This window comes from Coenobita brevimanus, chromosome 60, assembly GCF_032717465.1.
Source record: "Coenobita brevimanus isolate Jiangsu-jjx chromosome 60, ASM3271746v2, whole genome shotgun sequence".
NCBI lineage: Eukaryota > Metazoa > Arthropoda > Malacostraca > Decapoda > Coenobitidae > Coenobita > Coenobita brevimanus.
The window spans coordinates 36,378,955-36,441,109 of NC_137013.1; the positions used below are offsets into that span (position 1 = coordinate 36,378,955).

General features: G+C 41.6%; 1 protein-coding gene across 1 annotated transcript; it reads right to left on the minus strand.

Moving 5' to 3' along the window:
- Nucleotides 1-31,924: 31,924 nt before the first annotated feature.
- On the minus strand, nt 31,925-47,086 carry LOC145403371 (uncharacterized). Its single transcript, XM_080275156.1, is given in 5 exon segments — nt 31,925-32,302; nt 38,556-38,690; nt 45,492-45,686; nt 46,284-46,996; nt 46,999-47,086. Coding segments are annotated over 5 exon segments (1,509 nt in total).
- Between the last annotated feature and the right edge of the window lie 15,069 nt (nt 47,087-62,155).

Below are 62,155 nucleotides of genomic sequence, written 5' to 3' on the forward strand. Positions count from 1 at the left end.
ACTTCGCACCCTTCGCTTACAACCAGACGAAGCACATCATTAGCAACCTGAAGCACTCATCTGCCTGTGGCCCAGACAACATAAGCAACAAACACCTTAAACGTCTTGGACACATCAAACTACAGTTATTCACACAACATAATACTCAACATCTGGAAACATGGTGCTATCATCACTATCCCCAAACCCAACAAAGACCCCACGTTGTCTACCTCACACGGCCCCATCACACTCTTCTGCACCCCTTCCAAAGTCACTGAACGACTAGTATTAGAATTAGTAACATCTCACATCCCCCTAGCCCCATTACAACATGGTTTTAGGCCGCTACACTCCACAAGCACTCTTCTTACAGACCTTACACAAAGAGTTTTTGATAGCATCAATTCAGCTCGGCCACCACACAAAACACTCCTAGTCACACTAGACATTAGCAAAGTTTTTGATGCCATCCCCCGCCATAACCTCACAAACAAAATATTCAACACAAACATGCACAATAACACAAAAAGATGGCTGGCAAACTACTTAGCAGGCAGATGTACTCATGTTACGTTTGCTGGCCAGTCATTGAACATCAGAAACTTCACAAACGGCGTCCCTCAAGGATCTGTTTTGCTCATTACACTCTTTTATCTATACATGCACGGCATACCCACACCACACACACAGTGAAGTGTGCCACCTTTGCCTCTCTCCATCAAAGTTACAAGGACACCATAGTAGACTCCACCCTGTTTTTTATGTGGTTACCACTCATTGTTTAAATGGTTTCCAGGATGACAGGAAACCATTAGGCTCATCACTTACTGCAGAACCACCTGGTGGGAAAAAAGTAATAAAAAATGATAAAAGTGAAGAAGTGATTAGCAGCACTACAATGAATGTATGATGGTCACCACCACTTAACACCATCACTGTGCTAGTTATAATAATGTCGAAAACGATGAAGTCACTCTTCACTTACCAAAATGACAAATATATTTCATTCCTATGTGAGATGCCTTGTTCCCCCCCCCCCTTCCTTCTTTTATGCTCGTCAGCTGAGACTTAGGAAACCTTTCCTCAATGTACCTTGTATGAAACGATGATGGCTGAAGCTTCTACGAAGAAAAGTATCATGCGTCGTGAGTGGTCAAAGAGTTCATTAGTTGGGTGAGGGATTTTTTTTCCCAAACACAGCGAGTTCTCCCCCAACTTTAACTTATGGTCACCGTAAGAAGGTCGGTGAAATGCTACTGTAAAGCAAAAGCTGATCCTCATTCGGGGACCGTTACAGCGGCACCCTTACAGTAACCTTAAGCAAGGGTGGGCGTTACATTCGCCCCTTGGAATCCCCCCTTGTTTGTACTATTGGCATGGAGACACTGAAACACCACAACCCAGTATGTTGTAAGCAGCCTCGTACATCCTACAACACAGAGAAAGCGATTTGTGACGTCTGGAGATTCCCCCTCTTCTTTTCATTCTCTCCCACTGTTTCTTTCCAGGATTACCACTTTTCTTACAGTTCTTCACATCATACATTTAATTAATTCTCCTGCTCCCTTTTACCTTAGTGCCATAGTGTGGCTTGTGCTAATTGCACATTATTCCTTCCTTCTTGTCATGTCCCAAATGAGTTCAAAGAACCATGTCTAATGTTACAATCCCGACCAAGTAAATATATTAGAACAGGTATACAGTATAGTTATGTTGATGTTTTCTACTGTTGCACCTATATGCAGAATACTCTGCTTTCACGTTTAAAATATCACCAATACTGTATATACAGTAGGCTACTCCTTCCAGCAGTAGCTATTTAAATATTCAATTATATACTTATTTCTTGCATCATGTACCGGTATTGTTTTTCATCTCAAACTACACGTAGAAACATTTATCCTTTGAGAACGAGAGGTTCTTGCCTGTTTTATAAAACCACGTGGAAGGACTAAAAATGAAATTATAGATGCTCTCGTGCTCAAAGGCTAAATACGGCAGCAAGACCATTTTTTGCTGCCAGATGTAAGTTAAGTCGATCTAAAATCTATACAAGGGTAATAAAAATCTTGGGTGCCTATGTTTTTTCTTTGCTACAGTTTGTCAATCCTGTTACCAGAGCAATGCAAAAACCTTCCTCGATGTTGAGAGAGAGAACAAAGACTTCAACACCTATAACCCTGTGAAGCAATCATTAACGTCGAGTGAAGAATTAGGCTAGAAACTATAGACTTTTCGGATTTCATTTTTCCATACTTCTTAATGTTTGGAATAGCAGCCTAAGCATACTGGAAACAACGATTCTCTTTCATCACTATAACAGGATCGAATAAATACAGTGTCTATACAATGTTATGTGCCAAGAGTACAATCAAGAATACGATCCCTGGTATTACCATATTCAGTGGAGAACTCAGTACGCCTTTGGCAGATCCTCTGTTATAAGGATCCTCTTTAAGCTAACCACCTTCATAATGATGACGAGTGGATGGTTGTACTTTATGTGTGCGTTGAAGTATAGTGGCGAACTGAAGTATCAAAACTGTATTAAAATATGTCAAACTGTAAATGTATCACATCCGTCAGAAGACTCAGACATTCTCAACATAGATTTGATAAAACATTTACAATTTCAATACTCATAGAAAAATATAAAATAATTGATATCACTGGAGTTTCCTTACCATACAAACTGGGCGAGAGGTCATGGGGAAGTGTTACTATGCAAAACCATTGGGGAGTATGTGCTTTATTGGAATACAACTAACTTTACCTAAATCAACCTACCCTAACCAAACCTAACGCGGATGGGAAGTACATTATATTTAGCTAGGCTTGGTTAGGTTAAATTTAGCTAAACTGGGAAGGGGCTGGTTTGGTTGGAATTAGATTAATTTAGGAAAGCTATAAGGTAATTTGGTTAGGATGTAAGGCCTAGTTAAGTTTGACAATCAAATTATGTTTGGTTATCAAGTTAGGTCAATGTTAATTCCAAAAGAGCATAGACTCCCCATACGATCAGTAAACACTATCAGCACGTTTGGCAGAATTCAAACGGCTTGACTCACAGGAGAAACACTGGAAGGAAACGCTAATGGCAGATTACACCAAGGTACAGACACTTCCTGACTTGGCCCACTTCCCTCTGTTTGCTACACCAGAAAAGTGATATTGCAATGTACAAAGCATCTGAAAGCGTTTGATACAGAGATTCATAATTTAATCAGTGTTGATAAATTCCTAGAGTAGCAGGGAGGAAGTTTTGTCTAAGTGGGAAATAAGTTACTAACAATATTTATTCCATTTAGCGAATTTTTAACAATTTTAATATAATACATGGACTCAACGCACTGACTTTGCATATATTACAGCATAATTAGCTGACAATAATTTTGTGATCTGATAGAGAAAATCCATATACATTTTTATTTTGCTAAAGATACATAAAAGACATGGACATGGAAGATGATACAGTGGTATTCATATATGATTTCTACGCACCGTCTTTCCTTCACATTCCTTATAACTGATATTTTTGGTTACTCCGATGCCAACATATGTGACTCGTTCTAACAATATATATATATATATATATATATATATATATATATATATATATATATATATATATATATATATATATATAATACTTTCGCTTTCATTTGCGCCATGAAATCTTAATATACGAGTATTTTATCCAGGTCCCATGTTAGCAAGCCATGAAACAACATGTATTCGTACAGTATATGAACAAGTTTATCACTGATGACATCGTGGGGGGACAGGGTCAGGGGACAGGGGAGGGGATGAGAACAAACTATAGGGGAAATTTGTTATAAATATATAAGTGGCTCGCTATATAGGCTTTCGTAGCGAGTCTGTACAGTGTCAAGAGCTTACAGACAGGCTAAGATGGGGCCTAGGTTTATATACCAATGGCGTTTGCCGAGCGCACAAAAATCACGACACAACACTGCTCTCCCGATTTACCGTGAAATATCAGCAAAATTAACTTACATTAGAAGTGCAGCAGTGAGGTTTTGTACAGTTACGCAATAAATTTCAGTGCTTACAACCAGTGACAATATTAACCTTATCTGTGAAGACTGCTACTCGTAAATTCAACCAAATTACCAATCCAAAAATATGTCAGAATATCAAAACGTTGAATATGGTAAGCGATTCAGAGATTAAACTCCTGAATTGACACAATCGGTTATGATGTGTACAGTCAGCATGTACAACGACTATCCATAGCTCTATCGCCAAAACGATAACTTTGCTGTCTAAACTAGCAATTAAACTCACTGCACTTATGCCAATACCTTCGGACACAAATAATGTTCCTTTCACATTCTCTGCATTATATATAAAAAACTAGTTGTCCATTACTATGATAACAAGCAATGCGATCCTTATAAAACGAGCGTAGGAAATTGAGCTATTTTTGTTAATAACTCCAAGGAAGGTAACGGAATGCAGGGAGTGTGTGTGAATGAGAAAAAGATCAACACAGTTCATGATGGTAAACGAAAAGGAATTTATATTACCCGTCTGTTTCATGTTAATGTTCCTAGATCTGTACACTAACTCTTAAACTTCGGCCGGCATCATAAGAGCTTCGAGTTTCCTGCTACAAATTTGAACCCCAAGCATTAATATGGCTTTCTTAGTTTCATGCACATTCTGTAAGGATTAATTTACTTTCACGCTTGCTGGGCGACGGCAACGTTTCTGCCAGGCCTATTTCCATCACTCACCGAATCCAAACCTGCTAGTCTGCGTAAATATATCTGCAGCCTTATCAAGTCGGCAGTTCATATTCTTGGCGGGAAACACTGAAATGTGACTCTAACCGAAGTTTAAGTGTTAACCTCTAAGTTACATAAACAAGTAGTGAATGTCAAATGTATTTTATTGAATACACAGTCAATAAACAAGACCGAATGCGGCCAAAACCTTGTCCTCGTTGCAAACATTGGTTCAGGAGAGACAGGCACCATCACCGCAGAGGTGCTGCAGAAGGGAGGGTTGGCACCGGGCCGTATGTTTTTCAGCTTGGGAAATTTTCTGACACCTCTTACATCTGACTAATCTTTATATATATATATATATATATATATATATATATATATATATATATATATATATATATATATATATATAGTTACATTATAATATACATATCGGTGTAGACTAAATAAATGACAAATATTAATGTACCACTTGCAGAAATACTTTAAAGGGAGAGCTGCCAGGGAGCATCCTTAACCAAAGAGAATACAAACCCTGACCACATAAAATACTACTGTGTACTGAAACACACTCACATTTTGGCTCTTTCTTCAGGCTTGACTATACTTTTGAACTTGAATTTAGCAGAAATGACTGGTTAACCAAGTGACCCAAAGTGTCCTTATCACTTCGACATTTACTGTGGACACCACTGAGAACTGGATGGTTTATGGCTCAAATGAAAGTGTGATCAGACTAACAACTAGGCCACCTGTGCCCCACCTCCCAGTGCGGTCACCTACCACTGGGGATGGGTGTCGCCCCTCCCACCGCTAAAGACGGTCACTTCTCTTGTAAAATGGTCAAATTTTGACTCTACGGTTTACTTTGTTTCACTGAAACAAACGTGCATGCCAAATTTCAGCTCTGCATGACAATCAGAACTCCGAAATTTTTTTGTTGGGTTCAACAGCCCCTTCCAGCACCACTCAAAGTAAGCTGTGGCCTGGCCCTAACACCAACAACAAAAATGTCATGACTAACATAACTAAGAAGAGCAAGTGTACAAAGGCATGGTGAACAATGAGCAGTGTCCAAGATGACCTGGTGCCCCGCTTCCAGCCACTGGCGGGTGTGGTGTTGCTACTGGTAGGCTGGCCAAACCTAAAAGATGCAGCGGAGTACAACACAGTGGTTGGCCACCACCACTCTGATCTAGCACTCAGTTCCACTCACCTACTGGTCCTGATATTTGACATTACCAGCTACCAGTACACTCACAGCCTATCAGGGTTACCCCTGACACAACCTGGCTCGGCTCTCAGGGTGCTGTCACTGCAGTATGAGTATGCTGGGAGGACTGAGGGTGAAGCAGTCTCATGCACACAGGCAGAAGTGATGAACCCGGTGACTCACTGCTACAATATTACAAACCCTGCCGGTGTCCTCAATACTCTTGGACTGACAATGACAAAGGTCTTTTGTAATTACTGTACACACTGAAACTGAAAAAAAAAAAAAAAAAAAATCTTGATATGGTTTACATTCACTTCTGATGCCATGGTAGTTACCCGTGGTCACTTTGAAACATTCTCTCAAAATCCAAATAAGCACAAGCTAAATATAATTAAACAGCATACAATACCACAAACTGCCAGGGAAAGTGAATTACAGGTACCAGTGTACACAATACAACGTGTACCGACAAAAGGTACAGGTGAACGCACATGGAGAACATTACCACTGAACCTTTCGCTAAGAGTCCTCTCAAGAAACCTGTGACAAGCAATTAAAATTAAGTTATTGCATACCTGGAGACGAGTCCTTTGCCTCTCAACACGAGCATTTATGCAGATTTTTACAAATGATATTACAGTACTAATGGACAGGCTAGAGTGGCATATGTATTTATATATTATAACAAATTCCAAAGCCAGATTTTAATGTACTGTTAGCATGATTTTTACAGCACAATCTATAAGCTGCTTTGCCATTAGGAAGAACTTAAATGCACATAGTTATCTTTTTTGGCACAAGGTAATGAATGTGATTCCTATGATAAAATCCATGAGCTAATAGAACTCTATTCTTCGGCACTGCAAACCATGAAAACAAACCACCTACAACACAGAGAAAAATCCATGTTCAGAGAATTATTCAAGAGTTGCCAATCAACATACAATCTTAAGAAACCTACCCTTAGAGAGTTGGTTTACAAAAGTAGGCCTACACATAAAAATTTACAACAATACCAATATTGAACTTGACTTTCCATACCAACATCACAGTGTCTGGGTATGGGAAGAACAGTAGAGTACCTAACTTGGGAAACAATCAAGGGTAGTAATCAAATTGGCACAGGAGGCTTCCTGGTACCTCTTCCTTGGCATTTATTTTGCACAGCACATATTAATATTCTCTAGGATGCTGTGTACTGTACTGTATATCATTTTAACAGACATAATTTGCACCAGTGGCACAGAACTGACATGTAATATGCACAATAATTTGCTAAAGAAGTATTGTTAGGGAATCTCCAAAGCCAATTAGAATACAATCCCAAATTACATGATGTGGCTTTACAAATCCCTACTCCAACACACAAACAATAAAACAACAGTATCAGATGCAGATGAGAGAAAAAACAAGTCCTCCCTCTCACATACAACAACCAACACCATTTTCAGGCCAGCACAGAAAAACCTCAGTTATACTGAGATCATCAACAATAATGTATCACACCACCGTTAATCCCCTTTATACAGTCACATCTTTATTTTGCTGTTGCCAGATTTTTTTTTTTTTTTTTTTTTTTTTTTTTTTTGAGGTGACCTCTTGTACTGAAAGGATTAATGAAGGTTCTATACAACCTCTCCACTTCCAGATGTATCTCCCAAGCCAAGTATATCATCTGGGTAAAGTAAGAATAAAATGCAAAATCTGACACTGGAATGAAAGCATTAAAAGGCCTGCCTAGCTGTTGGTACTGCTACCATACTAAATACTGTATAATACAGTCATACTGATGAGCCAGTCACATCTTTGTAGTGTTTTGAATGATAGGAGCAGAAACAAAAGCTTTAGCCCATATCACACCAGTTTACTTTCAGACTTTGGTTAAAACACACTAAAGACATCTATGAAAATGATGTCATATAACTAAAAGTATTCAGTACAGGCATACCCTGAGATACGATGCCCCTAGATGCGATACCTTGGCATAGCGATGGGGATAAAAATACCATCCTAACCTGCCGAACAATAGCCCAACCCTGGTGTAACGTATAACGATGATGTTATTTTAGACATAAATTTTGTGTTTAGGTTGATTTATAAACTGTTTTTAGACTCAGGTTAATATGTTTTGGTCATAGGTGGGGTAAACATCGTCATTCTGTGATACAGTTTACTACGTCTGATTTTTTCCAGACTTATTTTTGATGATTTTCAGACTTTACTTTAGGGTTTGGGTAAGTTATAAAATGGTTTTAGGCTTAGTTTAGCTTGTTTTAAGGCTATTTGGGGATTTAAGCTAGCCAGAAACTTGTTTTTGGATTCATTTGGGTTGGTTTAGGACTTGGTAGGGGGGAAACCCAAAGATCAAAAATTCATTCCTATACTTTACATGTTAAATCTATCCCGAGATATGATACCCTGCGTAGTGATGGGTTTTTTACTTAACCAATTGCTTCGTTAAACTGGGGTATGCCTGTAAACTGCTTTTTTCTTTAGTATGCATTAATTTAACTTTAGGCTTAATCCCTTCAGTTTGATTTTTTTTTCTAGTGGGGGTGGGGGGATGGGACTCCTTTAACTTGACGGAGTTAGATAATAGCTGTCATTAACTCCACTGGTCCTTAGTAACTTGAATAAAATTTTCAGGTGGTAGCTTGAGTAAAGCCATAAAGTGAATATACACCATCATTATCTACAGAGGTATTAGTATTCATAGAGGGACCCCCCCCCTCTCTCTGGCTGAGTAGACTCATCAACCACAGGTAAGCAATTTGCCCTGCAAAGCCATCATGTTCAGTGAACTGATGTTCCCTTGTGGTGGACAGCAGTTTGCCACTTACCTACTGTGGTGATTACAGTCAACACTCAGTAAGGGATTGACTAGGAGACACTTGAATTTCTGTACCATTAACTTTTCTCACAACACTTTCAAATTTTAAGTTGATATAAATTCTCCTCAACAAGTATCACACAGGCCAAATCTCCTCAGAGGGCTCAATGAAAGTGGGCATTGTTTAATGAAACGCATGAAACCTGAATATGGGTAGAAATGCAAAATGCAGTGTGTTTCTAGATGCAGCCAAAATCCATTTCTCTGTAGAAACTGTGTTACTGATGGTGTGCAAAGATGAGATGGGTGTCAGGCTTCAATTTCTCATTGTTCTCAAACTACCACTTTGCCTCGACCTCACTGTACAATTATTGGTAAATGCTTTTTACAACACATATGGTTTGAAGAAGAGTAGGTGCCAACACCATGACTATAGTACCACTCATGAATGTATAATTTGCAGTCTGAAAATATGGTTAAACCTCATCATATTTTCAAAACTTTAAATTGGCATGCAGTGTTCATCAGAACAACTGCAGACTAAACATACTTCATAGTGCAGGTTCTACTTGTTTATATTCTAACTTTTCAATTTGGAGAATGCAACACCTGTTAGCTGTTGGCAAGCTGTGGCATACTGAATACTGTGTGAATCTATGAGGAAGTCTAAACTTGATGATACAGTACCATATTCACTGCAATGCCATGTGGTTTTGATGTGACTAGTTATACAAGCATAATATAATACAGTATAACAGCAGCATGATGAGACAATTTCGCATTAATCAGATATAACCCAGTACAAGTGAGGGATTACTGTGTTGGCTCTTGCACAAATCCATCAGCTTCCAACTCCAGACTCAGGTACAGATCCAGAACAAGAAACTTTAAAATAACACTATGTAAGTCGGAAGACATACAACCATAGCATCAAGACTGATTCTTGTATTTTGAAAAATCATCTGTGATTAAATGTGCTCATATCTGCAGATGACAGTACATTTGTAAATATACTATTCCACTGGTTTCAGTGACATATAAAGGCAAGTTTTAAAATAAATCCCTCTGTTATTCAAGCCTTAGTAATGTAGTGCCCTCATAGCTACTACTCTTTCCGAAACACTGCCATGACTTTGAGTAATCAGAAGAGAAAAATAACATCAATGAACTAACATCAACAAGGGCACCTTCATCTCATGGACCTACTCCTAATCGGGTCTGATCAGATAGCCTCGGAAGTTGATTAGCATCTTGGTGTAGGCTATGTTGAACATCTGCTGTATGTTTTCATCTACAGTATTCAGTTACACAGGTTGGTATGAAAGATGAGATAATGTGAAGGCATGGGGGAAAAGACATCTCGTCTGGGAGGGCCATTTGAGGGCACTACATTACGAGGGCCTGCAAATAGAGGGCTTTATTCTAAAACTCCCCAATTTACAAACCTGTAGTAATGTACAATAGTGCCCTAATAGCTATGAATACCACCTGTAGGAGGAGGTTCATGTGGATTCAAAACCCAATTTGGGTGCCCTTCCACAAAGACTATGCTCAATAACCTTACAGCCTGTTAGAGGTAGTCCTCTGGAAGGGGCCTAGGAAACAAATCTTGACGAGCAAGCTGGATGGAAACAAATAGGAAGTATTAATATCAAAGCTTATAACTGATCTTGCAGACAGAAGGTCCATTAATCCCTTGGTTAACCGACATAATGAAGCCAAAGGGATACCTGGAAATTGGATCCATCTGGACAATGGACTTCTCCCCTGGTCCTCCTCCGTCCATAACCTAGCTTTGAAAGCCACTGTAAAAGGCCACTACAGTACATCGTACAACACTTATTCCTGTTGTTTAACACTACCTGGTCAAGCAGACCTGTAAACCACAGCCAAGCAATTACCATGGTCAAGCAGACCCATCAACCACAGACTAGCAATCACCACTGCAGGGCCATACCCTGCACTGACATGAAAAAAAACCATGAAAAAACTGGCTACACAAGAAAAATGCAGTAGGCACACAAAATATAATGGTTAAATGGAATAAAATCATGGTAAAATAGAATACAATCATGGTACAGTACAGTAAACTAGAATAAAATCGATGTTAACACACGATTCCTCATAGGACATCGTGCTGAATAACCTGCTAACTCCTTGACTCTGACTGTTGCCCTGTGGCTGGTGAAGCTCTTGCACTGCACAGTATATCCTGTGTGGTCTACTGGGATGCAAGGAATAGTAAGGTCTGAAGCAGGTAGAGAACAACCACAAAAGCCACTACATGCGCCGCCATAACAACTGTCCAAAAGGAGCTTTTCGCTACACGGTCACCAGGCGGGAACTGGGTACAACTGAGGGAGTCGCTAGCAGACACTGGGTATACTACCGACAGCATGGCGCCACTTGGCTATTCCCGCCCAGATGGGTGAAAATGTTCGTGCAACCATAATTTCCACCCGGACACAAGCATTTTGTCCAGATAAATGGAAAAATGTATTTTTTTAGGTTTAATACAGCCAGATCACAGCATCTGGATAATAGATCGTTCAGATAATGGACATTTGGATAATCGAGAGATTACTGTATATTAATGTAGCTACCACTCATAGTATAAAACTTATAAATAAAAGATTCAGTACAGTACAGTACACACAAAAATTCAGAGTCACAGAGGCCTCATGAGAGGGCACATGACTAGTATGGGCTAGGTATCCCAGAGATCACTGAGTTATTATTAATAACTCAGTCACTATTAAAAATTAACCTTAAACTAAGACAATTATTTGGGGAAGCCTTTAGGAGTGGGGCCTGATCATATCATAAATAAATCATCCTACAATCTGAGGATAGTTATAGCAGTATGTGTAAGGATGATCCTCTCCTGATGTACCAAAGTTAAAATAATGTGATAGACATAAAGGCAATTGAAGGCCCTGGGATCAGTTGTTTCATGTGTTATGGTATCATGTGGAAAAGACAAAGACTGATTTATGAAGGAAGAACTACCAGAAACAAGGCTTCAAGTGCAAATCAACAGCCTAGTAATACAAAAGGGAAAGGAGGGGTCTATAGCCTTGGAAGATTCCTCTGAATTATGCCAGTTGGGGAATATGAGAGATGACAAAGTTTGGTTAACTATTGAGAAGGCAGCATCTAATGAGGATGATCCTCCTGTATGTGCTGAAAGAGTTACTGGGCAGTGTATACTGTACTGTGCTGGGACACCTGCATTTATTAAGAATAAAGGTGCAGGCTGAAAAAAGACTAGAAGCTGCAGCAGCAGGATGCACCGAGCTATGGTGGGACAATACTTACTCACACAAAAGGATAATAACCCCTAAATATGAGTCTTGGGGTGAAAGGCCCCATACAGCCCCAGGATTCTGACAGGTGATAAAAAACTGATCAGAGTATTGCTCAAAAGCTGTGCACCAAGGCTGTGGTGATTTAAATGAGAATAGAGAAACAAACAGTACTCTAAATGTATTCAGCCTGATAACTTGAGCAAATGACCTTAAAGGGTGAGTGCCCCAGTAGGAGGCAGGCAGAAGGGCAGATGGAAGGGTGCCACCTGTGTTGACTGATTCTCTACCATTACCACCAGCAAGTATGAACTGGCATATGAAGGCCCTAAGTCTATAGGGTAAGAGCTCAGAAGAATATGTACAGTCATATCTGTAATAATCTGGGAGAAATCCCTGTATGATTATGGAGAGATTAAGATCCAAAAATTCTCACAGTAGTCATATATGATCACAAAATATGGAAGAGCTTGGTCTGGTCAAGAAGAAGCAAGGGGGCGAGCCACTGCAATTGGGTGCAGACTAACAGCCATTAAAGATGGTTCATGAGTCAGCTAGAATTCATCTCTATAGCGAAAATACTAACAACACTGGTGACCGTATTGCAAAAATTCTACAATATACAGTTAGGTGCCTTACAAATGTGATATATCATAACATTAAGGAGGGACAGAGAATGAAACAAAGAAATGCTGGTGTCTATGGACAGAGGTCCTAATGAGGAAGTTTCTGGCTGGGAACTAAGGATAAAGGCAAAGCACAGGTCTGTTCAATATGACTGATAATGAACCAACTTGAGGTATGAGGGTAATCCTTTGTCTGAAACATGGGAAAGAGGATTTCCCACAAGAACGTTACTGTCAGCAAGGAGGTCTATCAGAGAAGTGAAGACTAGCCATAGGATTCACAGGGAGTGAAGGCCAACTGAAAGAAAAACTGGTCCTTGACAAGAAGGAAGAGAACAAGAGGCCTGATCACAAGTGTTAATCCAGGGATACTAGATCTCTCAAGGGAAACCAAATGGTGAATGTTTGTAAAATGTTTTTTTGGAGAAATATATTTGGAAAGTGGGACTCAGCTCATATCCAGACACAGCCCAATGGTCATGGGAATAAGAACTGAGAAGCCAGAAAGGCATGGAAACTCTGGGTGAAAGGAGGAACCTCTCTGGAGAGAAAATCCTTAGACTGGAAGTAATTAGGGAAAAGTGTACCCGGATTAGATGGTCTTTATTACAGATGATATAAAAATATATAGGAATGTAAATGAAAATGATGACAGCCTATGCCTCCAGAAAGCTGTGCAGTAGCAGTAGCAACTGCTGCCCCAGGCTCATTGGAAATGTGAAAATCGTGGACTACAGTTGCCTTCCTGCAATCCGCCAACCTCCTTCGGGGGACAGGGAAGTAGTTGAGGGATGTTTATTGGTGCCACCACATGAAGGCATCCCTCTCCAGCACTAGGGAGCTGTGTTATGAGGCAAAAATTGGCTGATGAAGTTCAACATCATGAAATGTAAGGTAATGCATCTGGATGCAAAATGCTGGGATTCTGACAATAACTGTATAATGAAGGAAGATAACAGTGGATAGGAAGAATGCATTACCTACTCTTGAAAAGACAAGAGAGGGGAAAGTCCTGGGTATAATAATAACAACAGACCTTAAACCATCCAGACAGTGCAAAAATGCAGCAGCCAAGGGAACATCAGATATGAGGATCTTCAGGAACAGTTTTAAGATTATTACTGCAGATATCTTCAAGAAGATATACCCATGTTACATAAAGTGTGCATATGGAAACCTCAGTACAGGCCTGGAACCTTTACTTGATAAGAAACATTGATGTCCTGGAAAGAGTATAAAAGAGAGCCACCAAGACAGTTGTTGGATGCAAAGATCTTGCATATGATGACAGACTGAAACCTCTCAATCTTTATTCATTGTATCTAAGGAAGAAAATGGACACCCTCATATGGGCATTCAAAATTCTAACACTGAACAACAAAGGAGCTGAAGAACTGTTTGAACCAAGTAAAAAAGCACAAACAAGAGAACATGCCTTGAGAATTTTTAATCTTTGAAGCAGACTACAAATGAGGAGAAACTTTTTTACACATAAAATCATAAAAGACTGGAACAGTCTTCCTGAAAATGTATAAAGCAGAAAGTGTAAGAGTTAAAAAATTGACAGCAGATTTTGGAAAAAAATGGATATGGGCACAGAACTAGCCCGGAAATCTAATTAACCTAAACCCATTATAGTAAACAGTGTCAGTGTTAGTGTATTTGGTGCGACCATCATCCACTCACTTGATGTAGTGCTGCCTACATCTTCCTTAGCCTTTATCATTCTTTTTTTGTACCTGCCCTCCTCTCTTCCTGTTTCTCCCATCTTTCCTGTCACTTCTTTCCTTTATAGGTGGCTTTACACTGAGTGACAAGCCAAATGGTTTCCTGTAGGCCAAGAAACCATTTACAATGCTGGGTGGTAACCATATACCCAAACCATAAATGCTCCCTAAGTGTCAGAAAGTGAGTTGGTGGAAGGTTAGTGCCCCTCCCTGTAAAACATATAACACAAAGTCAAATGGCCACCCCTTACAGGATAATGGCGTCTGGCAATAGATAGATAGATAGATAGATTGTTAACCCCTAAAGTACCAATCTCATCGATCGGGCTTTTTGCGCAATTTCTTAAAAGGACAAGCAACACCGATCGTGCAACATCCACAAAAAACTGGCGGCAGCTGACTCAACCCTAACTGTGATGCAGATGGCTTCTAACCAATCAAAACTAAATGTTGGACACACTGGAGGAGGGACCCAGGCCCATACCCAGGCAGTGGGGGGTGTACCCCTCACCTCCCTCTCGCCACATCCCTCTGCCCCACTGCCTTGTTGCTACCCTACTTCTGACCACTCTTACCACCACCACCACCTCTCCCACACCCTCCTCATGCATCCCCCACCTCCCATGTGGATTCCCCCATGACTGGGGGAGGGTATTTCCCCCCTACTCTCCCTCCATGTCCCTGTACTCCACTGGGGCCCTTCCTTTGTGTCTTGTGGTGATCTCCTCCCATCCCTCCGTCCCCATACTCCCTCTCCTGGCCTTACCACCTCCCACCACCACCCCCAACCCCCCACCCCAACTCCCCACCCTCACCCCCACCCCCAGCACACAGTATCTTACCGCCCCAGCCTCGAATATTGTGTATTTTTTACGCTTTATGGTGCGTGTCCTTGAATCATTGCCTGTAATTTATTTGTGTCTTTGCATACAGATATGCACACCACAATTATTTTAGCTGTCTTTATTCAAAACCCACTTGAAAAAGACATTTTATTTTATGCCGACGCATGCAAACATGTTGGAGCCTTCAAAAACGAAAAGAAACAAAACAAAAACTAGCTAGATTTGACAGCTCGGAGGGGAAGGGAGGAGGGAGGGGAAAGAAAGGAGGAGAGATTAGGCGGGGGGAGGGAAGGGAAGGGAGGAAAGAGGAGGGGAGGGAAGGGAAGGGGAGGGAGGGGACTGGAGGTATGGGGAGGGGAGAGGAGGGAGGATAATTTTTACTATTTGTCATATCTTTATTAGGGGGTTCATGACCATTTTCCCTAGCTAGATTTTACAGTTCGGTGGGGAGGAGAGGGGGGAGGGGAAGTTAGGCAAGGGGAGGGGAGGAAAGAGGAGAGGAGGGAAGGGAAGGGGAGGGAGGGGATTGGAGGTATGGGGAGGGGAGGATAATTTTTACTATTTATCTTATTTATTGGGGGAGTTTGACACCGTTTTATTTTTACCTAAGCACATTACAATGGTTTATAACATTAATACACACCAAAAAAAATTGATTTTGGTGATTTTTTACGTATTTTTGTGAAGAAAACAGGTGCGAGCGGTGTATTTTCTTTCTTGTCAGGGCTGTGATGGGTAACTATTATCAACTTTGACGGGCCATAGCTCGGTAACTACTGGGTCTAGGAGGGTGGGGTTTACATTTTCAGGTGTGTAAATTGAAGTTCTATAAATCGGGCATAAAACTTTTAACCTTTGAGAAAGTTGAAAAATAGGCCTGTTTTTGCATCCTGGGGGGCAGTCTAGGCTGGAGAATTGCGTACCCTAGGGGTTAATAAATCCATAAATTTTCCTAAAGTCCCTATTTCAGCCCTAATGAACAATTTTCCCCAACTAGGTGTAAGCAGGGTATACCGAAGACAGTGATCCTTTGGTTACTGTCCGTAATTGGTGCCGAACATGACGTGATAACAGACCTGCACAATAATGAAAGCACAAAGCCTGTGGGATTTATTCTAACTGGTGCCAGGCATCTCCAGTGCAAGCCCAAATTTTCCATTTTACAACTGTTCACACTCACTGAATATACACATACTGTTATGGTAATCAGAAATACACAAAGGTATGGTTAGTCAATAGAAAATGATGAAAAGGGCACAATAAGGAAGAAACACGTACCACAGACAGACCTGAGACTGGCTTGAGGTAAGGGATTCCAAGGCCACGGGGTGGGGAGTTAGTGGTCTCCACCACCTGGGATTTCCTCAAGTAGGGCCTTATCTTTAACCCTCTAAGACAACAGACACTGCACCATCATTATTGGCATAAACCAGCTCAGGTGCATGATAATTATGTTTTTGAGCCAAAAAATGTGTGGTAACAGCAGGAATGCAGGTTGTCATCTCGCAGTGGTAATGAAAACTGTTATAATCAAGTGCATGATAACAATGGAACCACTATTGCAATAAGCTAAAACTCAATTATCATTATCTGGAATAATGACCAAGGCCATAATAGTAATACATGGCAAATAAGTTGGATTTTTCACTTATTTTGATAGATGATGAAGTGTGAAGTGCTGCGTGGTTGTTTTGGGAGGGGGGAGGGGTATCCAAGGCTGAAGGACTACAGAGGGAGAATGAACAGTGTCAATAGCCTCTCAGGCTAATATTAGTCCTCAAAACAATTTTTATGTGAATGGGGGCAGGTTACATGACAATTACTGTGCAATTTATGGAAGTTCATGCAAATGCAATCTGCACAATATGACAGCACACTGTAGTTTGTAGGCTTTTATAATATTAAATCTGTAATCAATTAACTGATTAAGTATAAGTGGAGCTACACATTTACAGAGAAATTTTTAATAAGTGATCCCACCACTGGTAATAATTTTGCCACGGTAACAGCAAATTTCTTCTAATTTCCTACCAGTGCTTGCTTTAACCCAAGTACATAAGGTTGACTGTCTCTTCTTCCTTGCACAAGCCCCTTCCACATTCAAATTCCATTATCAGCCATTTCTTTGCCCCCATGACCATGAGTAAGAGAATCCTCAATAGTGTTGCACATGGCTGCAGAAGATTCCTCCTCTGTGTACTCAGCCAAGTGATCCTCCTGTTGCTTTAACTGCATTTTAACTTGCTGGAGATGCTGAATTAATTCCTAAACAGCCAGCTGCTGGTACATAAGGACATTCTGTAAGATTTTTTCTTTGCTGACTGGAATCTAGAACTGAAGGCCGACTTTGCAATGGATCAGTAGTGCATACTTTCCCTAGCTGTGGAAAGTCCAAGGCTTGTAAACGGGCCTCACAAATATTAGTTGATGTTATACTGGTTATGCAACTGGGTCCTATGCAAGTGTGTTGTGGTGCCACAGCTATTTATGGCATTTATGGACACAGGAATGAGTGGATGTTATGTGCCCCTCCACATTTACAGCATTTAGGACTGAACTTTTCATCTTTTACAATTTCATCCCAACAGATGTTGGCATCAAAATGCCTGTAAGCTGCACTATATTTTCACAGCAGATGCCCCCACCAGTCACAGTGAACGCAGAGATCAGGGTCCAAGATGCTACTCACTGCCTGAGGCTGTGTGATCAAAGCTGATTACCGGGAACAGTGCCACAAGATGCAAGTGCCCTTGCTAATGTCAGTTCATCAATGTTATTTTTCTCCTCTAAGCAAAATACTATATTACTGCACCCCAAACCACAGCAATGTTTCGGAATGAGTAGTACCTATTAGGGTGGTAAATGATGACAGGCTTGTAAATTACAGTAATATGGAAAATTAACAAGAATTTTCAGTTTGAATACGGTACACATTTTCCTATTTTCCTATCCTAGTTATACCTTCCAAGAATTGAATCTATGCCATTGGGCAATATATATAGGGCCACATTAGTTTGTATTTAAGAGGCTAACTATTAACACCTCTTCCTTACCAAATTACTTTAGCATATGACACATTAACCCCTTTGCCTAAATAATGTTTTTTTATTATTATTATTATTCTTGCTTTATCCAGACAATTTTACCAAGCTTAGGAAACACTTGGGGACTGGAAAAGTTAGAAATAGCCTTCATTAACTCCTACAATAGGTCACTCCTAAGTTGAGTAAAGTCATGTGAAGGTGGCAAGACAATGAATGGGACAACAGCCTTTGTTTTGTTACTTGTACAATCAACATGTAAAGTGTAAAAATAAATAATTGAAGGGAAGATAAAAGTGTAAAATGCAAAATACACTGCTAAGAAAGAGGTGCAAGCCTCCTAGATACAGTACACCAGAATAAAGCCTTATGTCACTTCCACTGTACAAAGATTCAAATCTGGGATGCACAGCCAAGGTACCTATGTTGACTTACACCTTTTATCTGCTATACCATCCTCTGTATCTGCTCTGAAACTCTGCGATAAGTACAGTACCTGGTTACACTTCACTGACTTGATGTTCAAACAGCTGAAATTCTTCCAAAATTTGTGAATTAGCAGAAACATAATAAAAGTTACGTGTTTCCCGTTAAATACACAATAACAGTCTTACAACCTGGTTCCCTCAGACCTTAAATAGTACTGTATGTACATCCTTACCTTTATATTATAGGGGTAAACAATCTTTGAAGTTTGATAAGATAACAAATCAGTATTTGAGGAAGGCAAGGTATTGTATTCCTCAGCGAAGCACCATGTGTGAGGTGAGGCCCAGATGGGTAGAAGAGAGGAGGGTGACATGAGCTCTGCCAGAGGATATTGTTGTCTCTGCTTGAATTTCAATTTTCTCCTGGCTACATAAATGCTGCAAATATCTTCAGCTACACACTATTTGTCAAAATACCTTTGTTGATGTACTTCTCTCCACAACATGCCCAGTCCTGGCCTCTCTAGGTTGTACAGCACTCCTACACAATGTACACTATGGTATTTAAATAGAAATATATCAATACAATTCCACAGAAAGATGTTGAAATTAACACCTCTGTTCAATGATGCATTTACAAAAGGCAGTTCTACATTACTGTTAACAACTGTTGCTTGGATCCACTAGTAATCTAAACTTGCATCTTGAATTAAACTACAGTACTATTACTTATTAAGGTGATAATGACAGTGCTCTGAATTTCATGTCCTATTTGCCAATTATGAAATACTGTTTGATACCCAAGCTGGAATTTTTGGACAAACTCATTTTCCTTCAAAACCAGGCTAGCTGCCTTAAGAGAACTTACTTCTCTTGAAGAAATGCCTATTACAATTACACAAAATCACACACATCATCAGCCAAGAACAAATGACAGTAACTGCAGGAGACTGAGCAGAATTTGAAATAAAGTAAGTCCTCAAGTCAGAGACATATTTAAATATCTCACTCTCTTTTCCATACGTCTGGTAATGTACATCAGGGGAATTAGCCAATCAGCATAACTGGTAGATATGGAAATTTGAAAAACAGTTTGTATTAATTCATGGTGGACTTTACAGAACAAAACAGAATGTTGAGAAAGCCAAATTAACAAGATTTACTTGTAAAATACAGTATCTCCTGGTGGTCTGCAAGTCAAAATTAGTTAGAGTAAAGATCTGGCCTTGATAAGAAACAGAGGCTTGAGTGTTGCAGCTGCATGAGGCTTACATGAAGGAGTGTTAGTGCCAACTTTTACATATGGATGTGAGACTAAGGTGTGGCATGAAAATGAAAAGTCAAGAGTTACAGCAATAGAGATTGGACTGCTAAGGAATGTATGTGGAGTACAGAGGGTGGATAGGATATGAAATAATGTGATTCGTGAAAGATGTGGAGTGAGGAAGTCGGTGGACACCAGAATCGAAGAGAGTGTACTGAGATGGTATGGTCATGTGGAGAGAATGGATAACAATAGAGTGGTGAAAAAGGTATACCTGAACAAATTCAAAGGAGGGAGGAGGCGAGCTAGGCCAAGGAGAAAGTGGAGAGATATGGTGGATGAGTGTGTGAGAAGAGAGGTTTGGAAGTCGGTGAGGCTAGGGAACTGACAAGAGTTCGAGCTGGCTGGATGAATGTTGTGAGAAGTGCATGATCAGAGATTTGGCACCCCTTTTTAAAGTGGCAGTGTCCTGATTGACTCAATCGGATACGTGTATGTGAAGCTACTGAATGTGGTGAATGTTTTTGGTGTATCCTATACAGCCAGGATTCCAGGTGCTTGAATGATGAGTGAATGGAAGCGTGGCCCATTGGACTGGGCAAATTTGGGCTGTCTGGACATTACTGCTCGTCATCCTGCCCTAGGGAGGGAAAGGAGGTCCGGATGATGATGATGATGATGATGATGATGATGATGATGATCTTGTGCTGCATGCATCAGTTGAATCCCCACAAAGAGGCTGGAGATTACTTATTCATTTTATATCACAATGGGCATAGGCCAGTCACCTACTCTTTAATGATTTGGATTCAAGTAGTCTAGCCATAGGTTTCTATGCCACCTTTGGGTCACTGTAGCATGGAACTGTATGTATTATATCTACTTTCTCATGTCTGTATTTCTGTGGACTGTCAGCCATATTGCACAATATCAACCTCAGTGTTCAATAATTTCTTTTCATTTTGAAGGGGTTTGTACATTCTTGCAAATATCGGCCTCAATCAGCTGACAGCGACTCTCCATGCTACATGATCTCTGGCAGCATCTCCATTCAGTTCCTTAACCCTGAAGTTATTTTAAAGGACCTCATTCCAAGTGTTTTTGCAGTAAATAAAAGTATCTGTGTATACTCTCTATGAGCCCATGGATGATAGCTACTTGGACATGCATGTTGTTTTGCTGGCATGAGGGTGCCATACTTTGACCTAAAGTGGTATTTTTTCTATATTACAGTTAGAACTTTTTAATGAAGTATTTTTATACAAAAGAAGTCACTGAATGTACAATGAAGTTGGATGATGAAAAAATGGAATATGTGAGTGCATTTAAGTACTTCGGTAGTGTGATGAGTAAGGATGGAAGCTTAGAGGATGAAGTGCTTGAAAGGGTACAACAGGGATGAAAGATTGCTAGTTCTTTGAAAGCAGTGATAAGAATAGGGATGTAAGCATGGAAGTAAAAAAAGTCACTGTACCTGTATGACAGCACTGTGATACGGAAGTGAAGCTCAGACCTTATTGGAAGGGCACATGTCAAGAGTGAGAGAAGTGGACATGAGTCATTCAACAGAAGCATGTGGAGTTACGCAGAGAGACAGACTGACAAATGAGGAGGTGAAGGAGTGCTGTAGTATGGATGTGGATGTGACAGAAGATGTTAGGAAAAATACACTGAGATAGTGTGGCCATGTGGAGAGGGCAGGGAGTGAGACTCTAATGAGGAGAGTGTATGTGAATGAGATGGAGGGAGGGGGAGACCAAGGATGAGATGCACGGATGGAGTAAAAAGGTATATGAGAGAGGGGAGTGTGAGCTGGGGGGAGGTCAGCGAAATATTGGGGGACAGGGCAACATTGAGGAAATTTGTTTGTGCCACACCCTATGGGATTATGGCACATGGCTATAGACAGATACAGTAGACAGATTTTTATACACGTCCTTAGATTCCGATTTAGCTGTGCAAAACAGTTACACCATTTCCTTGATATCATGAGCTGAATGTAAGACTTAAAAAGTCATGAGACCCGCCCTGTCATAGTTTATTTTTTAAGACACCAGGTAATGTGCATTTATTCTCCATGTATTTAGCAAACCAACTTGTCCATCTGTAGCTCTGCCTTATATAAAACCATGACAGTTATACAAAACTGTCATGCAACACTTTTTTTTCTACTGATAAAGCAGATCTCTTCGCATAAACTTTCTCCTCCAATTCCACCTTAGACGATTCCGGTGCTGTTCCTCCATCACTTCCCCCCTCTGACTTCCTCATGGCTGACATTAAAATTTCTTCAGCTGATGTATTTTCTGCCACCACTGGCCTCAGTACTAACAAGGCATATGGGCCTGATGGGGTCCCTCCTGTTGTTCTCAAGAACTGTGCTTCTGTGCTTACACCCTGCCTAGGCAAACTCTTTCGCCTTTGTCTGTCAACTTGTACCTTTCCTTCTTGCTGGAAGTTTGCTCTCATTCAGCCAGTCCCAAAGAAGGGTGACCACTCCCAACCCTCCAACTATCGTCCAATTGCTTTAACATCATGTATTTCAAAAGTTTTTGAGTCAATTCTCAATAGAAAAATTTTAAGGCATCTTTCCTATCACAACCTTCTTTCTGATCGTCAGTATGGGTTCCGTCAGGGACGCTCCACTGGCGATCTTCTCACCTACCTTTCAGACTCCTGGTCATCCTCCTTTCTGGACTTTGGCGAAAGCTTTGCCATTGCACTTGACATCTCAAAGGCTTTCGATCGAGTCTGGCATAAATCTTTAATTTCCAAACTGCCCTCCTACGGTTTCTATCCTTCTATTTGTGCCTTCATCGCTAGCTTCCTTTCTGGTCGTTCTATAGCCGCTGTTGTAGATGGCCATCGTTCTCCTCCTAGATCTATCAACAGTGGTGTTCCTCAGGGCTCTGTCCTATCACCAACTCTCTTCCTTTTACTCATCAACGATCTTCTAAGCTGTACATCTAACCCTATCCACTCATACGCTGATGACTCAACCCTTCACCTTTCCATTCGGTTCCTGCAACGCCCATCTCAACAGTTACTTCAACAAACAAGGGATGAGGCTATGGCACACCTAATGTCTGACTTGGCTCGTATCTCTGACTGGGGTAAAAATAATATAGTTGTTTTTAATGCATCTACGACTCAGTTCTTACATCTATCAACCCGACAAAATCTTCCTCAGGTATACCCACTAATGTTTAATAATATTCAGCTTAATCCTGCATCATCCTTGAACATGCTTGGGGTTTCATTTACTCAGGACTTATCTTGGAAAGATCATATTACATCTCTTGTAAAATCTGCTTCCAAGAGATTGGGTGTGCTAAGCCGACTCCGCTCTTTCTTTACCCCTGCACAATTGTTGACTCTATAGAGGGGTTTTATCCGCCCCTGTGTGGAGTACAACTCTCATGTGTGGGAAGGCTCCCCACATACAGCTCTTCTCAATAGGGTAGAGTCAAAGGCTTTTCGTCTCATTAACTCTCCTCCTCTTACTGACTCCCTTCAACCTCTGTCTCTTCGCCGCACTGTTGCATCTTTATCTCTTTTCTATTGCTACTTTAATGGTCACTGCTCCTCTGAACTGTCTGCTTGCATTTCTCCACCTCTACGACGGGCGCGTAGCACCCGTCTGGCAGCAAACTCTCATCCCTTTTCTGTCCAACTCTCTAATGCAAGAGTTAACCGTTACTCCCAGACTTTCATTTATGCAACAGGTCAACTCTGGAACTGTCTCCCTCTGTCTGTATTTCCTGCTGCCTATGATCTCCAGTCTTTCAAACGCAGTGTGTCCAGGCATCTCAAAATGATCGGATCTTGAATTTGGCTCTCTATTGTATTTTGTTTTTCTCTTGGAGGGAACTGTTACTGTAGGCTCATGGCCTTTGGTTCCTTCTTCCTCGCATAAAAAAAAAAAAAAACACACACTCATGATGTAAGCACTTCTATCAACCTTCCTTCCTGTGATTCTGCACTTTAAAAAACAATTGAGAACCAACTGTTCTGGCTGTGTGTGGTCAGGAATCAATCCAATATTCCTTTCTGCTCATACATGACCACCTGTTTCTCAGTGATGTATGAGATTCTTTATTTTATTCTTGATACAGTAACTCTAGATTTTTTCCATATTCAGTTTAAGAGTGACTTTTCAAATGGCAGGGGTTAGATTTTGCTCTTATCACCCCTTAACTACAAAAAGCCTTCTCCAAGCTGATGAATATCGACAAGAGGTTGCAAGAATAAACCAATGGAATATGTTACCTGCTTCAGGAGGTTAAATATTCCATGTACAGTACATTATTTTCTGCTTTCTTTGTAAGATTTTTTTTTTTTCTATGTCTGACTCTGGGCATAGGCTTCACAGCCTGCTATCAAGGCCCAGCAGTCCTCCTACATACCATACACCTCCACATGTCACCACTTCGGCACTAACACCCACCATCCACATTGAATACATGCTAGGGCTGTCTCATACAGGACTGGTGTATTGGTGTTAGCAGGGGTATTTTTACGACATGTCGGCGGGGCTTCTGGTAGATCAGTAAAGCCTGATTTAATGAAATTCAAATCCTTAAACTGTTCCCTGCCCCAGCGGGGATTTGAACCTGGGTCCATTAAGACTGCAGGCCACCTCTCTACCAATTGAGCCACCGCCTCCCCCTCATTGGTAGATAAAAAAAAATAATAATAAAAGTTCAAAAAAGCTCTTTGTAAGGTGGAAGGGTCCAAAGCCAATTTCCCATTTCCAAAACATGTAAGGATCAGTGACCAGCTGATGCCTTTGGTAAAACCTTTCAACCTCCTCATAGGCATTCAAAGCTTCATACAAAACAAAACATTTACCCAAGCAGGTGCTATATATTTTATCCTGTAAGGTGTATTCCTTTCAGCTAATGAAGTTCCCATGCACCTCTTGCCAGTAGCGATTTTGCACATTACGGCTTATTATTCCCTTGTATGTTGTTATATCCTTTTTTATATCACCAGAGATTATGTAGTAAATTACATGAGAATATATAAATGTACTTAACAGGAAAACAAAATGGCATGGAAAAAGTAACTGATAGCCTCCTAAGTCAACAAGAATATACATGCAAGACCACCAGGTACCTTACTAGATAATGGACATACATGATTTAGCTAAGTGTTAAGATAATTTAGGTATAAGATAGGATATTATCTTGAGAAAGTTAGCCAACCTTTGAACAGAAAATGGTATCCAAAAACAATAATGTTTACATGCAGTGCAGTACAGTACTGTTTGGTAATACCCTTGCCAATACACTTTTTGCCCTGGACATTTACACAGGCTAATGTGAAGAGCATCAATACCCTCCACAACACTATAATCAGGTCTGGTTTCAACACTCTGGAAAAGGAGGGGAGGGGGGCATGACTGTTACCAGTTACCACTTAATCCATTTAAATAATCATATTAAATGCACTTTGCTTGCATCAGTCATAGGCGTACAATAATACAGGCAAGTGCACATGCCATTAAATGTAATTAGATATTTACTGCACATATTTTGTTAAATAACACTGCTCATTTAGTATATGCAATAATTGGTCTGCATGGTTGGGGTACGCACCCTCATGCCCTCCCCAGTCTGTTCCTGGTAATGATGAGAAAATGTATAAAATAACTAAAGATACAAATATATGGATCAGTGAAAGTTCTGTGCAAAAGAACAACCAACATAGCAACATCATGTACCACTCACACACAACACACCCCAGTCATACAACAACATACCTCACTCACACCTCAAATAAGACACACAACACAGCCTACTCACATGACAAACAACACAACATATTCACATTTCACATGACACACTACAATGTACTTATCGTCTGTCCACATAACATGATGGAGATTTTCATCTTTTTACATCTTATTTCCTGTATCTCAATTGCAGAAGAAGACAATACTACAGTTCTGTATCCTTTCCACTGACTGGTGCTATGTTCTCTTAATCTCTTGCTACAGTTCATCATTCAAGATGGAGAAACAGCAGTTTTAGGCCAAGCAAGCAGAGTACAGGTCTCTACTGCATGAATATTTGCTACGCACACAGTATTTCAATCATCACTTGCAAAATTCAATGAACTTTCAACATATCCCTCAATAATGACCACAACAGTGAAAACAGTAATAGCAACTACCAGGTATATTAAACCATTATCACAACCTCAAACTAACATATACTGGTACAGTATTTCACACAAATCTCTCAGCATATTATATTTATAATTTTCCATTGCATGTGTATTATTCAATGTTCCTATACGAACAAATACATGATGAAAATGTGTAAATGCTTAATCTGTATAAGTGACTGATAAATGAGAATTACACAAAAGAGGGATCATCATCATCATCATCATCATCATCATCATCATCATCATCTAATCCTGTGTTGCCCCATGAGAAGCGTAGGAGCCCGGGGCTAGGCAAGTTGGTCCTTACATTGAAGATAAGAGTGACCAGCCTCACTCATCCCTGAGTGGCATTACATGAGCAATAAACCCCAACCACCCCTTGGATATAAACCTGCACAGGCTCAGTCCGATTGGAGCACCTTTACCCACTAAACCACCAGGTGCCATAATTTGGTTATATGGTTACCATCCAGCATAGTAAATGGTTTCCTGGTGTACTGAAACCATTCGGCTTGTTATGCAGTGTAGAGTCACCCATAGGCAGAAGGAAGAGGAAAGAATGATACTCTCTGATATAGGGGGGGTTAATGTTTGTAATGCCCCCCCAAAAAAACAGATAATGTGGTGTTGCTCTTGCGTAACTGCCCTTTCCTCTCTTCCTCCCTTCTTTCTTTCCTTCCTCTTCTGTCTTTCTTTCCTACATTCTTTTCTCTTCCTTCTGTCTATGGGTGACTCTTCACTGAGTGACAAGCCAACTGGTTTCCTGTACACCAGGAAATCATTTACTGCACTGGGTGGTAACCATATAACCAAATAATGCTGCCTGGTAGTTTAGCAGGTAATTAAGGGGCACCAACCCTTTTCAGACTGTGCAAGTTTATATCCAAAGAGTGGTTGGGGTTTATTGCTCATGTAATGCCACTCATGGATGAGTGAGGCTGGTCACTCTCAGCATAAAAATCAGGACCAACTTGCCTAGCCCCGGGTTCCTACGCTTCTCATGGGGCAACACGTGATATGATGACGATGATGATTTATTAAAAAAAAAAAAAAAACTGGCAGGGGACTGCTGGAGAAATAGTGTTTATGATAATACCAATAAAATAGCTTGACAATTTTCTGCAACATCTGTCCCTTGCTAAGGGGTTCCCTGAAAAATGCTAAATACTGGAAAAGATGCTGCTTTAAACTTTGCCACGGAGTAGCACTGAAATTTTGTAGCTATGGCCAGTGTTCATGATGTCATAAATTCTGCTGCTCATTCATTCAGTCATTCTTTAATTTCTAGATGTTAACTTTTCCCATCCCTACAACCTTCAGTTTGTTAAATGTAAGGTATCCAGGAAGCTTAACTGAACAGAGCTTGATGGTGGCATCCCTGACTGACTTCCTTTGTTGGGATGATTTTAGCATGCCTCCAACATTTGATTCCTTCTTTTTTGCATTAACAGAATGTAGCCTTGGTAGCTTACAATTAATTCATACAGTAATTAAAAATATTACAAAGGTCTAAATAAAGAAATTTCAAAATATCTGATGAAATGTGAAAATACAAGTTCATGACTCGAAGTTTCATTTTTGGTTGGATACCTACACAAGATAAAACATGGAGCAGCACAGAGAAAAATATCATGAACAGGATGTGTGAAGTTTCAATAACCTGTACAGTATCATGAAATACTAAAAAAAAATTACTGTTCTGTGATTTAAAATGTAACTAAAATCTAGCATTTCCATGTCTTTCATACCCAACTATGATACTATAATAACTACCAAGTGTTCTAAGTACAGGTATGTGCATTTTTTTGGCCAGGTAACTTTTACCCCCTACTTTCTTAGCCCATAAGTACTGTATTAAACAATTGGAAAAGCCTCATACTGTAACTTACTAGCAGATTAAAAATAACATTCAAAGTTTTCAAGTAAAGAAACTGCTTGAGTGCATCAGCAACCCAAAATTACCATTATTCTAACCACCTGTGTTTCTCTGGTGCTTATGATACCAGAACATTTATGCTTTAATGCACACACACAAGACCATACATACCAACACACATGCAGTATCAACCATGGATATATCTCAAGAGGGAAAAAAATTCATACACATTCCCACATGCAAAGACAATAACATGCATCAAACTCAGTAGCTGCACACAAAAACCCCTTAATGTTAACTGTACTGTACTGCACTACACACATACACAAGTCTTGGTCAAAGACTAACTGTTATCAATTATAAATTCCATAAAATCTGAAACTGTTAACAGAATGATACTATAATCTTGCTATCACTATATGACGAGAACAATGGTTGCCAAATACAGTATGCATGGTGGATAAACCTATTATTTCATGGCTTCATTTGTTTCACCTTTGTCATGATATATTTGTATTATGCTAGACAGGGACGGCGCAGCTCTCAGACGGCCAACAGAATCTCATCCTTTCTGGAGACACACAAGTTACAAATGGATGGAAACTTCCCACAACTACCCCCATCCTATTGCACACAACTTCCACTATAAGTTTCTTCCTTACCACCTTCAGCCACCCAAGTTTCAGTATCACTGTATTCCTGGATCAGTTCACCTGTTTATCTTTCCACTAACCACTGAAAAGCTCATAAGGTCAAATGAAGCATAAATGACTTAGAATCACACAGGGCGCCTTCATCCACTACAGGCAGTCCTCGTTTTCAGTCAGAAAGGGGGTCAAAAATATCGCAATTTTCATCATGTAAATAATAAACTGTGAGAAACTGGCAAAACAGAATTATAAGTAACAATGAAATTTTTTTATGAACACAATGGCTACTCATAATGAGGACTTACTGTGCTTCTCTGCAAGATGACAGTTGGCATTGATTCTGAGTGAAACAATGTGTTTGGTATGCACTGTGTTGTGTTTGCCACTGATAATTGAGTTGTGTTTGTTGTAACATGGAAGACTAAAAACACCAATTTACTAACACTTATGGAGCTCTGATAGCAAAGTTACCCAATACCACTCTGACACTGTTGATTTGTAAGCTTGAGTGTAGTTATTAGGAGCTTGATGTTAACCCCCTCAAGGCAAAGTTGCTCCTTTTTATTTAATTCTTGCTGCTGCTATAATATTTTATTCAGTTTGGAAAAGACACCTCACAATGAAAAGTTTCAAGCATAGTGATGCCTTTCATGGACTTATTCTTTCTGCTGCTAAGTAATTTTATTCTAGAGAGACCTCCTACCAGCGAAGGGGATACATAGTCTCCATTAACCTCTTCAGCACACTGAAGCCTTCCTATTTTATTCTTACTGTTACCAGACTATTTTCTCCAGATTAAGGGACACCTTTAATAGTGAAGGGGTTGAAATGCATTGAGTAAAAGTCTAGCCTTTGTTTGGCTCAAGGAGAGCAGCACAGATGATCATAAAATACATCATGGCAAAATTTTGGAAAGCCAGCATAAACATTCAATTAGCCATCATATAATTACTGTATCTGCAAAATAAAAAATTATGTTGCTTGTAAGCCTATTCCTAGAAAAAATGAAGCTTTAAATGTTGCTGTTTTCCATTTACATATATATATATATATATATATATATATATATATAGATATATATATATATATATATATATATGTATATATATATATATATATAGTACACATACAGTTTTCACAACCCTAGCAAGTAATGGCAGATAGTTTTGTGTCACCTACTGTTATTAAAGTGGGAACTGACTGGATCAATTTCCAAAAAAATCCACAACACATATATGAGAAACATTTTATCCATCTAACCTAAACCTTTTGACTGACAGCAACAGTAAGAGGTTCAGTAAATGACACATGTTCTCATACAAACTGGGTAGGAGGGGAACACAAGCAACAACTTAACTCTCTCATGGTCTGAACAACTCTAGTATTGTATTCCACCTGACTCCAGATGACTGAAAGTGTTGATACTGTCACTATTAACTCTCTCATGGTCAAAACAACTCTAGTATGATATTCCAGCTAATGCCAGACAATTTTATTCAGATGAGTCACAGAAGCCTGCATTTTCTTTTTCTCTACCATTTCAGTATACACAAAGCCCTATTCAGGTGAGTCATGGAAGCCTGAGTTTGCTTTTTCTCTACCATTTCAGAATACACAAAGCCCATCATTAAAGACAAGGCCTGTGAAATCCAAAACATTAGGGGTATTAAGAGTTCCATCTCTTTCCTTTGTTATCCCTCCCACCCAATTAACCCATTTGTCTCCATGGACCAGTCACATGTTCTTGTATATATACCATACTTGCTCAGAACCACTGCAACTCTAAATCAACTATAAACCAATATTTTCTATGCATGAGCTGAAATTCTGGCACTTTTAGCAACACTTCAAAAGCACAAAATGAATGGCAAAGTAATTTTTGCCGAAGATCAGCCTGAATAACTCTATATTTATTTCATTTTTTAAAACTCTCTGAAGTTTCCTGAAAACTCTGTTATCCTATTTGTATTCTCCAGGTAGATTAAAGTCTATGCTAGTAAACTGTGTGAGTGGTGAAAACATTAACATTAAATATACCAAACTTAACCCTCCACAGAGATAAAATATGGTACTGCAGATGCCTCTCACAATAATAATACATACTACCTTTGAAGTGACTGGTGGACAGTTGCAAATTGTGCGAGGCTCGGTGCATGTCCACAGCTGCATGCGGTCATAAGACAATACCCCCAGGACATCAGGTAAGTTATATAATGCTAACTTAGCTTAAGTTAGTTAAATGTTAGACTGGGTGGGAAGTTTAGCTTGGAATTTGCGAGGTGGTCAACGTTAGGGGGGGATTTGTCGTAGGACCGCTGTAAGCAGAGGTAGCGTTGTGCCATCACCTCTTGAGATGGTGCCATCATTAACAACAACAACATTATGTTCACAAGGTCCAGCTGACCATCACCTCACCACAGATCCACAACCGTGACAACACCCTCATCATGACAAGTAAACTGTCCATTCCCTTGGACTCTGACAACATTCCATCCTATTATGTGGACGACGCTCAGTGGCAAAATTCGCAACATAAACCAACAGAGGTTTAACTAGAAATTCAACAATAATATAAAAAGTTTGAGTACAAACAGTACAACTGTAGATGAAAGTCTTAGAAGTAATGAATGAGTGAGTGTTAAACTTGGAGGTGGGATGGCAGGTGGGATGTGGTGAGTGTGAGTCAGACGCACAGGGTAAGGGATATGTCTTGCTTCTTGGCTGGCCAACACAGCAAAAACTGTGCAGTCCAAGTCACAAGATGGCAGCATTCAATGCTCTAATATCTGAATGGAAGAAATTGAGTCAACTAGTAAAAAATTAAGCAATATGGCATAGGAATAATAAAAACCAGTATCCTAAAAAACTAGTTTCTAACTATTTACACAGATTTAAAGTCTCTGGTATCAAGATTCATCTAAAAGGGCAATAACATCTCCAGTCTCAAAGTTCTTCTAAAAATTTGAAAAACAACAAGCAAACTGTGGTGTAGGAGCATGGGTAGCTGGGTATCACAAGGAGAACGTGCATATAGCCCGGTTAGGTGGCGGTGGCCTCAGATGTCACAGTCTGGCCTCTGGTCCTCTACCACATGGCCCCACACTGGCTTCCACACTGCACCACACACACTACAAGTCTTATAAGCTCATCAGCCAAATCAGCCTTAACAATGAAGTAATGATGATGGCGTGGTCCCAGGCCGGCCACTACACCCCATGGTGGTGCGTCAGGCCATGCAGGGCCTGTGGCCGCGCCGGCGTGTGGTTGTGTGGCAGAGCCTTTGAGGGTCCTGGCTGAGGCTCTAGGCTGTCGGGGGTGAAGGCCGTGGTGGCGTGAGACCCCTGGCCTCCACCGGCCGGCCCCAGCGACGTCCCGGAGCCCTGACGCAGCCCTCTGGGGGGCACGACACTGGTCGCTGGCCCCGCTAAAGCATGGGGGTTTATGTGGTGCAAAGTGTGAAGGTGGTGGGAGGACGTGGTGTCTGTGGTGGAGCCCTCACTCAGCACTCGCCCGTACCGAGGCCACCCACACCCTGAGATCACTGCCAGCACCAGCGACACCACCCCGCATGCACACCCACAAAGCTGCAACATCACGCACACACTATTACTCAGGGTCTACACAAAAATTTTGCAGTTAATTGTGGAGCGAAAAAATAGTCCTGGCTTGTCATTTAAAAATGAGATTCGAAAAACAACATAATCAGTATCACAATAACTTACCAGCAATCTTGGTGAAAAGATCTCTTTGGTACCCAATCTGACAAAATATATACCAGGTATGATTATTTAAAATCTGAAATGCTGTAATCTGAAATATGACATAAAAAAAGATTATATCTTAACTCATACACCCACATCTACATAAAAAATAATCTATCATACCAGTCCAAGATTTTTGTTGATACCTCCAAAATCTATTATGTTATTAAGCAAAAAGACTTTATAGTTTGCCTTTGCTTTACATACTCTTGTGCAGTCTTTTTAGCCTGTCGTCACACATCAAAGATTTCTTCTCCCTTCTCAAGAACAAATACCAGCAAACCACAAACTGAAGTAATGACAGTACAGGAGAGTACAGTATAGTTCCTAAAAATCAGTGATGCTAAAACATCACTAATTTGATTTGCCTAATGCTCTTGATTTATTACTAAAAAAAAAAAAAAAAAAAAAAAAAAAAAAAAACATAATATCTGAAGCCTATAAGTAACTTAGGTAACTTAGAACATGAGAATTTAACAAAACTCCAGTACTGTAAAAGTAACATCTCCTGATGAATGCTAACCAAAATCCTACCTATCAGCCCTATCAATACAGGATAATTTAATAAAAATTAATTGTGTTCACACATTTGTATGGAATCAGGCCTTATTCATATTAAAAATCTGGCTGTTTTTTGGGTGGAACAATAGATCTCTGAACGACATCAGTTAGCTGCACAGTGTGAAACCACCTATCCCATAGGATGATTCATACACATATAAGGATACAACAATTCTGGTCCATGATAACAGTTTCAATCTTTGGGTATGAGCCATTGATCTGATTTAAAACATCTACTAAATCTGCCACACCAAACAATACTGACAATTTGAAACAATCCTACAATGAAAAAAGTCAAGACTAACAAGTCTCAGAGCTAGTAAAACATTAGCATGAAGCATTTTATCACCTTCATCTATTCTCCTGTGATGATATACTTGTATGCAGTCTCCTGCCACTTCTGTGCATAGTCAAACTGCTTACCCTTTTTTTTTTTTTTTTTTTTTTTTAATACTAACTACAGTCAGATGATAGCCAATCTAAGTTCTACATCAGGAAAGTAACTCAATTCAGTATATCATCCCTATAATGGAACTCAGAATACCAGATTGCTAATTGAACAAAAAATGAATTTACACTGCACACTGGAAATGGGAACAAATCTGATAACTCACAATTATCCAATCAGCTTTCAGACTGGACATGTTGCCTTTATGTTAGATTGAGTCATTTCATGCAACACAATACATGGACATGTTTAATCCTTTCATCCCAGGTACCTCTTTTTAATGCCATTCTGGTTAATGGCAGACAATTATATCCAGTTCTGAATTAGACATTCCAGGACTTTTAGGATCTGCTACACTCTCAGTAGCTCCATCAATCTATGTGTGTCTTTTTTTTTTTTTTTTTTTTTTTTTTTTATAATTTTGGCTAATGGCTGGTGAATTTTTATTTGTTCTGGTAAGACATTCCAGGTCTGTAAGGGTTTAGATAAGTATAAAAGAACCTGACTAGCAAAAGATTTTCCATCAATGAGAAAATTTATAATTCTTAAGAACATCTCCCAACATGCAAGTGCACCAGTTTCTGTCCTGGCTCCTTCATTCCCATGACCAAAATACTGAGGTGCTTGTATGAGGAAAGTAAGTACAGACTGTCCCTCATTTTATGTCACTGATGTGTTCAAAATCAGCACAGTATTTTTCATACAACTGGTACTATAAACTGATGGTAATTGGCTCAACTTTAAAGGTAGCAAGTGAACTGCAGTACCAGTAGGTAATTTCTGTTATTGACTGTGGATTTACTTGTAAAAAAAAGAATTACCACAAAAAGGGGCAAAATGAGGACATCTATCTATCTATCTATTGCCAGACTCCTTAATCCTGTAAGGGGTGGCCACAAACAAATTGCCTCCATGTCACCCTGTCCCCCGCCAATTCACTGCCCTGCTCCCAGCTCACACCCCTCTCTCTCATATACCTCTCCACTCCATCCCTCCATCTCACCCTTGGTCTCCCTCTCCCACTCGCTCCCTCCATCTCACTCACATACACTCTCCTTGTCAGTCTCTTACTTTCCATCCTCACCACATTACCAAACCACCTCAGTGTGTTTCTCCTAATGCTTCCTATCGCATTCACATCCACAACACAACGCTCCTTCACTCTCTCATTCGTCAGTTTGTCTCTCCATGTGACTCCACATGTTCCTGTCAAATAATTCATTTCCACTGTTCTCACTCTTGACTTCTGTCCCTCCAACAAGGTCCAAGCTGCACTTCCATACGTAAGAGTTGGTATCACGACACTGTCATGTAGTAACTTTTTCACTTCTGTGCTCACTTTCCTGTTTCTTATCAATGCTTTCAAGGAACCAGCAGCCTTTCTTCCTTGTTGGACTTTTCAAGCACCTCAACCTCTAAACTTCCATCCTTACTCATCACACTATCCAAGTACTAAAACGCACTCACATTTTCCATTTCCTCCTCATCCAACCTCACTGTACATTCCATGACTTCACCTCTCTCAAAGACCATAACTTTACTCTTCCCAACATTCACCTTTAGATTCCATTTCTTACACACTCTCCCAAACTCATCCACCAAGCCTTGCAGCTCCCCTTCGTCTTCACTTAACAACACAATATCATTTGCAAACTACAATACAGGGAGTTTCCAAACAATGCCCTCTCTCATTAGGGCTGCTCCAACATCCACTGCCCTACCTTGTACCTCTTTTATAACCCCATCCATTTACAGATTGAACAACCATGGAGACATAACACATCCCTATTTCAATCCCACCTGCAGATAGAAAAATTCACTCAGTTCACTATCCACACATACTGCAGCCTTAACACCATCATACATACTTTTCACGACATTTAACAACTTCCCATCTACTCCATATATTCTTAATACTTTCCACAATCCTTGTCTATACACCCTGTCATATGCTTTCTCCAAATCCGTGAAGGCCGCATACAACTTCTTTCCCTTTTTTAGAAACTTTTCCACAAAAGATCTAAGAATGAATATCTGATCTACACAACCTCTTCCCTTCCTAAAACCCCCCTGTTCTTCTCCAACTAATTCCTCTGTTATTTCTCTCTGTCAATAAGTATTCCATCATATACTTTTCCTAATACAGTAAGAAGACAAATGTCCCGATGATTACTACACACTTCTTTTTCCCCTTTTCCTTTGTACAGGAGAGTAATTATACCTGACTTCCAATCCTCTGGGACTCTACTTTCCTCCCAGGCCAATCTGCACATCTACCACATCCATTCTACTACTATCTCCCCCCCATGCTTCAGCATTTCACCACACACTCCATCCATGCCTTGGGCTTTCCCCAGTTTGAACTTCTTCATTGCTTCCACAACTTCCAACCTACTGATTTCTTCCTCTCATCTCACATCCCTCTGTCTCCAAGCTATTCCCCAGACACTTATATACACATTACTTTCATTCTCTATGTTCGACAATTCCTTATAGTGTTCTCTCCATCTGCTCAATTTTCTCCCTTCTCCACTAGTAATCTACAATTTTTTTCCTTTACTCCCCAGCTAACTTCTTTGACACCCTGTCTAACTCTCTTTTCCTCTTTCCAGAACATTTTCTTACATTCCCTCCACTTCACACTCAAATTCTTTCCAAATTCCTCACCCACTCTCTTCTTACTATCCCTTTCACCTCTCTCTTCCTCTCCACATATAACTCTCTCTTCTGTCTCTCAAACTTCTTCCACACCCCTGTTTCTCATCCAGTCACTATATGCTTTCTTCTTTTAAGCCACAGCCTGTCTCACCTCTTCATTCCACCATGCTGTTCCCTGCACTCCCTTTTGTCTTCTCTTCATCCCACACACCACCTCACATGCTGCACAGATTTCTTCTGCGAATATCTTGCACACACCTTCCACGTCCCCCATCTGCTCCAATCCATATTTACCCTATCGCTCCTCCACTTCTCTCTTATACTCTGCCTTTTTTCCATCCTCTTGTAACCTTTCCACCCTCCATGTATGCACTACATAAATGAGGACATGCTGTCTAAAAATAGACATATATATTAGGAAAGGTTATAACATAAGGAAACTGTATTTACTGAGAAGATACAACAGTTTTGGCTCATCTTGGACCATACTCTATTTTCATATTTGGGCATAACTCTTCAATATGAAAATTTTGGGCACTTTCAGATCAAGACACAAGACAAATGAGTGCACATTTGTGAAAAAAAGAAAAAAAATCAGCCAACCATAAAAGAGAGTCCTTTGCTCTTTTTCCTAATAGTCAACTACTTCAGAACACTCCCCCTCCCCCCCCAAAAAAAAAAAAAAAATTAACAGTCTGTTCCCTAAGACACACTAGTCCTCCTATGTGTCACTCCACATCACCACTGCAGCATTAATACTCAACGTCCATACTGAACACATGCTAGAACTATCTCATTTTGGCAGCCTTTCTTATTTTCATTTTTCTACCATCAGAATGGTGGTATTCTTGCCACTTCTAGATGACTACCCAACTTATGAAAGATCTTTTGTACTGAAGGGAACAAACCCCTCCTAATTGAAAAGCCTCTTCTAAGCTGATTAAAATCATCTGAAGATAACAAGGAATAAGATTAGAAATGTGTCACTGGGCTGAAGAGATTAAGGGAAATAATTCTCATATCTCAAAGTGCAAACGGTTCTTTGTAAGCTCAATACAGACAGTCCTATTTATAAGTCACAGATATGTTCCAAAATTTCACAAGGGAGGGCAGCTTGATGGTGGAGGATAAGGTGATACAAGCAATTTGATTCTGGTCACCCCAATTTATAAGTTATCCCTCCTTTTCCCAGTTAACGTCTTTGTTAATAGGGAAAAACTTTTAAAATGAGGCGATCAAAATCAAACTGCTTTCATGTCACAAAACCCTCTACCATCAGGCTGCCCTCCCTCAAACTCTACCAACCTCCAGCATATACCTCTCTACAACATCTCTTCTCACCCTTGGTCTCACCCTTGGTCTCACCCTGATATGGATAAGAGTAGAAATTTAACAAGCATTATTTCTGTAATTTTCCCACACAATAACAAAAAATAGTCTAAATACTAACATTCAGTGTATTGAAAAATCACTTTCTAACAGCCACAATAAAATATATAAACACTGTACTACGGTGCATGCAGTCTTAATCTAGGATATATAAACCATGGCCACTGCTATGTACTTACAGTTGTCTAAGAGTTACTGCTTAACCTCTACACAATTATCATTATTATTATTACTTTTTTATTCTTTCTATCACATTCTGATTACATTCAGCATAAGAAAATCTGTTCAACAAAGAGGTTAAAAAGGAGACTTTCTCACCCCTTCACTACCATGCATCTCACCTAAGATTAATAAACAGCCTGGTGGTAGCAATAATAAAAGATGTTACTGTACTGAAGAGTTACTCCTCCTGTGCTGCTTCCTGTGATAATGGTGGCACAAACAGCTTCATCTTGTAGATGGATTGCATGTGTGAATGGTGTATGTTTGAATGTTGCATGTGTGAATGAATGTGTGTTTTGTGATTGGTATGGGAGTATGTATGAATGTTGCTGTTGTTGTTGTTGTGGCCCCATGCACATCCTGACATGAACCGGTGGACTGCAGGATATTAGCCATTTCAGTAGGGCACTCCCAGAGATCTGCTGAGGATACATGGAAGGATCATGTATGATGTGAGAGTGAATTGCATGATGTAACTGTGCTGCGACATTTGGGGTTGCATTAGAGTTAGGGCATAGTGGATTGTTCATGAGTCATATTTTATGTCTGGAGAGTTAGGTGCATGAAGTAAGTAAATGTGTTGTGGTTTGATGGGCTGCATTACAGAGAAGGCACAGTGGACTGTTCAAGAGTTGTATTTTGTGTTATAAGAATGAGGTGCATGGGGTAAGTGTGCTGTGGTGTGATGGGCTGCAGTATAGGGGTGCATAGTGGACTGTTCATGAGTTGTATTTTGCTTTGGCGCTGAAGCATATGTGAATCATGGAAGGAAGTATGCATGATGTGTGAAGTACATACCGAGGTTGTGAGGAGCTGCTGTTTGGTCCACGCAGGTATCCAGGGGTACGTGGTGTGGTAGAGGTGCAACAGGTGTAGCAGTAGTGATGCCGACACCAGGTAACACACGCACACAAACACATACACCACTGTTACCTGAAACACATTATGCACATCACTTGAAATCCAGTATATAGAGACTAAATGCATGCACAGGTAAATCTCACACACACACAAACTTGTATATCACCATCATCTGACACATGGTTATGCTTGTCACCTACAACAAAATATACAGAAAGCATGTGGCCATACAGGTAACAACGAACACATACAAATACGCAATATACCATCAGGTCAATTAAACACCTCTAAGAGCAAAGCCTTGGTGCTGCCTCACCACTACAGGTCTAAAAAATGTGAGAACACAACATTAGGTGATGTTTCCTTTTAGATTCCCACACCCCGACCCATTGCAGTGGGGGTGACAGTGAATTTAAATCAATGTGGTCAGGATGGTTGACAAATATATGCAGAATGAGTTTGCAATATGTTGTGGTTTGGGTGAAAGTGTGGTCTGTGTGACAGTATGGTCTACCTCAACACTTTAGGTTACACTGTGTTTATTACTGCTTGGTACATTGAAGGGCAGTCTGAGGTAGACTTCTGGGAGTCACCATGGGTGGTCTGAATGGGAGTCCTGACCAAATGGCACATTTTCCATCTCCCACAACACAGGCATTTATAACACAGCTCAAGTTACTGATACACTAGTAGGTGGTGGCAACCATCATCCACTCACTTGATGTTGTGCTGCCTACTTCTTCCTTCACCTTTATCATTCTTTTTCTGTGTCTGCATTCCTCTCTTCCTGTTTCTCCCATCTTTCCTGTAATTTTTAATTACTCTTTTTTCCTTTTCAGGTGGCTTTCCATTGAGTGACAATCATAATGGTTTCCTGTAAGCCAGGAAACCATTTACAATGCTGGGTGGTGACCATAAAGTCATCCCATACACGTTCTCTACACGTCAACACGTGGGTTGGAGGAAGGTTAGTGCCCCTCCTCGTAATATAACTAACTCAGAGACAAACAGCCACCCCTTACAGGATTAAGGTGTCTGGCTATAGACAGACAGACAGAAGTTGCTGATGAATTATCCGTTGTATTGGCAAGTTGACTGTATTGTATAAAACTCTATCAATCTATTGCCAGACGCCTCAATCCCGTTCGAGGTGCCCACAAACAAATCACCTCCACGTCGCCCTGTCCCCCGCCATTTCACTGCCCTGCTCCCAACTCACACCCCCCTCTCTCATATACCTCTCCACTCCATCCCTCCATCTCATCCTTGGCCTCCCCTTCCCTCTCCCCCCCTCCACCTCACTCACATACACTCTCTTTGTCAGTCTTTCACCCTCCATCCTCTCCACATGGCCAAACCACCTCAGTGTATTCCTCCTAACACTTCCTATCACATCCACATCCACACCACAATGCTCCTTTATATCCTCATTTGTCAGCCTGTCTCTCCATGTGACTCCACAGGCTCCTCTTAAATAACTTATTTCCACTGCTCTCACTATTGACTTGTGTCCTTCCAACAACATCCAAGCTTCACTTCCATACGTTAGAGTTGGTATCACAATACTGTCATGTAGTAACTTTTTCATTTCCATGCTCACTTCCCTGTTTCTTATCATTGCTTTCAAGAAACCAGCAACCTTTCTTCCCTGCTGTACCATTTCAAGCACTTCACCCTCCAAACCTCCATCCTTATTCATCACACTACTTAAACGTACTCACATTTTCCAATTCCTCACCATCCAACCTTGCTGTACATTCACTGACTTCACCTCTCTCAAAGACCATCACTTTACTCTTCCCTATATTCACCTTTAGATTCCATTTCTTACACACTCTCCCAAACCCATCCACCAAGCCTTGCAGCTCCCCTTCATCTTCACTCAACAAAACAGTATCATCTGCAAACAACAGTACAGGGAGTTTGCAAACACTACCCTCTCTCACCAGGGCCACTCCAACATCCACTACCCTACCTTGTACCTCTTTTATTACCCCATCCATGTACAGATTGAACAACCATAGAGACATGACATCCCTGTTTCAACCCAACCTTCAAAGAGAAAAATTCACTCAGTTCACCATCCACATGCACTGCAGCCTTAGCACCATCATACATACTCTTCACAGCATTCAACAACTTCCCATCTACTCCATATATTCTTAATACTTTCCACAATCCTTGTCTATGCACCCTGTCATATGCTTTCTCCAAATCCATGAAAGTTGCATACAACTTCTTTCCCTTCTCTAGAAACTTTTCCACTAAAGATTTAAGAATGAATATCTGATCTAAACAACCTCTTCCCTTCCTAAAGCCTCCCTGTTCTTCTCCAACTAACTCCTCTGTTCTTTCTCTAACTCTGTCAATAAGTATCCTACCATACACTTTTCCTATTATACTAAGAAGACAAATGCCCCTGTGATTACATCACACTTCTTTTTCCCCTTTTCCTTTGTAGAAGGGAATAGTTATACCTGACTTCCAATCCTCCGGGATTCTACCTTCCTCCCAAGCCAATCTGCACATCTTCCACATCCATTCTACTACTATCTCTCCCCCATGCTTCAGCATTTCACCACACACTCCATCAATTCCTGGGGCTTTCCCAAATTTAACTTTCTTCATTACTTCCACAACTTCTATCCTACTGATTTCTTCCTGTCTTCTCACCTCCCTCCTTCTCCCAGCCACTTATACTCGCATTACTTCCATCCTCTATGTTCAACAATTCTTTATACTGTTCTCTCCATCTGCTAACTTTTTTTCCCTTCTCCACTAGTAATCTATCATTTTTATCTTTCACTCCCCTGCTAACTTCACTTCCACCCTGTCTTACTCTCTTCACCTCTTTCCAGAACATTTTCTTACAGTCCCTCCACTTTATACTCAAATTCCTTCCAAATTCCTCATCCACTCTCTTCTTACTCTCTCTTACTAATCTTTTCACCTCTCTCTTTCTTTCTGCATATAACTCTCTCTTCCGCCTCTCAACTTTTTCCACGCCCCTATTTCTCATCCATTCATTGTATGCTTTATTCTTTTGTGCCACAGCCTGTCTCACCTCTTAATTACACCACGCTCTTCCTTGCACCCCCCTCCATCTTCTCTTCATCCCACACACCACATCACATGCTGCACATATTTCTTCTGTGAATATCCTGCACACACCTTCTACGTCCCCCATCTGCTCCAATTCATATTTGCCCAATCGTTCCTCCACTTTTCTCTTATATTCTGCCTTTTTCTCATCCTCTTGTAACCTTTCCACTCTCCTTGCAAATACTCCTTCTTCCCATCCTTCCCTTCTTCTATTTCTCCATCTTATTTGGATCTTGATTCTGGTCACCACCAAGTAGTGGTCAGAAAGTCCACTCCCCCAACCTCTATAAGCTCTTGCATCCATTACACATCTTCGCATCCTTTCATCCACACACACATAATCAGTCACTGCCTTCCTTTCATTCAGTTCACCATCCACCCTTCTCATCACTCGCCATGTATACCTGTGGATCATTTTATGTCTGAAGAGGGTACTGGCTATCACCAACCCCCTCCCAGCACAAATGTCCACTAATGCACTGCCATTCTTATCTATCTCAGCAGGCACACCCCACTCACCAACTATTCCAACCACCTTCACATTCCCTACTTTACCATTCATATCACCGATCAAAAACACTCTCTCACTCCTTCCAAACTTTTCCATGCACACTTCCACATTTGTCCAGAACTCTTCTCTCACTCTGTTTGCACGACCTTGTGTTGGCGCATACACGCACACAATCGCCCACATTTGTATTCCAACTTTCAATCTTACCCACACAATCCTTGACCCAACTGATCCATACTCTCTTATGTTCTTCTTCCATCTTTTACTCACGACTTTACACACTCCTTCTTTTGCCCTCTCATTATCACCTACTCCTGCACATATACCCCATCCATACTCCCATTCTCTCACACCCTCACCTCACCATTTAGTTTCAGTTACTCCACATACATCAACTTTCGCACCCTCAAACACCTGGACAATCTCTCTTTCTCAACAGAAAAATATTTCCAACTGTCACCTAAAAGAAACATTAACACATACAAAAAAAAAAAAAAGATAAATAAATGAACACTGGCAAACACAAGCAAAAGAAAAACAAATTAACAAGAAAACAATATTACCAACAGTAGGAACAGAACAGCAACAGAAGTGTCAGTCTCCTGCTTTTTGCATTACTTTGTGATTTTAAATCATTCATTCATTCATCATCTAATCCAGTGTTGCCCTACGAGAAGGGAAGAAGCCTGGGGCAGGACAAGTTGGTCCTGACATTTAAGATGAGGGTGACCAGCCTCGCTAATCCCTGAGTAGCATTACATGAGCAATAAACCCCAACCCCCCCTTGGATATAAACCCGTACCGGCTCAATCCGAGTGGAGTGCCTTAATTGCCCACTAAACCATCAGGCGCCATAATTTGGTTATGTGGTTACCACCCAGCGAAGTAAATGGTATCCTGGTGTACAGGAAACCAATTGGCTTGTGATTTAGTGTAGAGTCACCCATAGACAGAAGGAAGAGGAAAGAATGAATGAAAAGACAGAAGAAAAAGGATGGAAAGAAGAGAGAAAAGGGCGGTCACCCGAGAGCAGTACTACACTGAGTGAGTGGATGGTAAGCACCCCCACCAACCACTTCAAAATGTAATAAAACACAAAACTGGGCATCAGGTATGAAAAAATATATAATGTCCCCAACAAAAAGTTTACAAAGCAACCCTGTTCTCGGTGCACTGGGATTTAATACTGCAAAAAGTTGTGGGACAGGAGTAATTATAATGTAAAACAACATCAATGGTTAGAATTAATAATACAAAAAAAATTATGGAAAATACTAAACAAAATATCTATTAGAAAGAAAACTATGAAAAGAATTAAGACAACCAAGGAGAAAGAATGATTGGTGAGAAAGAACCAGGAAGCTGGAGATTTTAATTCAATTTCTCAATTCTTTTTACAGTGGGAAAATACACTGCATATTACCTTTCATCTTACTAGGGATATGAATCATATAAGAAATGAAACCACATATGGAACTTTCTCCAATTAGAAAATCAGCTCATTCCATTACAGTGTAAGGAAGTGTAAGAGAAAAAATATATAGTATTACATATTAGTAATATCAAGAAAAGTACAAAATAAAGATGAAAAAAAAAAAAAAAAAAAAAAAAAAAAAGACTGAAACATAAAGCAGTTCATACATAGGCCTAAACCAGGTAAAGTGAAAAACCAGCTTGTTCCAGTACACATGAGGGGGTACTGTATATGAGATTGGAGAAATGGAAAAGGGGACTGGTGTATGTAAATATAAGCAAACCTCGACTTACGATACCCCTATATGCGATACCCTGGATTAGTGACGGGGGTAGAAATACCACCCACCCTTCCTAATGATGGCTGAGCCCTGGTTTAATGATGGGCCCGTTGTCTCCCACTACCATCACCCCACCTCGGCAGGCTTCCCCCCTCCCTCTAACCCTCCCCCAGAGATGGAGTTTAAGGGCTCCGAGGAGGATGAGTAAGTGCAAGGAAGCACCACATGTCCCCTAGCCTTGGGGGGGGGGGATAGCAAGGATGACAACCAGGACCAGATAAGGACTTACAAGAAGTAAGTGATGAGAGGTGTTTATTTACAGGTGTTAGGCTTAGGTTAGCTTCTTTTACAGCTGTTAGGCCATTTAGCCTGGCATTAAATTTCTTTCTGGACTCTTTTGGGTGGGTTCAGGACTTGGGGAAACCCAAGTCTCAAAATCGCATCCTTATACTTTACATGTTAAATCATCCCCGATTTACAAAATCCTGCCTAGCGGGGTTTGCCTGTACAGTACAGTAATTTCTCGAATATCCAGACAATCCATTCCTGGACAATCCATTATTCGGATGCTGTGACCTAGTTGTCTGAAACTATTATTCGTACAATTTTTCATGATATCTGGACAAAATGCGTGCATCCAGGTGGAAATTAAGGCTGCATGAAAATTTTCACGCCCAGCCTGGCTGGAACAGCCCGGTAGTGCTGGCTGGGTAGTTCGCCCAGCGCCCGCTAGAGACCCCCTCGGTTGTTCCCAGTTCCCGCCTGGCGACAGTGTGGTAAATAGCTCCTCTCAGACAGTTGTCATGGTGGTGCACGTGGTGGTTTTTGTGGTTGTTCCCTACCTGCTTCAGGCCTTGCTATTCCTTGCATGCCTCTTCCTAGGGTGTGTGATGATGGCTCCTTCACCAATGAAAAGAAAGTGGGTAGTGTTGATTCTTTAGTAGGGGGAGATCCTGGATAAGACTGATGGAGGATGGTTGAATTGTTGACCGCTGATGTTGATTTTATTCTAGCTTACTGTATTGTACCATGAGTTTATTCTAGTTTACCATGATTTTATTCCATTTTACCATTATGTTTTGTGCACCCATTGCATTTTTCTTGTGTAGCCATTTTTTTCATAGTCACTGCAGGGTATGGCCCTGCAGTGGTGATTGCTTGTCTGCAGTTGACGGGTATGCTTGACCATGGTAATTGCCTGGCTGTGGTTTATAGGACTGCCTGACCAGATAGAATAGTGTTAAACAACAGGAACAAGTGTTGTACGATGTACAGTACAGTATTGTAGTGGCTGTTTACATTGGCATTCAAAGTTAGGTTATGTACGAATAGGGGCCAGGGGAGAAGTCCATTATCCGGACAGAGCCATTACCCGGACATTGCTTTGGCTCTATTACGTCGGATGAGCAAGGCATTACTGTATCAAAGAAAGTACCAAGTAAAGATGAAAAATGCAAAAATAATGCAAAACAAAGTGACAAATAAAAACTGGGTAAAGTGACTAACCAGCTTGTCCCATCGCAGCGTGAGGGAGTGTACAAGTGAGGAGAGATGAAGGAGGAGGAGGATGGTGGTGGTGAGGATGGTGAAGACGGCAGTGAACACCACCACCCGAAGTCGCCAGGCGCCGGGCAGCACGAAGATGCTCAGCCGTGCTGTGCCCACCGTACAGGCGCACGTCATTGTGATCACCGACACCACCTGAAATGTACACAATTTTATTACGTACACTGTACTATCATGATCAAAAGTTTCTGACACTTACATCCTGACATCAGCTATGAAAGATGTTACATGGGAATTTAATTAGGTGAAAAATTTAATGGATGGCTGAATGTACTGGTACAATACAGTACACAAAAGAGGAAACATTAACCTGTCAACAGGATACACAGGGACAACACTGACTCACCATGAAGAACTACAATATGCATTAATTTATTTTCTGTAGTTAGTTCACTTGGGTACTATACTTTGTTTTGCACACAAGATTTTGCTCAACTGAGTGAAAGCCTAGAAATTAAAAGGTTACAAAATTAATACTGTCTTAAGTACCCCTTTCTCTGCTCTTTGTACACTTATGCATTTTATTTAGACTACTACCAGACAAGTTTGTTCAGTCATGCAAAATCCCTGTAAAGGGGAATGTCAAAAGGTTACACATGACACAGCAGGAAGCATGATCATAAAGCTGAACAAGCATGAACTGGTAGGGCACATATAGATGAGATAAGGCATACCCAGGCAGAGAAAGCCCCACCAAAACCGAAAACAGCAGAATATCTATGACACACTCACCACCAGAAGAAGTCTGAAGATACCAACGGAGGTCTTTAAGTGAGAGTCATCCCAGGCAAGGGTGAGGGTGGGAGTGGGGCGGGCACGGGTGGGTGTGGGTGAAAAGTTGTCAGGGCTGGGGTCGGGGTCGTCATCATCGTCTTCAGGATGGCGTCCAGCGTGAGAGTCCCAGGAGAGACGGGAGTCGCAGCGGGAAAGTGTGTCAAGGTCGCGTGAGTAGATGTCAGGGTCGTGTGGGAAGTCGAGGTCTGGGTGGGAGGACTGGATGGTGAAGGAGTCCCAGTCTGAGGTCCAACGGCGGCATTCCAACTGCTCTATGTCCCGAAGTAGCTCCTGCACCTCATCATACCCGCAGATGTCCGAGATGGAGGGCAGCTCCCGGCGTAGCCGTGAGACACCACTCCCAACCTCCTCCGCCGTGCCCGCCGACCCCGACAGCAACGACCCACGCGACCCAAGACCCGAGCCGGTGCGGGACCCAGGCCGCGACACCGAGCGCAGCGACCCAGAGGCCCGCGAGAGCACCGAGGGCCGTGAGCTTGAGCTGAAGGACCTATGGTTGAAGATTTTAGGCCGCGCCCCCCCAGGCCACCTATTGTTAAGGGCCACCTTGTTGTGCACATAGGGGCCCGAGCCACTGGTGGAGGGCCGCGAGTCGCACATCACTTCCTCGGTGGCCTGCACCATGGCACAGGCGGGGCGGGCGGGCGGGCCGGTCGGGGCGGTGCTAGGCTGCCACCACCTCCACCACCACGCCCGCGGCCCACCAGCACACTCTCACACCCATCCCACGTGGGCCTCATCTACAGTGTACACCACACACCTGAAACACAAAATAACCATAAGGAGTACTGGTACACACTGGGTGTAACACTAGAAGTACAGTGATCCCTTGGTTATTGCAAACTTGGTTATGGCACTTTTCAGTATCACTGCTAGATGATGAAAATCTGCACTCCTGCCATTATTGCACATTTTTTGCTTTAAAAATTTTGTTATCACTGAAGTGAGACAACTAACTCTTCACCCCCAGCTTCAGAACTCCTTATCTCAAGCCCATCTCTGGTCTCTACTGTATATGGTATGTGTTTCTTCTTTATTGTGCCTTTTTTATCATTTTCCATTAACCTTACCATGTCTATGTGTGTTTCTGATACTTCCTATAACAGTATGTATGTATTTAGTGGGTTTAAATTGTTGTAATGGGGAATAGTTGGATTTACAAGTGGGGTGCCAGGTACCAATTAATAATCCCATAAGTTCTGTGTTTTCATTATCACACAATTTCATTAACACGCACTATTTGTGGTACCAATTATGCATGATAATTGAGGGATCACTGTATAAAAACAAACACAGCATAAAATTTTATTAAACTGCACAGTCATCTGTCTATTCAAACACCACAAATCCTATTTCTGCAAGGTGGGCAAAGAAATAACTGTTCAGAATTTTCCCAAGTCTCATTTTTTCCACAAAAACAATCTTAGATGCAAACAGGATATTACTGTACTATATGATTTCTGTGAAACTTGGGCATGGCCACAGCAGAAAAACAAACTTTATGATTGATTTGCTGTCATAACTAAGATTTGTTGTGCATTTCAATTTGATCTTTTCACAACACTGATATTGATAGTAAGCCTAATGAAAAATTTATGGCTAAGAAGAAAGATGGAGAGGAGAAGAAGGGGCAAGGCAAAGAAAGGAAATATAGGAAACGAAAGAAGAGAGCACAATATAACAAAATATAAAATACAGCACTGAGATGCAAAATAGATACAGTATACATCATAAATAGATGATTAAAAGGTGCTTAACCTATTCAACTTGAGGACATAGGTTTGAGTTAATCTTCATGCTACCAAACAACTTCATTAAATTCTTGAGAGACTTGTCAAACTGGAAGAGTTAGATAGGCCTACAGCCCTCATTAACCCCTTTGTGATGTCTTTCCTTGGCTGAAAAAAATCATGTGGTGGTAGCAAAGAAAATGGAAAGAGTATTGGAAATGCCATTAGAAAGCCTGATACTACCTGAACTACAACTAAACTGAACTGAAACTATAACATCTTTCTATCTTTAGCCAAACATCAAACAAATCACCTCCAAGTCACTATGTCCTCTAGCATCAGGCTGCCATTGCTCCAACTCACACCACCTTCATTTTTAAAACTCTCCACCCAATCCCTCTACATGATCCTTGCTCTTCCCGCCCAATGTCCTCCTTTACCTCGCTCGCATACTCTCTTCTCTGCACATGCCCAATGCATCTGAGGGTACTTCTAACACTTTAAAACACAACCACATCAACACCACAACACTCTCAAACTTCCACATTTGTCTATTTGTCTCTCCAAGTAACTCCACATGTTTGTTTCAGATAATTCACTTCCATACCCCTCACTCTTGACTTGTGTCCTTCCAGCATAGTTACTGTGCATTACTATGAGGATAATAGTATTGTTGTGCAACCTCTTTATTTCCATGCTTAGCTCCCTGTTCCTTGTCACAGTCTTCAGTGTACCTGCAGCCTTCCTTCTTCCTTCCCTGCTGTACCCTTTCTCACACTTCACGCTCCAAACTCATCTCTGCTCTATCTGTCTGTCTGTCTGTCTGTCTCTGTCTGTCTGTCTCTCTCTCTCTCTCTCTCTCTCTCTCTCTCCAGCCACTACAATTACACACCTGTCCATCACCACTCCACCATATCATCTTCATTACACACCTGTCCACCACCACTTCACCATATCATCTTCATTACACACCTGTCAGCACCCACTCTACCCGGACCCATATTCTCGTCAGCTTAGGGGGCTTAACACCCCTTCCTTTGTGATATACAGGATGGTTTATATATAACGTTCTGCTTGCACTCCGCAAAGTGACTTCTCATATGTTTTAGGGATGGCTCAGTTAACACCTATTCAGCATTATTTATTAATTTCCTTCTCCCATTGCCACATTCACACCCACATCAGCAGAATGAGCTATCCCCACAACACAATTATATCTCCATATTTCACAACTAACACATCTCAAACATCCTAGACCCCACAACTACATCACCATATTCCACAACCAACATCTCCACGCCTGTTCACACTTCCCCTGCAGGTATATATCCCAGTAAGGCATTAGGGGGTAACTGAAGAGGAGTCCTTACGTGAGGGAGTTACGGTTGAGTGTATCATTAAAACAGCAGTGGGTGGATGCATGTGTTTAACTGGGGTGTGATCTCACCTGGGTGCTAATGCACTGCAAAACACACACATATACTGTAAATACACACATGCATGCATGCATAAACAAATGCACTTAATGCATACTGATACATGCTTCTAGATACTGATACACATGCCAACAAACACATTCTTGCACACATATAAACACACACACACACACACACACACACACACACACACACACACACACACACACACACACACACACACACACACACACACACACACACACACATACACACACACACACACACACACACACAAATGCACATTTTACCTAAAACAGGAAGGGGTGTTTATTTAACTGAACTGAGGTGCTGAGCTGGGTAGTCAAGTTCTTCATACATTGATATATGCACGTATTACAGGCATACATCCATACATCCATACACACATACATACATATACATACAGTATACCTAGTCATACATACAGTACATACAAATTCTCACACACATACAGATACACAGACATTCATATGCAAACAAACATGACACATTACAATACAGATACACACAAACTAAAAATACACACAGACACATAAGCATGATCATGATCATCATCATCCTGACTTTCATTTCCTCCCTTAGGACTGGATAAGGCTAAGGCTGGAAACATAAAACACAATAGTGGGAGAACTGTCAATAGCATGCCCAATGAAATGGGTCATGAGCTATGCTCATTCACTCATTATTCAAGCTCCAAGAACCTTGGCTCTGCATTCAGGCTAATTAAGATACACACCAACTAAAGATACACATACACAAATGCACACCAGACATACTAATAGATACGCACAAACAAAAGATAAACATGTGCACAGGTGCACATACAAATGAGTAAGATGTAGATTATACTAGTACAGATCCACACATTAAATATACACATACATTTGTACACATATAAATACATAAGACACTTAATAATACAGATTCAGAAAGATTACTAAGACACAAACACAAGCACACATACAAATACATAATGCACATACTAATACGGATGCACTGACTAAAGAGACACATACACAAGCACACATATCAATACACGACACACACACACACAAACACACACACACACACACACACACACACACACACACACCTTACCCCCAGCACGGTCATAACTCTGACAGAAGGGCAGTAGACAGGAATATGACAAAGGCCAGAGAGCAGAACATTACACAGGAAGTGTGTGTGTGTGTGTGTGTGTGTGAGAGAGAGAGAGAGAGAGAGAGAGAGAGAGAGAGAGAGAGAGAGAGAGAGAGAGAGAGAGAGAGAGAGAGAGAGAGAGAGAGAGCGAGAAAGAGAGAGAGAGAGAGAGAGAGAGAGAGAGAGAGAGAGAGAGAGAGAGAGAGAGAGAGAGAGAGAGAGAGAGAGAGAGAGAGAGAGAGAGAGAGCAACACCTACTCATATCACACACAAACAACACACCACAACACCCAACAACACATCCCACAAAACAAAAGCACATGCATCACTAACAACGTTGGTGTTAAAGCGATACAATACTTCTATCCCACGCATGTACACGTACCTTGTGCCTCACGCTTGCCCACACCACTCCACCCTACCACACACCACTTACACATACCAATATTTTCACACCACACCATCACCTTACACCATCCCTACACTTCACACACCACCATCGTTCTATCTGTATATGCAACACATCACCACAAACCATCACCACATACTGGCTACCACAGCTACCACACACCACCACATATCATCATTACACACCACATACCAAGTGCACATACAGTCACTATTTGTGGTACTGCACACCACAACTACATACTACATCACAACTACATACCATCACTACATACAGCACACCACCACTACATATCACACACCATCACCACATAATTAACACCACCACATACCACACACTAACACCACAAATCATCACTGCATACCACACCATCACCAGATCTCATCACTGCATAACGCACACCACGACTACATACCACACACCATCACCACATCGACATCACCACATACCACTCCACTACCACATACCATCACTACATTCCACACCACTACCACATACCATCACTACATTCCACACCACTACCACATACCATCACTACATACCGCTCCACTACCACATACCATCACTTCATACCACACCACAACCACATACCATCACTATATAATGCACACCACGACTACATATCACACATCACCACCTGCCATCACTAGATACTACCCATCATTACATCATCACCTATGCGCACCACATAACCCTTCACACCACCACATTTCATAACTATACATACTGCACCACACACCACATACCATCACTTTTTTACGGTATGGTGTACAATAACTATGATTCAATGCATAAAACTCACCCTGTACCCGTGAAACAATGGATTTTTGGACATACTAGGTGATCCAATGTTTAAAATAAACCCTGTACCTACGAGAAACTGAATTTTAAGGCATACAAAACCATCTAATGTATATAACAAACTTCTAATTCCAAAACAACTGAATTTTGTATAATAAAAAATGTACGTCTACATTTTACCCCTGAGGTACTACCGTATTTAATTTCTGATACATAAGACACCTACCCAGTACCCCTCAAGTATCGTATTTTCAGAAATGTAATACTGTATACCCACTGTAATTTTACGATATTTAAAACACTAAAACTCTGCCCACGATCGAAGCACCACCATCCTTTCTGATATATAAGACACCCACCCTGATTCTACAACATACAACCCCTCAAAATCGGGGTATATAACATCTCCATTTTAGGATACGTAAGACACCAACCCTTTTATCAATGAAGTACAACCTTATTTTCCGAGATGTAAGAGAGTCACCTCAATTTTACAAGACATAGGACTCTCCAACTTTACTCCTTAGGTACCACGATAAATCATGGCATATAAAACGAGCTAGCTACTGAGAAAGAATGACAAGGGGCAACACTCCTCTGGCGTGAAGGAGGCGAGGCCGTGGCGGATGCGGGAGTACCACCACCACCACCACCACCAGCCTCCAGCATAAAAAGGCAAGGCAGTAGCGAGAGTCGAGGGACCTAAAGGGGACTGAGTCGGGTCAAACACCTGACAACAGCCCACCCACCACCTCCTGCTCTCGTGCTTCGTGGGATGTTATGTGCTGTGTGGTGATGTGGTGTGTGGTATGATGATGTGAAGTATGTGATGTGGTGTGTGGCTATGATGATGTGAAGTGTGTGATGTGGTGCTGTGTGGTATGTGGAGTGTGGCTATGATGATGTGATGTGGAGCAATGTGTGGTATAGTGTGGCGTGGTGAGGTGTGTGACTCAGATGGTAAGTGTGGAGTAATGTAGTGTGTGGAATGTTATGACATGTTCAGTAATGTGTTGTGGTGTGAGGTGTGGGGTTAAACGATGTGTGTGTGTGGAGGGGTAGGTGGTGGTGTGTGGCTAAGGTCTGGTGCAGTGTGGTGGTGAGTGCCTATGATATGGAGACGCAGTGGTGTGGGGTTAAGTAATGTAGTGTGTGTGATGGTGTGTGAGTAAAGTGATGTACTGTAGAGAGGTGTGGTGTGCAGGGTATGGTATGTGCTTATGGTGGTATGTACTGTCAGGTGATGAAAAATGGTAGAGTGGTGTGTGTGGAAGGGTTGCGGTTGAGTGATGTGGAGTGTTGTGAAGTAATATGAATCGTGCTGTGGTGCGCTTTGGGTGGTTGGGAGGCAACTGATGTAGAGTTAGGGACTGTGATGTGCAGTGTGTGTGTGTGTGTGTGTGTGTGTGTGTGTGTGTGTGTGTGTGTGTGTGTGTGTGTGTGTGTGTGTGTGTGATGCTAGGTAATACTGTGATGGCGTATGTTTAAAGTGAGCTGGAGGGGTGCGATTTAACTTTGTATAGATATGGTGTGTATGCTGTGGTGGTATAGCTTGGATAATGTTGAGATGTATGGTGTGCTGATGTTAGTAATACTGGTGAGAGTTGTGGCCATCTGCAACAGTGTGTTGTAATGTGTGCCTAGTTAATGTGATGAGGTGAGGTGCTGTGGTGTGCTATGTGTTCTGTGGGTGGTGTTGGTGTGTTACTGTGGTGTTTTGTGTTCTGTGTGTGGAGTTGGTGAGTGTTAGTGTGGTGTTTTGTGTTCTGTGAGTGGTGTTGCTGTGAGCTAGACTGGTGTGGTGTTATATGCTTTGTGTTTTGTGAGTGGTGATGGTGTGATTTAGTGTGGTGTTGTATTTTGTGTTCTGTAAGTGTTTGTGGTGTGTGTTAGTGTAATGATTTGGTGTGGTGTTTTGTGTTTTCTGAGTGGTGCTGGTATGTGGTAGTGTGTCAGTGTGCAGTGTGCGTGATGATGTAAGGCAAACAAGAAAGTGGTGATGGTAGCGGTGGCAGAAGGTTGGCAGTAATGATGTAACGATGGTGGTTGTGTTGTAATGTGAGCTTGTGGTAATATGTCTGTGGTTGTGATGGAACTAGAAGTGAAGTCGAGGAGCTGAGGTGGTTGTGGTGGTAATGGCGGTAATTGTGACAGTGGTGGCACAGTATACATAATGTTCAAAGCTGTAGTGTTAATGTTATAATAAGTGATAGTTGTGATGGTGAAGGTCGTGTTGGTAGTTATGATAACGGTAGTATAACATGTATTGGTCGTAGATGTGATGACAGAGGTATACTATTTAATGATGACGAGGATGCTGGTAGTTGTGGTGGTGTTAGCTGTGATGTTGGCAGCTGTGACACTGGGAATGGGCGTTGTTGGTACAATGTCAATGGTGGCTGTGATACTGAGAGGTGCCATGTCGCTTGGTGTAATAGAGCTGTAGTGCTGGTAGTGGCAATGCTGGTAGCTGCAATGTCGGTAACTGCAATATTGGTAGCTATGATTGGGGCTGCTGAAATGTTGGCAGGTGTAATCATAGCTGCAATTCTGGTAAATGGAGTTGTGGTAGGTGTAATGCTGGTAGTTGTAGTTGTGGCAGCTAAAATGTTGGTAGTTGTAGTTTTCGCACGTGCAGTGTTGGTAGTTGCAGCTGTGATAGATGTAATGTTGGTAGTGGCAGCTGTGATAGATGTAATATTGGTAGCAGTAGCTGTGGCAAATGTAATGCTGGTAGTGGTAACTGCGGTAGATGTATTATTGGTAGCAGTAGCTGTGGCAGATGTAATGTTGGTAGTGGTAGCTGTGGTAGATGTAATGTTGGTAGTGGTAGCTGTGGTAGATGTAATGTTGGTAGTGGTAGATGTAATGTTGGTAGTGGTAGCTGTGATAGATGTAATGTTAGTAGTGGTAGCTGTGGTAGATGTAATGTTGGTAGTGGTAGATGTAATGTTGGTAGCAGTAGCTGTGGTAGATGTAATGTTGGTAGCAGTAGCTGTGGTAGATGTAATGTTGGTAGTGGTAGATGTAATGTTGGTAGCAGTAGCTGTGGTAGATGTAATGTTGGTAGCAGTAGCTGTGGTAGATGTAATGTTGGTAGCAGCAGCTGTGGTAGATGTAATGTTGGTAGTGGTAGCTGTGGTAGGTGCATTGCTGGTAGTTGTGGTAATTGTAATGTTAGCAGTGGTAGATGTGGCAGGTGCAATGCTGGTAACTGCAGGTGTGGTAGGTGCAATGTGAGTAGCTGTAGTTGTGGCAGGTGCAATGATGGTAATTGTAGTTGTGGTAATTGTAACGTTAGCTGTTGTACATGTGGCAGGTGCAGTGTTGGTGGCTGCAGGTGTGGTAACTGCAATGTGGGTGGCTGTAGTTGTGGGAGATGCAATATTGGTAGATGTAATAGTAGTGGTTGTAGGTGTGTACACAGAATGGTGCCTTGGTTCTAGCAGTGGTGTGTACATGTGCGATGATGTATGGCTCTCATATATTGCGTGTGTGTGTGTGTGTGTGTGTGTGTGTGTGTGTGTGTGTGTGTGTGCAGAGACACAGACAAAATGTCCCCACCTCTCTCTCTCTCTCTCTCTCTCTCTCTGGTGCAGGTAAAAAGGAAGGAAGGTGTGGCGTGGTAAGACATTATTTAATTAACACAAGTCCTCTTTCTTTCCTGCCTCACCTTCATTCCGCCTCACCCACACCCTTCCCGTCTCACTCTACCTCACCAACACCCTTCCTGCTTCACTCCGCCTCACCCATACCTTTCCTGCCTCACTCATACCCTACCACCACCACATAACCGCAGCACATCACTTTATCCATATTACGACCACTTGCCACACACTGCCTTATTCTCCCGTCCTTCTACACACCCTGCCTGCCTCTCCCACACCCTCCCTGCCTAACCCAAATCTTCCCTGCCTCACTCACACCCACCCTGCCTCACTCACACCCACCCTGCCTCTCCCACATCCACCCTGCTTAAACCACACCTTTCCTGCCTCACCCACATTCTGCATCACCGTCACCACACCCTCCCTGCCTCACGCAAACACTGTCTCACCCTTTTTCCTTATCCATCATTGGGTAAGGTGTTGGCAGAGAAGATAAGAAGATGGCAGGGTGGGGTCAGATAGGGAAGACTGGGTTAGAGAGGACAGGGAAAGGCAGGGTAGGGCAGGGAAGTGCAGGATTAGATATGCCAGGACAGGACAAGGTAGTGCAGGGTTAGGTAGGACATGACATGGCATGGCAAGGTTAGGTAGGACATGGCATCGCATGGCAGGGTTAGGTAGGGCAGGGAATGGTTAGACAGGGCAAGGACAGGTTTAAGTAGGGTAGTACAGGATGGAGTTAGGGATGGCAGGGCAGGGCGGGGTCAGGCAGATCAGAGCAAAGACAGACAGACAGACAGACAGACACAGACACACAGACACAGACACACAGACACACACACACACACACACACACACACACACACACACACACACACACACACACACACACACACACACACCTGGCCACCAAGAGTAATAAAATCTTGTGCAAACTCTGGAGACAAAACATTACCCCTCCCTTCCCACGTCTTCTATAACACATACTCTCTCTCACTCTTATATATCGTTATAATATATGCATACTGTGTCTGTCAATCTATCTGTGTGTCTATATCTACCTATATTTATTATCAATCTATCAATATATTTATTTATATATCTACTTATTTACCTATCTATCTAAGTGTCTTACGCCCCCTCCTTTTCTGATGTCTTTCTTTTCATTCATTTCTCAATATTGTACTGAATAACTTTTCCATTATGGTGGTTGGACGATAGAAGGGTTGAAAAATCTGTGGTTAGACGGTTGCTGCGTGCCAGCCATTTACTTAACTCTTCTTGTCTACGCTGGCTGACTTTTGATGTCTCTATTGATTTGAGGAACACTGGACTGAGCAGAAAAAAAAAAAAAAAACTTGCTGCTTTTTTTATATGCCTGAAAAGCTTACCGGAATGTTTCAATTTTCTCCATTCCGCATTTTCCACATGATTATCCCTTTAACTTCAGCAATATACAGTGACGAAGGAGGAGGAGGAGGAGGAGGAGGAGGAGGAGGAAGTGGTGATGATGATGATGATGATGATGATGATGATGATGATGATGATGATGATGATGATGATGAGGAGGAGGAGGACGAGGACGAGGAAGTAAAGGTGATGATGATGATGATGATGATGATGATGATGATGATGAGGAGGAGGAGGAGGAGGAGGAGGTGGTGGTGGTCGTGGTAAAATAAAAAGATGGGTCAGGTTTGTGCCTATGGACAGCACGGAGGTTATTAAGGCAGACAAACAATTTTCACTGCCTCAATCTTCCCCTGGATTAGTCCTTCATCTTCTCTTAGTACCCTTCATGCCTCTGTCCTGTGATCTAAACTGGAAGCATCATACATTACTTCCCTTACAATATCAGCATCTTAAGACGGTGGGTGGGCTGACACGGCTTCGAGCTACCTTTAACCCTGCTTGGTAGGCGACTCAGTGTAGGACTCGTATTTGCCTGAATGTAAAGATTTTGTGTGTGTGTGTGTGTGTGTGTGTGTGTGTGTGTGTGTGTGTGTGTGTGTGTGTGTGTGTGTGTGTGTGTGTGTGTGTGTGTGTGTGTGTGTGTGTGTTATACGGTATATATCGAAGGAGTCTGTTCCGTCCATGAAAAGGATGGAACAGACTACGGCGAAATCATGCACAACCTACCAGACGAGACTGAGGCACTCCCGAGGTGTAAAGAAAATATACTGAAGAAACTATACAATGCAGAACTTGCAATCACTTTCAACAAAGTATGAATTAGAGAAAATCTCCTGCCCTTATATACCTTTAATATATATATATATATACACTATCTATCTATCTATCTATAGCCCGACGCCCTAATCCCGCAAAGGGTGGCCGCAGACAAAACGCCTCCAAGTCACTCTGTCACCCACCATTTGACTCCCCTCCCCCCAACTCACCCCCCCCTCCCTCATATACCTCTCAACTCCATCCCTCCACCTCATCCTCGTTCTACCCCTCCCTCTCCCTCCCTCCACCTCACCCACATACACCCTCTTAGTCAGTCTTTCACTCTCCATCCTCTCCACATGTCCAAACCACCTCAGTGTATTTCTCCTAATCTTTTCAACCACATCCACATCTACCCCACAACGTTCCTTCACTTCTTCATTCGTCAACCTGTCCCTCCATGTCACTCCACATGCTCCTCTCAAGTAACTCATTTCCACTGCTCTCACTCTTGACTTGTTCCCCTCTTGCAAGGTCCACGCCTCGCTTCCATACGTCAGGGTAGGGATCACAATACCATCATGCAGAGACTTCTTAACTTCCATACTCACTTCCCTATTTCTCATCACTGCTTTCAGCATGCCTACAACCTTCCTTCCCTGCTGTACCCTTTCACGCACTTCATCCCCCAAAGTTCCATCCTTACTCATCACACTACCCAAGTACTTGAATGCACTCACATTCTCCATATCCTCACCATCCAACCTCACTGCACACTCTGTGACTTCATTCCTCTCAAACACCATAACTTTACTTTTGTTTACATTAACTTTCAGCTTCCTCCTCCTACACACTGTCCCAAATTCATTCACCAAACCTTGCAACTCCCATTCATCTTCACTCAACAATACTGTATCATCGGCAAACAGCAACACCGGAAGCTTCCAAATCTCACCCTCATTCATTAGGGCCACCCCCACATCCACTGCCCTACCTTGTACCTCCTTTACGACCCCATCCATATATATATTAAACAGCCATGGAGACATTACACACCCCTGTTTCAGTCCCACATTGAGATCAAAGAACTCACTCAGCTCACCATCCACTCGCACCGTAGCCCTAGCTCCCTCGTACATACTCTTCACAGCACTCAACAATTTCCCCTCCACTCCATATATTCTTAATACCTTCCACATACCTTTCCTATCTATTCTGTCATAAGCTTTCTCCAAGTCCATGAAGGCAGCGTACACTTTCCTTCCCTTCTCTAGATACTTCTCCACTAAACATCTTAGAACAAATATCTGATCTACACACCCTTTTCCCTTCCTAAATCCCCCTTGTTCTTCTCCAACTAGCTCCTCTGTCATATGCCTAACCCTATCAATGAGTATTCTACCATATATTTTACCAGTCACACTAAGAAGGCAAATACCCCTATGGTTACCACATACTTCTCTCTCCCCTTTTCCTTTGTACAGAGGAACAATTATACCTGATTTCCAGTCCTCTGGAACCCTTCCCTCTTCCCAAGCCAATCTACACAACTTCCATATCCACTCCGCAACAATCTCACCCCCATACCTAAGCATTTCACCACATACTCCATCAATTCCTGGGGCCTTTCCCAGCTTAATCTTCTTCATCGCTTCCACTACTTCCGACCTACTGATCTCTTCCTCCCTCCTCTCATCTCTTCTTCTCCCAGCCATTCCCCAACCACTTATACTCACACTGCTCTCACTCTCTACATTCAACAAATCCTCAAAGTGCTCCTTCCATCTCCTCAATTTCTCTCTTCTCTACCAACAATCTATTATTCCTATCTTTCACTCCCCTACTATTTCCCCTTTCACACATCCTTACTTTCTTTACCTCCTTCCAAAACAATTTCTTACTCTCCCTCCATTTCACACTCAGATTCCTCCCAAACTCTTCATCCACTTTCTTCTTACTCTCCTTCACCAGTCTCTTAACCTCCCTTCTCCTGCTCACATATACCTCTCTCTTTCTCTCATCTTCTCCCCTCCCTCTACTCGCCAACCATTCACCATATGCCTTATTCTTTTGTTCCACAGCTCGTTTCACCTCATCATTCCACCATGCTGTCCCTTGCACACCCTTGCATCTCCCTCCTCACTCCACAAACCACCTCACACGCTGCGCTTATCTCTTCCGTGAATATCTTACATACGTCTTCCACCCCTTCCATCTGCTCTAGCTCATACCTTCCCAATCTTTCTTCCACTATGCTCTTATACTCTGTCCTCTTCTCACTATCTTGCAATTTCTCCACTCTTCTCACAGGAGCTGTTTCCTCCTGTCTTCCCCTTCGCCTCCTCAACCACTTTCTTTGCAGCTCTACCTTGGCCATCACTAAGTGATGGTCCGAGACTCCATTCCCCCACCCTCTCCACCCCCTTGCATCCAACACTTGTCTTCTCATTCGCTCATCCACACACACGTAGTCTATCATTGCCTTTCGTTCAACAAGTTCACCATCCATCCTCCTCATTACTCTCCATGTATACCGGTGGATCATCTTATGACGAAAGTAGGTGTTGGCTATTGCCAACCCCTTACCAGCACAGATGTCCACCAAAGCACTACCATTCCCATCTACTTCTGCTGGCACACCCCACTGACCAACCACTCCATCCACTCGTACATTCCCGACTTTGCCATTCATGTCTCCAATCAACATCACTCTCTCGCTCCTCTCAAACTTGTCCATACATGCTTCTACTCTCGCCCAAAACTCATCTTTCACTCTTGCCACTCGATCCTCTGTTGGAGCATACACACATACAATCGCCCATGCTTGTATACCTACTTTCATCCTCACCCATACAATCCTTGCACCCACTGTTCCATACTCTCTTATATTCTCCTTCCACTTCTTGCTTATCATCAGACATACTCCCTCTCTTGCCCTCTCATTCTCACTGACTCCTGCACATATACCTACACCGTATTCCCATTCTCTCATCCTTTCACCTTTCCATTTAGTTTCAGTCAATCCACATATATCCACTTTTGCATCCTCAAGCACCTGGACAATCTCTCTCTCTTTCACTTCATCATTCACTCCTCTCACATTCCACGTTCCTACTCTCAGAATGTCCTTTGTCCGTTCCTTAGTCGTCAACGTATGGTCCGTCCGGGTCCGAGGCGCTTTATTTGCTTTTTTAGTTAGTTCTTTTTACGGGGTGGGGCACTAACCCACCACCAACCCTTTTAGTCGCCTCGTACGACAAGCAGGGATACTGGGGGAGTATTCTTGAAACCCCCCTACCCCCAGGGGGTATATATACACACACACAGTAAATCTATATTGTGGTAGGTGGGAGCGCTCACCATCCACTCATTCGATGTAGTGCTGCTCTCGAGTGTCTGCCCTTTCCTCTCCTCCCTCCTTTCCTTCCTTCTTCTGTCTTTCTTTTCTTCATTCTTTTCTCAAGCTTCTGCTTATGGGTGACTTTATACTCCCTCTTTTGTCTTTCTTTCCTTCATTCTTTCCTGTTCCTTCTGCCTATGGGTGACTTTATACTCCCTCTTTTGTCTTTCTTTCCTTCATTCTTTCCTGTTCCTTCTGCCTATGGGTGACCCTACACTGAGTGACAAGCCGAATGGTTTCCTGTACACCGGGAAACCATTTACTACGGTGGGTGGTAACCATATTACCAAATCATGGCACCTGGTGGTTTAGTGGGTAACTGCGGCGCTCCAATCGGACTGAGACGGTGAAGGTTTATATTCAAGGAGTGGTTGGGGCTATTACCCACGTATTGTTACTCTGGGATGTGTGAGATTGGTCACTCTTATCTTAAATGTCAAGACCAACTTGCCTAGCCCCGGGCTCCTACAATCCTCGTGGGGCAAGGTAGGATTCGATTATGGCTGGATGGATGGATGGATGGATGGATGGATGGATCTCTCTCTCTCTCTCTCTCTCTCTTTATATATATATATATATATATATATATATATATATATATATATATATATATATATATATATATATAAAATGCAAGGAAGAAGGAACCAAAGACCAGAAGCCCGCAAGACTGTTCTCTCCAAGAAAAACAAAAACAAGATAACAGAGCTTAATTCAAGATATACTGATTTCGAGATGCCTGGACACACTGCGTTTGAAAGACAAGAGGTCTTATACACACACACACACACACACACACACACACACACACACACACACACACACACACACAGAGTAGAGGTGGAATCACTATCTAAAACAGGAAAGCATCAAAGGCTTCTTATATTCTGACCTCATATATACGTATTCAGCACACTTTTTTTTTTTTTCATTTTGGCACCCCCAGACGATTTTAAGCCTCTGGGGGATTTTTCGAAGTGGAGGGATGGAATAGAGCCTTCATTAACCCCTCCACTACACGACGTTTCCCTCAAGATGAATGACATTGTCTGAAGATAAGAAGAAAAATATATAAAAGACGTCCTCGGTCTCAAG